This window comes from Engystomops pustulosus, chromosome 6 (genome assembly GCF_040894005.1).
Source record: "Engystomops pustulosus chromosome 6, aEngPut4.maternal, whole genome shotgun sequence".
Taxonomy (NCBI): Eukaryota; Metazoa; Chordata; class Amphibia; order Anura; family Leptodactylidae; genus Engystomops; species Engystomops pustulosus.
In genome coordinates this window covers 75657585-75725149 of record NC_092416.1, presented here as the reverse complement: position 1 = coordinate 75725149, position 67565 = coordinate 75657585, and the positions used below count along the sequence as shown (strand labels likewise).

At 41.8% G+C, this 67565-nt stretch overlaps 1 protein-coding gene across 3 annotated transcripts; it reads left to right on the top strand.

Annotated features, from left to right (window-relative positions):
* The first annotated feature begins 13204 nt into the window (after positions 1 to 13204).
* On the top strand, positions 13205 to 55114 carry SPA17 (sperm autoantigenic protein 17). 3 transcript variants are annotated; one of them, XM_072156624.1, is made up of 9 exons: positions 13205 to 13312; positions 14986 to 15161; positions 21407 to 21477; positions 23456 to 23575; positions 24755 to 24898; positions 27354 to 27469; positions 31969 to 32755; positions 49361 to 49577; positions 54648 to 55114. In XM_072156624.1, exons 2-8 carry the CDS (start codon positions 15008 to 15010, stop codon positions 49559 to 49561), a joined length of 1593 nt encoding a protein of 530 aa, XP_072012725.1. In that variant the 5' UTR covers positions 13205 to 13312; positions 14986 to 15007; the 3' UTR covers positions 49562 to 49577; positions 54648 to 55114. The 3 variants fall into 3 exon arrangements, with proteins under 3 accessions (XP_072012725.1, XP_072012727.1, XP_072012726.1); XM_072156626.1 differs by lacking the exon at positions 13205 to 13312 and adding an exon at positions 14605 to 14626; XM_072156625.1 differs by lacking the exon at positions 13205 to 13312 and adding an exon at positions 14699 to 14720.
* The last annotated feature ends 12451 nt before the right edge of the window (positions 55115 to 67565 follow it).

Sequence of the window (67565 nt, the reverse complement as noted above, 5' to 3'; positions counted from 1 at the left end):
TGGTGAATTCTGTGCTGGGGCAGCAGAGGGCCCACTGAGAGGGCTCAGAGTGCCACCTCTGGCACCCGTGCCATAGGTTCGCCACCACTGCCCTATAGGCACCAGAGTACACCATTAAAGTAAAAAGAAGGAGAAGTTCAGATTATCATTGTAACTTCCTTTCAGGGTCCTGGGCTGCCTGGGAGTACAAGAGGCCTTCAGTCCTGTTTGGAAAACTCTGCGCTGGGGTGAAGGCATGGGTGCCCACTCATGCCATAGATTCGCCACCACTCCTTTTTACCACCTTTCTGCCACCTTTTTGCAACCATTTTACAGAGTGGACTTACAAAATACCTTGTCCCGGCCCTGTTTATCATGTCTCAGGGTCCAAGCCAACATGTGCCCGGATGTTAGGACTTAAGTACTACTCTATATCCTTAATCTTCTACTGTTCATGAAAGTAATTTAATGATCCTCCTATAACCCATCTATTCAGGAAAGCCAATCACATTCCCTAACTGCATGAAACTCTTCGACCAGGCTACTGTCCCCTTTTAATGAAATATCCACCCCAGATGCCCCCCTTCAATGAAATGTCAGCCCCAGATGCCCACCTTCAATGAAATGTGCGCCCCAGATGCCCCCCTTTAATGAAGTGTGTACCCCAGATGCCCCCTTTTAATGAAATGTCTACCCCAGATGCCCCGTTTTAATGAAATGTCCCCCGAGATGCCCTCTTTTAATGAAATGTTCACCCCAGATGCATCCTTTAATGAAATGTCCACAGCAGATGCATCCTTTAATGAAATGTCCACAGCAGATGCCCCCTTTACTAAAATATCCACCCTAGATGTCCCGCTTTAGTGAAATGTCCTTTGCCATTCCCCCTTTCATGAAATGTCCACAGCCGATGCCCCCTTTTATGAAATGTCCACAACTGGAATGTCCACAGCCGATGTCCCTTTACTGAAATATCCACAGCAGATGTCCTCCTTTAATGAAATATCCACCCCAGATGCCCCTTTAATGAAATGTCCACCCCAGGTTGTCCCCTTTAATGAATTTTCCACCCCAGATTTTCCCTTTAACCACATATCCATCTCAGATGGCCCTCTTTAATAAAATGTCCACCCAGTTCCCCATTTTAATGTAATGTCCACAGAAGGGCCCTCTTGAAAAAAAAAAAAAATCACCTACCGGCTTCTCCCCTGCCCCGTGGTTCCGTTTTCTTCTCGCAGCTCCGTCTTCACCTCTTCCGGCCCAGGCGGATCACTATGATGCGGCCTTGTCATGGCCGCATGACGTCATAGTGTAAGGGCCCCTGCGGTGAGTACACTATGATGTTACATGGCCGTGACACCGCCGTGTCATAGTGATGCGCCCGGGCCGGAAGAGCAGAAGACGGGGCCGCAGGGTCTGAGAGAAGAAGCCAGAAATTGAGTAAAGATATTTTTTATTTATTTATTTTTTTTTTAAGACTGATGGTGGTTCTTCATATGGGCACCCGTCCATACTGCCAATATGAAGATCCGCCATTGGTACCAACTCCACTACAATGATTACTTTGTCCTCTCTTTGTTTTTTTTTTTTATTTTCATTGCTTGCTTTTCTGGTTTGGTTAGATTCTCTAAAGCAGCGCAGTATAATAGTTTGTGAGGAATTTCAAGCAATGGTGTTTGTTTTTGTCCCTTAGATTCACAAAAAAACCTCTTCAACTTCATATGTTCATAGAAACTATAAAAGTCAATTACAAAATTGAATTTGTACATATTAAATGTTGATACAAAACCAAATTTTTGGACAATGCAATAGATAATAAGTAAACTAAGAAGAGACAGCACAGAGATGCACCTGTGAACAGATGGTTATATAAACCTGATGCTTGAGTTGGGGAGTGGACCACCAAAGCGTTGACAGTGATGCTACCGGCTCTACCTCGAACACAAGAATATCTGCTTCACATTTTAGTTACGTACATTCATTAATTGACTTTTTTGTACTTACTATCTGTAAAATGTACTAATGATGTTGTGCAATATGTGAATATAAAAGTATAAAAAAGAAACACAGTGAATCTTGTCACTTATAGATACCCTGCCTATACCTGAAGCATGAATGTACAAAAGAAAAAAAAATTATCTGTAAATTGTTGTCTTGCAAGCAATTAAATCTGCAAATTTGTTTTCCCGGGTGGAATAAGCAAAAGTTAGTTCAAAGCAACCTTAACCCCTTAACGTATTAGGACGTTCCTGTACATTCTTATGCCGTTAGGGATCTATGAAGAGGGCTCATGGGATGAACCCTCTTCATAAATGATCGGTGTTAGCTGCATGTCAGGCTCCAGGGGTAGAGGACCCACTGGGCTTTGGCTTTGTCCGTGGTGGCGGCCAAGGCAAGGTACACAGACGTTAAGCAGAATCGTAGTCGGGAACAGGCAATAGCAAAACTTAGCAATAGGTCAAGGCAGGCAGCAGAGGAGTGTAGGTAGGAACGGAACAGGGGTCACAACAGGAAATCACAATAACAGCATAGGGCAGGGGTCAGGAACCTTTTTGGCTGAGAGAGCCATGACCACCACATATTTTAAAATGTAATTCTGTGAGAGCCATACAATATGTACATGCCCCCAGTAGAAAGGTAGCCAGAGCACATGCTCCCCAATAGATAGGTAGCCACAGCACATGCCCAAGGTAGATAGGAATCCACAGCAAATACCTCCCAGTACAAAGGTAGCCCCATCACATGCCCCCAGACCCCAGTTGATAGGTAGTCAAAGCACATGCCTCCCAGTACATAGGTAGTCACAGCACATTCCCCCAGTAGATATTTAGCCCCAGCACATGCCCCCAGTAGAAAGGTAGCCCAGACACTTCCACTCAGTAGATAGGTATTCACAGCACATGCCCCCCCCTGTAGATAGGTAGCCACAGCACATGCCCCCCAGTAGATAGGTAGTGCCAGCACATACTTTCCCCCAGTGGATAGGTAGCACCAGCACATGCCCCCAGTAGATAGGTAGTCACAGCAAAAAAAAAGGGAATACTCACCTACCTACTCTCCCTTCAGTGGTTTATCATCACTCCCGCGCTCTCCTCTATGACCTAGGTGCCGCTGCCATAGTTGCTTAGGCAATGGCGTCTGGGTCATAGAGAGGAGTGGTTGCTACTCTTCTCTGACACAGGAGCTTTCACCTAAACAACGATGCGGTGATGGCACCTCGGTCACACAAAGCACGCAGGCAGTGGTAACATCCCAGCCTGCATCCAGTGGTCATCTCTGTGTTGGTCTTAGTTGTACACACTGCCAATCACTATTAATCAATGATTTGTCTGAGAGCCAGATGCAGCCATCAAAAGAGCCACATCTGGCTCCCGAGCCATAGGTTCCCTACCTCTGGCATAAGGCATAGGAACAAAGCTTTCTCTTAGGCACAAAGATCCGGCAGGTTGTCCTTTTAAATTTTCTAAAGCTGGCACGTGCGCATTTTTCTACTATAAAATCATGTTTGGAAATTTTTTCCAGATTGTCAGTGCACAGCATGGAATATAAAATGCTGTCACTAGCAAGTACAATTTGTTACACAGAAAACAAGCCCTCCTAAAGCTCCGTAAACAGAAAAATAAAAAAATTATGGCTTTTTAAATATTGGGATTGAAAAATGGAAACGCAACAAAGGAAAATGGTCGGGACTTTAAGGGCATAAAGAAATGTCCACAGTTTCCCTTCCACAACAACCCCTTAGCGATGAATGACGCATTATTAAATTATGTGTTGGCTGCGGGTCAGCTTGCTGCAAATTGCAATAAACACCCACTGGTAACACCCGCGATTGGTGGTGTTAACCCTATTAATGATTTGCACATTGTAATAGATGATGTTGAAAATCCCCATATACTGCCAATCTCCACTCGGCTCCATCTTCTTCTTCCTGCCTGCGCACACGTATTATAACGTCATGCACCTGCTACACTTCCGCCTCATAGTGTATACGCGCAGGCAATAATAGAAGCAGACTGTGCTGCTGCGAGCTGAAGGTAAGTATACAGTTTTCTTTTTAAGTTGAAGCTATTTGGCCTCAGCCCGGGACTGGGTGTTATGTATAGCTACAAAGCCAGATATAACTCTGTGTCATCAAAATATCAATATAATTTTATAATACAAATATGCAACACCTCTGCTGATGCAAAGGCTTAAAACTAGGCCCTGAGTACAGAGATCCACCATCTCTACCAGACATCTTTTTTGGATAGCCCTGGACCTGACCCTGTATCTGTTGTTAGACAGATTGTTCTTCTGTCTGACGCTGCACTTAGTTTTTCGCTGCTCCCTGCCTCATGCCCCCACCATTGCATTCTAGGATGAGTTCACACAGAGACTTCCTGCCTGCGACGTATGAGGAGACAGATAAGATATTTATCCAGGGGAGGGGGATGCACAGAAGATCTGACAGTATGTGTCATGTGTAATATGCATCTCATGGATCTCATCATCTCTCATCTCTGATCTGTCTCATCTCTTATTCTATGTGTCAGATAATGGTGAATGTTCAGAAGCTGAATGAAAGTGTATATAAACCTGGACTCTGATAATCTAACCACATTGTCATCACACAGCATCTCACATAACATAAGATCGATCATAATGTGTCTGCTTATAGAGTCCCCGTGCACACTCTTCAATATTACACTGACCAGCCTTGGGAGTGATAGGTTCTAAAACAGCAATAAGGCTGAATAAAATAGTAGGGGATTAAAATGATTTATATTGTGTAAACATCACTATGGGATTGAATTTTCTTTCATGGGCAAACAAACCCCTTTAAATATGAGTGTCACCGCAGAGAGTGTCTAAACTCTTGTGACCATTAAAAATATTTAAGTTTTTCTTGTTTAATAGATTAGTAAAATTATTTACATTTCTCTTGAAAGGCATCCGCTTTAAAAAAAACTAAAAACGTCCCAAAAACGGCCCTTATTCACATCCAATCGCATGTATAGAACACAAAATCATCATGAAATGGGGGCGTGACAAGGAGATAGTATACTGCAATGCTATTGGCTATAATGAACTTTACCAGGACATTCTCCGAAAAGGTTAACTATTTCTTCTCTGAGGCCTTGTTTCTCAGACTAATTGACCTTGTGTTAGCTCTATTAAGTCAAAATATTGCCTTCACACAAAGGAGCTTTAGACAGATAAGGGTTCATTCACACTGCCGTCTGCGGGGCTGTACATGCGGCCGCAAATTTGCGGCCGCATGTATGTCCCCATAGACGGCAATAGCGGCACGGCGGGGATCCGGTGCCACAAGCTCTATCTTTCGGCGGATGTGCGGCCGTGTGCCGCTATTTCCTATGGAGGAAGGAGGGGTCACCTCCTCCTCACCTCCAGCACACAGTGGTATGCCCGCACTCTGGTGCAGAGTGTACATTAATGTGCAAAATAAAATAACTTTTTTGATCTTACCAATTGGCTGCAATAAAACAAAGAGTGAAAATGTAAAGGGGTCTGAATACTTTCTGTACCCACTGTAAATACAACATAAGGCCATATGTACCCACAAAAACAGTATATGTGAATAAAAAATGTATTGAAGAGTAAAAGAAAATTATGCTGCCGTCCTGTGTTAATTTTTAGGAACTACAGTTCTCATTGTTCCGCGGCACATTTGACCAGAATTACAGGCAGATCCATGAATATCCACATGCAGAATTCCAACCTGGTATTAGAGTGGCATCTCCTGAGTAGTAAATAGGTTAAATTACACTAAAGAGGAGTGAATGATTTTCCAGGTTTAGTTATGTGGCATACATTGGCTTACATAAACAGCATGTAGTATCCCAAAGTTGGTGTTTGGGCCCCTCTTTGTTCTATATAGGGTAAACGTACTATGATGCACTAATTTGTATGTTTCTATAGCCTTACAGTTTCTTTTTTGGATTCATATGCACTTTTATAATGTATTGGCAATAAGCCTCAAAGGTAGAGCCACTTCACACATTTCAATCAATGCACCATATATGTAGTCCCATATACATCTTTGTTTATTATTAGGACTTTACATACATAAATGGAATTAAAATGTATTATTATTACCATATTATTATTACATAAAAAGGGAATGGCAGCTCAAGCCATAAAATATGGGAGCTTACACTCATTATCATCAACTTAAACAAGGCCAAGCAGTCTAAGGCTACATACACAAGGCTGGAGGCTGGAGCTGTTAGGCAGAGAAAGTACAATGCACCTCCAAGTGGTGGCTGCAGGTAGACACCTCTATTATTCCTTTCTAGATCTATGCAGGGATCCGGAGCTCTGGCCACTATCACTGCTTCATAACACGAAGAGGTGATTTAACACCAAATAAAGACACATATATTCATCTCATCTGCAGGATAATCCTGTCACCAGATATAAAGGATCAGAAGAAGAACATTAGACCTGTCACTATGTATGGACAGAACACTGTGTTGATGCTGTCCTACGTACTCTCAGTGTTTATGCCTCATATTCCCTTGAGTCTTTTTAATAAAATGGCTAACAGGGATGCATTGGGGAGTGTTTATTTTAATAAAATATTTTTTAACCCCTTACCGATGTGTTATGTAGAAGTATGTCAATCGTCGGCTGCGGGTGATTGGAAAGGGCTCACAGGCTAAGCAGCAAATCAGTGCTAGCCAGATGATCGCCGCCATAAAAGTGGCGGAATGCGGGTGGCACCATGTTGGCTGAGATCGGCAATGTTTAACCCCATAATGTAAAATGCCACTTTTAACTGGGCAAAGTCGATAATGCCACTCTTTTTTGATTATGCAAAATATAAAATATTCTATAAAAAGTGATAAAAAAAAGCATACAGTCCTAAAACATGATAGCATTGAAAACAATATCAAAAGTTGCAAAAAATGACACCACACACAGCTTTGTTCACTGAAGTATGTTTTTTTTGTAAGGACCGGATGGAGGCTTATTTCTCCACCTGGTCTAAAAGGACCCAGAGGAGAAACTCAGACTCGCTCAATAACTGGCTCTCTGCCAACCCCTGACGCCCATCGTACTCTCACTTTTCCCCTTGAACTAGAATTACCTTCACAACGACTCCGCAAAGCCATGGGTGCCTCTCCCCCTTTTTTTCTTGTCCGCAGCCCTAACATTCTGACCGCCATGTAGGTCACCTGGCACTTGCATTACTGTTCTTATTGTTATTATTATTGTTACCACTATTTGTCATTCAGTCTTCCAATAAACCTTTTATTGGACCATTACAGGGTGTGGTCACACATTGCAGTTAAAACTGCATCGCAATCAGCTTTGAGGTGTTTTTAGGTGTAGTTTTGCTAATTTAACAAGCAAAAGACATTTGTGAAACAGGTTTCCCCTTAAATATCAAACTCGGTGTCCTCACAGTTCAGTTCATGTCTTTCACCTGTTAAATTAACAGAGCTGCACCTAAAACCACCTCAAAACTGATTGCGATGCAGTTGTAACTGCAACATGTGATCGCACCCTGACCCTCTTACTCCTACCCCAGGACCCACAACAAACAAGGGTGCTGGGTACAATCCAGTACAATGCATTATCTGGAGAGCAATCTGCTGCCTACAACATCCTTCAGCATGACCGGTTTGGCAGTGGTCAGTAATGGTGTGGGGTGGGGCATTTCTTTGTACGGCCGCACAACCCTCCAGAGGTAGCCTTCCTGCCATTAGAGATCCTAACACTCCTTGTGAGACCATATGCTGGTGTGGTTGGCCCTGGGTTTCTCCTAATGCAGGACAATACTAGACCTCATGCAGGGGCTGACTGGGAATTTAAAATGGCCCTTGAAAAAAACTATAAAAGTGGCCCCATTTTATGGGCGGGGTCAAAACAAGTGGGTGTGGTCAGACAATGTGGGTGGGGTTACTACAGACAAATTGTTGGTAGATGGCCTTAATGCAAAACAAGAACATCTTTTGCTAGTAAGTGAATCTAATGTGCAAAGAATGTGACCTGTCGATCAGTAAATGATGCAAACACACGACCCGGTAAGCCTTAAATACCTTTCCCCTTTGCCATACATGTAGAATTCACAGAAAGAATATATTGATACTGCCTCCTATGTACAGAAATAATTCTACAATAACACATTCAATCCTGCCTTCTACATACAAAATAACAATAAGAAAAGCAAGAAAATTTTTTAAACCAACTCAAGGATGTGTATCCAAGCTTCACTGAAAATTCAAAATCTCTACCAGCATGGCAGTGAACATATAAAACTCATAAACTTTAATTAATTTGGTTAAAAATGTCACCCATCCGCGAGTAATGAATCAAACAACCTGGAAAAATACATATTCAGACACCTATGTATAATGGTGTCCTGTATCCGTGATAAATGCACAGAGGAAAAGAAAAAACACATAAAACAGGTAGACTAAGATCCACCAGCAGGAAAGGTCATGTGGTCTATACACTGGCAATATGAAACGTGCTATGGTCTTACCCACTCAGCCGCTTTGTACTAGTTGATGGAAATGTTTCCCGCTGGTCCGACAGTTATGCTGTGTGATCACCTGTACATAGAAGGCCGGGAGCCCCAAGATAGGTCCAAGCACATACCTGAGTGTAGCAGGAGGAACAGTTGGATGATGAACAACACCTACATCTGTCCCTCTCACCCTGGGCGTGCAAGCTCCCGCCCTTACAAGGGCAGTACCAAACTGTACCCTGTTCTAATCACCCAGCATCCCCCCTCCCTGACGCGTTTCCTCCTTACTAGGATTCATCAGAGGGATTTCTGGCAGAAATGCTTTTTTGGAAATAATAACAACAGGACAACCTATAGTGACAAGATGTCCCTTGGGTGTAATACAGTGGGTATACCCAAGTGTAGGGTAACCCTCCCGGTGTCCAGTACGGAGACCCGGACTAATGATCCCTAGCTGGTCTAATGGGGACCTACCCCAGACATAGAATTTATGCCCTCAGCCTACCACAGACATAGAATTAATTGCCCCAGCCTACTCCAGACATAGAATAATGCCCCCAGCCTACCCCAGACATAGAATTAATTGCCACAGGCTACCCCAGAAATAGAATTAATGCCCCCTGCCAGCCCCAGACATAGAATAATGCCCCCCGCCTCAGACATATAATAATGCCCCCAGCCCGCCCCAGACATAGAATTAATGCCCTTTGCCAGCCCCAGATATAGAATAATGCCCCCCGCCCCAGACATATAATAATGCCCCCTGCAGGCACCAGATATAGAATAATCCCCCCTGCTCGGCCCAGACATATAATAATGCCCCCTGCCAGCCCCAGATATAGAATAATCCCCCCCCCACCCCAGACATATAATAATGCCCCGTGCCTGCCCCAGATATAGAATAATCACCCCCCACCCCCAGACATATAATGATGCCCCCTGCCTGCCCCAGATATAGAATAATCCCCCCCACCCCCAGACATATAATAATGCCCCCTGCCTGCCCCAGATATAGAATAATCCCCCCCACCCCCAGACATATAATAATGCCCCGTGCCTGCCCCAGATATAGAATAATCACCCCCCACCCCCAGACATATAATGATGCCCCCTGCCTGCCCCAGATATAGAATAATCCCCCCCCACCCCCAGACATATAATAATGCCCCGTGCCTGCCCCAGATATAGAATAATCCACCCCCACCCCCAGACATATAATAATGCCCCCTGCCTGCCAAAGATATAGAATAATCCCCCCCCCCCACCCCCAGACATATAATAATGCCCCGTGCCTGCCCCAGACATAATATAATTCCCCCTGCTCGGCCCAGACATTTGTTAATGCCCCCTGCCTGCCCCAAATAGATAGAACAATGCAAACCCCCCCCTTCCCGCGATATAATTAATGCCCCCCGCCCCAGACGTAATTAATGCTCCCCATTCTATAATTTAAAAAAAAACAAAAAACATAATACTCACCTCTTGGCGCAGGTTTCTTCCCGTCCTCGGTGGCTTGGTGTAGAGGAGCGGGATAGTGACGTCACTGCTCCGCGCCTCCTACACCAAGCCGCGGAGATGCATGGAGGGCCGGACAGCTGGCAGCTGGTAAGTGTCAGCCTCCTCCACGCTACACAGGTCGCGCAATGACGTCTTTTGCGCTACCTGTGTAGCTGAATGTATACACAGACGCAGAAGCAGCGGTGCTGCGCTGCGTCTGTGTACTAATCAATAGTACCTGCATCGTACGATCGTACGATGCAGGTACTATAGATTATGTTAAAATCTGTAGGGAGGGAGTGCGGACCGGCCCCGGAACAGCTCCGGACCAGCCCAGGACCGACTGGCCCACCGGGAAACTTCCCGGTGGGTACAATGGCCAGTCCGCCCCTGACCTCATGTGGCTTGAGTGTATCAGCAGTTCCTGCAAGATGAAGGCATTGAAGCTATGGACTGGCCCGCTCGTTCCCCAGACCTGAATCCGATTGAGCACATCTGGGACATCATGTCTCGCTCCATCCACTAACCTCACATTGTACCATTGATGATTTTATTGTTAGCACATTCAACTTTGTACAGAACAAAGTATTCAATGAGAATATTTCATGCATTCAGATCTAGGATGTGTCATTTGAGTGTTCCCTTTAGGCCGGCGGCACACGTGGTGTTTTGAACCCGTTTTTCGGGCCGTTTTTAAGCAGTTCTTTTTGAAAAACGCATGTGTTTTTTGAAAACGCATCCGTTTTTGACCAGTTTTAATTAAGAAAATTGATAAAACCTGTCAAAAACGAATGCGTTTTCAAAAACCACAGGCATTTTTAAACACATGTGTTTTTTTAACGGACTGCTTAAAAATGGCCCACAAATGGGTTAAAACGGCCACGTGTGCCGCCAGCCATTTATTTGAGCAGTGCACTTAGAAAGGCATCATGACATGTAGATGTGATTTCTAAGTAGTAGTGTGTGTGAAATTTTTATTCATCAACATCAATTTTAACATGCTATCTATTTACAAAATTCATGTGCGTTTGGTAATGAGATTTTCCCAATACACTTGCAAACGCATCATCAGAACTCCATATGCTGGGATTGAATTGCTTTATGAACACAACTCAAGCACAGGGAATGGCTGTAGCAGAGTGGTATGTGTTTGAGGGAATGGATGCAGGTGACACACAGCTCTGCTAAATCAATTCCCTCAAACACACATAGCTCTGCTGAAATTACTTCAAACACATACAGCTCTGCTACATCTGAGGGAATAGATGTAGCAGAGATCCAGAGATAGACGTAACCTACATCCATTCCCTTAAACACACACAGCCCTGCTCCATCTTTTACCAAAAACATATAGCTGTTTGTAGCAGATGTAAAAAGATGTAGTAGAGCTTCATGTATTTGAGGGAATGGAGCAACATCCATTCCCTCAAACACACACAGCTCTACTATAATTCCCTTAAAAACTCACGTTACATGTTACATACGCACTGTTACATGTCCCTCAAACACACACAGTACTGCAACATCTGATAGAATAAATGTAGCTGTTGTTGCATCCATGTTGTTGTTTCGAATTGTTACATCTATTCCCTCAAACACACATAGCTCTGCTGCATCTATTACATCAGATGTAGCAGTGTTATGTGTGTCTGAGGGAATTGTAGCAGACCTGTGTGTGTTTGAGGGACTGGATATTGCTCCATTCTCTCAAACACAGACATAGAAACGCCAATGCGATCGGGCCGCGGCCCGCCCCGGTGGGTGCGGCTTTGTTTGCGTTTGGAAACGCAGACAAAGTGGTGCGTGTGGCACCAGCCTTAGGGAATGGATGTAACCAACATAAATACATTCTCTTAAACCCACACAGCTCTGCTACATCTTTTCCCTCAAACACATAGCTATGTGTAGCAGATGTAAAAAAATGTATAAGAGCTACGTGTATTTGAGGGAATGGAGCTGTAGCAGAGTTTTATATGTTTGAGAGAATGGATGTACATCCACACATACCACCACTACATCCATTCACTCTCTAAGGTCGCTGTCACACAGACGTTTTGGCTGCGTTTGCAGACCAAACCGCACCCACTGGGGCGGGGCGCGGCCTGATCGCATAGGCGTTTCTATGGCAGTGTCCATATATACAAGAAGCAGTACTGTGCTGTGTCCAAATGACCTTTTTTGGTCATTTATATTTGGACAATATATATATGGATACTGTATCCTGTTGTTGAATTTATGATTGGCATAATGTGTATTTTTATTCCTGAAAAGGGGCCTATGTGTGGGTCACTAACAAACCTTACCTATGGTGGTGAACAAGAACAAGGCTCGGGCAGTGCAATGAATTTTTTTCCTGGATAAGAAAAGTAATTTTTTTATCTTCTTACCTGGTCACATTAAAGGGAACCTATTAGGGCGATTTGGGACACCAAACCATCCAGAGGCCCTTATTGGCCGGTGGTTTAGTGTCCTAAATTGCTGTGAAAAAAAAGAAGCATTTATACTCACCTTGTCCCTTGTTCTGCCCAGCGCCGGCACTTTCTGGCAAGTGAAGTTGGCGTAATACAGCCTGACTTCACTGAGTGAGCACAATAGGTATGTGGAATGCACAATGAAGCCGGGGTATTATCTCAGCTTCACTTGCCGCATCGCAAGAGGAGATGCTGGTGCAGGATCTGCAGATGCGAGTCTGATGTTCCTGAAAAAAGTTTTGCCCACTCACAGCCTTCAACACACTTTACCAGCGACATACAGGTGACATTGGTAATAATATGGTAAATAATATTTAAAATAGGAAGTGTGTGTGTGTGTGTGTGGGGGGGTGCTTATACAAATCAACTATGGGACAAGTGTGATTATTGATTATAGGAACTAATCAGATCACTGCCTACATTGCGTTGCAATAAAGAACATGCAATTTGTTTGGACATAACTGACAGCTTTGACACTTCTCTTTTGTTTTTATTTCGTGGGCATGCACTAGTTAAAAGGAAACCATCAGGAGGCAGGGTCAATCGAGTTTTGACCCAAAAAGTCTAGTTAGTTCCTAGTTCTATTATTAGTACTACACCAGTACTAATAATTACTAGTGTTTCCTACTTTACTGCTCTCCCTATTGCTCCTGTCTCTTTGCTGGATTATGTAGATATAATTATACAGAATCTACTACAATGAGGAACTCAGATTATACATGTTCACAGTCTAAACGCAAAGCAACCATTGTCCTTTTAGAGCCCTGCCCCGCCCTGTAGCTCGGTCATGTGACTGCCTAGTTGCCATGGAAGGGAAACTAACAAGGAAGTGGCTTTTACCTAAATAACTGAATAACTGACTGTGCAGATCGAAGGACCCAGGGAGCAGGTACCAGGAGCAGGACCCTATGTCATATATACAGTACACCATATATATTATAGCACATAATATTATTTTATACAATAGATGTCATTAATTGTAAGATATGATAAGGATTTTAAATTACATTTACATATATTATGTTACTCATTGGATAGTGCATGTATTATTTAATTCTATTATGTTATTGAATAGTTTTATTTGTTTTTTTTTTAATGAAATTATAGTTATTTTAATTTATTTATCATATTATTATTTATTTGTGTGTATTATATGACTGTTTATGAATGGGGCTCCTTCCATTGCATATTTGTGATACATGTACAATGTATTTTTACTATTCATACACACATCCGGAGGAGCATTGATGCAGTGGGGAAATTTACAATGGACCTTGTGCCAGTTTTCTGTCGGACTTTGCACAAACTGCTCTAGTGTTGCACGCTCTATGTTAAAGGTGCACTAAAAAAAAGTTGCTGCAGTCTGTCAGGGCTGTGCAGGGAGCAGAGATCCCCCAAGAAGCTTGATTCTAGTATCATTTATAGGAAGTAGATTCCAGATGTGTTGGGGCATTAGTACAGTATTGGTACTGCACATTGGTACAGTACACGGCCCATTGGGCGCCCTGCACCAAGTTTTTTTTTTTGGTGCACCTTTAACATGAGACATGTGGGCTTTATATGTTAAATGTGGAGCATGGTCCGACTGTGCATGCAGCAACACATAGGGTTGCCTGTGACACATGTGTGGAACGAACACTTCTTGAATACATGTGCAAGTAGTTTGCACATGAAGGAATGTCAGACAGAAAACTGTCATGGACCTGAGTAAATGTGCCCCAATATTTGATGCATATAGTGTAGTGTGTGACCCCTATGTGGCCCTAATGGCCAGTATTGTTTTTCTACTATTGCTATTCTTTTTGTCTAAAAAGTAACTCTATAGAGAACAGGGCCTAGTAAAATCTTGGAGTTGGTTGGGGTTTGCTAGAGACAGATATTGAGGTGATAGCAGCCACAGGGGACAATTGAGGGCTCATATTTACAGTACATGGGGATTGAAGTATTTTTAGGCAGATTTGTTTACATAGGTAACTATAAGCAGTTTCTGTAGACACCACTAGAGGGGGGCATGTGTTCTTTTTTCAGTTGTTGTGAATTCATCACTCCAGATTGTCAGACCCTTAGAATTAAAGCTCAGCCTCCTGCAATTACAGCTTCTTTCAAACAGTTCTCATCTAAGCCCACTACACCTCCAGCTATCAGTCCCCGATGTGATGCTTACTGCTACAGCTCCTTCTAAACCTCTACAGCAATAGTTTCTGTAAGATCTCTAAAACTAGAGCTCCCATCAGCCACCTATTGGGCATATATCAGCCACCTACATCTGGAGTTTCTGTCAACTACATTTAGTTTAAGTAAGCTCCCTAAAACTATAGCTCCTGTCAGTACCATAGCAAGAGCTACTTTCTGCCATATACTATTACAGCTCCTGTCAAGAGATTTTTCAGTGCTGAGCCCGGCACATGGTCACTACTACACAGAACACAGAAACATCTGCTTCTGGCACTAAACAGCCAAACAACAGACCTAAGCAGCTGTTGGTCACTACTATATAGACTGCATGAATGTAATAATTAAGGATGCATTTTTCACACAAGCATGTGACATATGTATTCACAGGAAGGTACCTAACATTAGAAAGATGTCAATTCCATTCTCGAACACCCATTATCGGATCCCACGAGGCTTTGCCAATCTTCTGGAAGGGCTTACCAGGGAGGTGCTCAGGGAGCAGCCGCAGGATATTCCAAACTTTGCTGCCAGATATTTTGCAGAACTTCTTAAAAAGAGAGAAGGTAAGTTCTTCTAACCACCCTGCCCTAAAAAATACCCTGTAACTTGTCATTGACCAACAGGGGAGACAAAATGAATACCTCCAAGACATTGGTTGTTTTATTCTTGTACACAGAGGCAGCATTACAGGAGTCATATGCTTGTATATGCTTCATTATACTAGATCTATGTACATAGCAGCAGTACTTACATTCCTTTGGATGGGCTGGTTTTATAATAGCTATTTATAAAAAAAAAACACACCAAAAACACTTATTATTAAAATGAAACCTTATATGTATGAATGCAAGGATCGTATATGTAAGTGATTACAAATTTAGAACAATATAATAAATATATTGGGGAAAATTTAAGGGAGGCTTTGGTACTCTGTTGGGCCATCTCTAGCCTGGCCACCTCAAACACAGATGTTGCACAGGGGTCTCTAGATCCCACACGTTGGCAAAGTTTTTCCGAATTGGTCTCACAAAATGCTTGATTAGCGACAAATCTGGCAACTGGCCAAAAATGTTTAAATTTGCGTACAGATTCCTCGGAAACCCTTAATGTGTGTGGGCAAACATTATCCCACTGAAAAATTACAGCTGGAAGCCCTTAACTATGATTTAGAACCTGCCAATAGGTTTGAATTGTGTGGGTTGGTGATGGCGTGTAGCACTTTGTAATAAAGTTGGAATAAAGTAATGATTTTAATCAATCAAGCAAGTTCCAAATTAACTTTCATGGAATTTCAGGCCTTCCATGAGCGGTAATACGTGTCATAGTTTCATAGGGGGAGATTTATCAGGACTTCTATGCCAGATAACTGCAGTAGAAGTCATGAAATAATCGCAATTGCTAGTGAAAGACCAACAATTGCCACAGACACGTTTTTACAAGTGAAAGTTTGTCTACTGTGCATATTTCTGTGCCAGCCTCTTGATATGTCTGGCGGAACCAGAGGGGCAGTGATTTCAGCATATGATAAATCTGCCCCATAATTTGTAAGGTGGAAAAAAGTCCAACCTATAATTCTACATTGTTGATTCAGAATGGATATCAATTATCCCATTTTATGGGAAAAATTTCTTCCCTACTCCAAGTTATGGCAGTCAGAATAATACCTGGATCATTCTGTCACCTCCAGAAGTCCAAACTCCAGATGTTGAAAAAAAGAACTCCAATAGATTCTTTAAAGACCAACATTTATTTTTAGATTAGTTGTAATCATATGTATCCTTAAAGGAAATCTACCACTGGGATCAAGGATTGTAAACCAAGCACACTGAATGGTGTGCAGGATCCAATTTTCTTTAAGTTTCTTATGCCCTTGTTTTTATGAAAAAAAGACTTTAGAAATTATGCAAATGAACATAATCAACATCTACGGAGTGCAGAGCCCCTCACAGAAGATCCTGTCAGAAGGGGCACTCACCAGTATCAGTGTACTTGGTTTACAATACTTCATCCTGGTGGTAGATATCCTTTAAATACTCTAGTTCTAAAGAACGCTATCATATATGTATACGTATAAATCACCTTTCATCTATCCACAATGTACTGTATGTTTCTGGTCCTCTGAACTGTTTTTGGAAAGAATAAAGCATGAGCTAGATTTATGAACTGACTGCACATATATTTGTACATGTAAATGAGGTCAACTCTTTCATTATAAGAAATCCTTCCATCCCATGTTGTAATGGGCTCTGCTGTCTTTGTTTTTGCAGTTAGAGCTGCAAAAACAAAGAGAACTGCAGCTATATTTACTTGTAACCAGAATACACAAGTGTTTCTCTTATTCTGTGGTCCTTAGTTCTACACAATTTAGTGTATATGTAGTATTCCAAATGCAAAACTAAGTGCAATATGTTAAATGTATTTGCCCAAGTTCAACTCTAAAGATTGTAGCTGTATGTTAGTGTAATTGTTATGTAACATTGACTTGATAGACAATAGGCAAGGTTTATGAGTGTTTGGTGACAACAGAACTGGTAGTTATGAGAGAGACTGAGTTTAAAACTAGAGGTGTTGAAGGGTGCTATGGCTGGATCACAGGTTAGCATGGGGTCAGACACCACTTGGCACCGATGAGGTTGTAGAGATCCCTTCTTAGGCTAATTTCACACTACCTTTCAAAACTCCGTTCCTTACTTTTTGGCCCCTTCTACACTTGTGCTTTTCACGCGCGTGTTCTGCATGTGCTTTTGACGCACAGAACTTGCATTGCACTCTGCCCATTGTAATTAATGGGCTTTTTCAGACTTGCATTTTTTTTCACGCACACAAGCACGTTTTGTTAAACGTGCATTTAAATCTCAGCATGCTCTACTTTTGCAAGTCACGTTCGTGAAAAACACACCATACAAGTCTATGGCCACGCATCAAAAATGCATTGCACTCCAAGACACATGCAAGTGCAATGCGTTTTTCAAGCATCAATTTCCATAGAAAAGATAGAGCTCAGTCCTGAGTCCTTTTCGCGCGTGTTATCTGCACGTAAAAATGCATTGAAATTGCATTGAAAATACGCATGAAAAACTGAGACACTGAACAAACTCTCTCTAAAAACTGATTGAACTCTGATGCAAAATGTCAGTTTTTCACTGACCAAACCTGATCGTACGTACCCTGTTCAGACTCTGACGTGATCTGCAACGCAAGTGTGGACCTTTGAGGTTTAACGGAGATTTAACATATCAATTAAAAATCCCATTGAAATCAATTTAATTCGCCATCCATTACGTTGCGTTTATGCAGGTATCTGTTATCCATGTGTTTTTTGGACGGAAAAAATTATGTAGGCTGTAGTCCTTTTCTTTCATTTGAAAAAAACGCATGGATAACGGATACCTGCCAAACCATATGGATGATATAAAACTTACATTGATGTTAATTGGCTTTTTAACTGATACGTTAAACCTCAGTCAGGAACAAAGGTTTCAATGGTAGTGTGAAATTAGCTATATTTGTGTACATTTAGGGATCTATCATGCTGGGTCAGTCTGGGAGAAGTCAAAGGGAAGCTGTTCTGTGTCAGGGTCGGTGGTGGTGGACCCACTGAACCATTGCAACCTGGGAGCGGAGTCTAAGTGGCGGTTTGAACTTGCTGCAACGGGATACCACCAGGTCGCTTCACAGGCACGACTTTGCTTGCGATGGTGGCCAAGGCGAGGTACAGAATCGTCAAGCAGAATTGGAGTCGGGGTCTGGCAGGAGGTCAGGACAGGTGGCACAGCATCAGAGTCGGGGACGAAGAAGGAGGTCAAGACAGACGGCAAGGAATCGAGGTCAGGAACGGAAGCAGAGGTCACAACAGATAAACACAGCAGTCATAATAAACGCTTTCTCTAGGGCTATGATGCACAAAGATCCGGCAGGGGTCACAGGAAGAGGCCAGCTATTCAACAGGTCAGTGGCCTGTGTCTCCTGTGGTCCAGCATGTGCATCCCTACCTCATTGGGCGCATGCAGGTGCCGGACCACAGGAGACGCCGCTGGAGTGTGGTGAAGTAAGCCACGTCCGCTACACGGAGGCACATGGGTGCACCTGTGACCCGAGACATGGGTCGCAGGGGCACCCGTGACACGCTGCAGACTCTTTTCCACAAGCCCGCAGACTCCTCTCCATAAGGCTTTCTCTTAAACCAGCCCAGACAATCCTAAATTATGGATTCTCTCATACTTGACAACATATATATTTATATATATGAGGAACATTATTTATATAAGAGCATTCCTATTTTTTTCTGCCCATGGATAGACTACCATGAATTACGGTAGCTGCCAGGATTCTTTTAATATATTATCTAACATATTATTATTGCAAAAACCTTTAATAACAATAGCATTTTATTGTTGTATTAAGAAGTGTAGTCGCACTTGGTTCACTTTATATAGTGAGCTTGATATAGCACAAACATTGTGATATTGCTATATTTATAGTACATTCATTGTTCTGATGCTGTATTTCTGGTATATGGATTGTTATGTGGTGTATTTCTGTATTTTTCTGCTGTTGTATGTATAGTACTTTCATTGTTCTGATGCTGTATTTGTGGTATGAGATGTTCTGGTACTGTATTTATTGAACATTCATTCTTCTTGATCTACATTTATGGAATGAGCATTTTTCTTGTGCAGTATGGTTGGTACATTTATTGTTCCAGTACTGCATTTCTTTGTTGCACTTAGAAAACCTGCAGCATCTAATACTTCCATATTTTACACAGAATTTTAGCAGTCTGACACCCTTTCGTAACTAATTTCTATGTTCACATTTTTGCTGACCCTCTGTAGGGAGCTGACATTGCAGATTACTCTAAAATAAAAGATGAAAAGTCCTGAACACTTACTTGAGCAGAGAAAAAGAAATGAGCAATGGAGATGAATATTTCCCTACACAGGACTACAGTACAAATTATTGGTGTCCATTGTGAGCTGTTTAATATTGCAGTACCTTGTTTTCCTGTTAGTAATGGCAGTAATATAGTGGTTATGTTCTTGTAAATAGGAACAGTAGGCAGTAGGGGCAGTATTAGTCATTATTATAGTACAGTGGGTACGGAAAGCATTAAGACTTTCTTTGTTTCCTTGCAGCCAATTTGTAAGATCAAAAAAGTTATTTTTTATGCTCATTAATGTACACTCTGCTCCCCATCTTGACAAAAAAGAGAAATGTATTGCTAATTTATTAAACAAGAAAAACTGACTATGACATGTTTATAAGTATTTCTTTTCTGTTGGAGGGCTGCAGTGATATTTGACTTTGGGAAACTTTCTCCCATTTCCCTACTGCATCTCTGGAACTCAGACACTGTGATCTTGGGGTTCTTCTTTACCTCTTTCACCAAGGCTCTTCTTCCATGATTGCTTAGTTTGGATGGGCGTCCCGGTCGAGGCAGAGTTATGTCCGTCCCAAACTTCTTCCATTTAAGGATTATGCCCTTAAAAACCTTGAGTACTGCAGAAATTCTTTTGTAACCTTTGCTAGATCCGTGCATTGCCTCAGTTCTGACTCTGAGCTCCTTCAGCAGTCCCTTAGACCTCATGATTCTCATGTGCTTTGACATGCACTGTGAGCTGTGAAGTCTGATATAGACAGGTGTGTGCCTTTCACAATCAAGTCCAATCAGTTTAATTCAACACAGCTAGACTCTAATGAAGGACTAGAACCATCTCAAGGACCGTATGATATTTCAGTTACTAAGAATGTTTAAGAAATTCTGAAAAATATCTGCATTTCAGTTTTGCAGTGATGCAGAGTGTACATTAATGGCTGCAAGAGTGAAAATTTAAAGGGGTCTGAATACTTTCTTTAACCAATGTAGTTATATTCTTGTATGTAGGAGGTTTATTAAAGTTATATTCTTGAACATAGGGAGCAGTAAAAATAAAAATATGTAGAAACACAATTTAGGAGAATGCAATGAACATAGTAGCATATCTAACAACTTTTTCAGTGTGGATGGATGTACAAAAGTTGTGAGCCTCTAATTTTTGTAGATTGGGAACAAGATTTTAGTGGTTATGTTCTTGTACAAAGTTAGGTTAGTAGAAAAATGGGCATATTCTAGTACATAGTAGGCATTATTATATTAATTCTTTATTTATATAGCGCACACAGATTACGCAGCGCTGCACAAAGTGCAAATTGGTCCCTGTTCCCATGGGGCTCACAATCTAACCAACCTACCAGTAGTTTTGGAGGGTGGAGGGAACCGGAGTACCCAGAGAAAATCCCATGCAAACATGGAGAGAACATACAAACTTTTTGCAGATGTTGACCTGGGTGGGAATCAAACCCAGGACCCCAGCGCTGCAAGGCAGAAGCGCTACTCCCCTAGCCACCGTGCCGCCCTAAAACTATAGAATATAGTTTTATGTGAATCATTATTGTAGTTGCAGATATGTCATGGCTACATTAGACAGGAAACATCTTATCCTTGGGCTGTCACTAAAATGTACTTACGTGACTGCCTGCACTTTCATGATTTATGGGTTAGCAAACAAGATAGACGCCTACACAAGGCGTAGGTGACAGACTTATTGTAATGCAGTTTTCATAATTTTTGCTAATGACAAAAAAGCTTTACTACAGAACCTGTTTCCAGTGTCTACAATTCTGACTTACAGATGGGAAATGAGTCATTAGTAATCGCTTCAGTGTTCAGAGTATAATGTGCATAATATAAAGAGTCCTGATTTCTCATTGAGAGCTCATCAGCCCCAAGTCAGATCTTTCTTGACAAGTCTGAACTTTATCTCCACAGAGTCAGGTTTTGATCCAGCAGAATGGGGTGCTGCCCTCGAGGACAGGTACTACAACAACCACTCTTTTAAGGTAAGTTATTCTCATACAGTAGTCCATTTAGGGATCTTGCAGCCTGTAGTTGGGTACAGACTACAGAGCTTTAAATGTCCCTCAATATAAATGCACAGAGTGTGAGGCAGGCTCATTGTTAGATAATGTATAAATCTTATAATAGGAGACTGTACTTTTACATATGAGTTTGTGCACAATGTTTTCCAGGGTATCAATCGGGCAAGAAAAAAACCTGATAATCTTAAATTAACATGGTACAAAATTCATGTATTGGGAATTTATAACTCACTATTTTATTGTGGAAATTTCATAAACATAAAACCACATTTTAAAAAATGTAATTCATATATAGTAGAATCAATATAAAAAAATCAAAGTATGTATCTCACATCCAATAAAGTTTTCAAAATTCATAAAGCTGTGGTATATGTGAGAATTCCATTAGATGTATTTATATAAAGTGCATTTATGAGCTTGCCATTATAAGATGAATACATTATGCAACTGCTATTTTGAGATTCATTTGACTGTAGAATGATTATACATTTATGATTCAAAGAAAGTATTGCATGTTTATAGTTCCCATGTAGTCACATATGCCCTATTATAGAATATAGAAGTAAAAGGGTGGGCGTCCTCTATAGGATATACATTTTCTGATTATAAAGTTTATTAGACCTCTGCTTGCTGTCGTTCTATAGGAAGCTCCATTGGTTACTGTGGATAAAATCTGTCAATGGTCTGATTCTTGATATGACAGCAAGCAAATATCTAGAAAATTGTAAAGGATTGATACAGAAAGTATATTGGAAAATCTTCAACTTCAACTTTTCATTACACACAATATTATCAAATATTTGCTGAAATTGGACAACCCCTCTAACAACACTGAGAGACATGTGTGTAGCATCAGGGCTCTTCAGTAAATGAGGGCATTTTTATCATCAGATGTATCTGAAACGCAGCTCCAACCTGAGAACTGATGTGATTTGGAAAATCTGCAAATTTCTTGTTCTCCACACACGCAGAACCCTGACATATGTCACTGAGCACACTGCTCCCTTCCAGCTCCAGCACAGCAGGAATAGAGTTTGTATCCGTCGTTCCTGCTGAAAAATGACAAGAAAAGCAGAGATAAAATTCCCTCTAAAGAAATCACAGTAAAATTAGAAATAATCATATTAACTCCTCACGTGCCTTTCAGAGTCAAGACTCACAAGCAATTGGTAAAGTGCAGACTAAGCAAATGTATCAAGTTACTTGTTAATTTTGTACGAAGGAAGCTTATTCAAAAACAGTTCAGCAGTATTGATAGACATAAACCCCTTAACTAAAGTGGTAGCAGCCATAGCAGCTGCTATGGGGCCTGTAATGTCAGGGGGCCCTGGCATCTGACCTGACAAACTAAAAAATTGAGGATGTACACCATTGTATACATGTTATGCTGCATATTATACAGCATAATATGTATATAATAGTGCTCATTTTCCACAGTACACAGTATGAATCGTTGGAGATACCAGGACTAGGGATCTCTCTAATTCCTGCCGTGTACTTCCTCCATGTGGTTAGCAGCTACTGAGTATACAAATATGTATATTTTCTGAGGGGTTGGGTGGCCCCATTCAGAAGTTTTCTATGTGGCTCTGCCTCTAATAGTTACACCGCTACATAAGCCATTAACATGACTTATGTTGGGGACTGGTGAGTTATATGTTGGATAAATAAATACAGTGCACAAATTCATAATACATTTTCTTCAAATAGGGCTGTGTACTAAATATGTTGCTTGGCGTGACTATTACAAAGATGGAGTAGTGTTTGTATTGTCTACACACATCCCCAGGGTCTCATCACCACCACAACAAGATTAACCTGCAACACAGGGACATTTTCCATTGCACATAAAGCCCCAAAGGGATTAACATCCTGTTGTGTCTGTGGAAGTTTCTTGCTTGATAAATATTGCCGTAATGACACTTTGATTTGATTGTAGAATCCAGAAGATGAGACATTCACTGCAAAAAATGAAAATGCCTTCTTCAGTCCAGTGGACATTCAGCTGTCTCAAGATAACTCCCCATCCATCCAAGAGAAAGACGGGGATGAACATAAGGTAGCATTGCAGAGGGCCAATAACTTGCGCATTTTTCTGAAGTGTTTAACTGTAGTGACAGCCTTCAGCATAGATCTGGAGCATAAGGCCCAGGATTGCCAACCCCTAGTGTAGGTCTAGGTCCTGGAATGTCATCTCTAGTGCAGGTCTAGGCCCTGGATTGTTATCTCTAGTACAGGTCCATGTCCTGGAGTATCATCTCTAGTACAGGTCCATGTCCTGGAGTGTCATCTCTAGTACAGGTCCATGTCCTGGAGTGTCATCTCTAGTACAGGTCCATGTCCTGGAGTGTCATCTCTAGTACAGGTCCATGTCCTGGAGTGTCATCTCTATTACAGGTCCATGTCCTGGAGTGTCATCTCTATTACAGGTCCATGTCCTGGAGTGTCATCTCTAGTACAGGTCCATGTCCTGGAGTGTCATCTCTATTACAGGTCCATGTCCTGGAGTGTCATCTCTAGTACAGGTCCATGTCCTGGAGTGTCATCTCTAGTACAGGTCCATGTCCTGGAGTGTCATCTCTAGTACAGGTCCATGTCCTGGAGTGTCATCTCTAGTACAGGTCCATGTCCTGGAGTGTCATCTCTAGTACAGGTCCGTGTCCTGGAGTGTCATCTCTAGTATAGGTCTGTGTCCTGGAGTGTCATCTATATTATAGGTTTATGTCCTGGAGTGTCATCTCTAGTACAGGTCCATGTCCTGGAGTGTCATCTCTAGTACAGGTCCATGTCCTGGAGTGTCATCTCTAGTATAGGTCTGTGTCCTGGAGTGTCATCTATATTATAGGTTTATGTCCTGGAGTGTCATCTCTACTACAGGTCCATGTCTTGGCATTCCAGGACACAGACCTATTCTACAGATGACATTCCATCTCTACTATAGGTCTATGTCCTGGAGTGTCATCTATAGTGTAGGTCCATGTCTTTGAGTGTCAACTATAATATAGGTCTGTGTCCTGGAGTGTCATCTATATTATAGGTTTATATCCTGGAGTGTCATCTCTAGTACAGGTTCATGTCCTGGAGTGCCATCTCTACTACAGGTTTGTTTCCTGGAGTGTCATCCTAGGAAGTCAGTAAAACTTTATGTCAGCCCCTAGTACATGTCAGTATTTCTGGGATTGAGTCTAGTACTGAAAGGACTGTTGCAGGTGTCATAACAGTTATATTAAATTTGCAGGTGGTTGAGGACAACACCTTCCCAGCACAGACTCAAGATGTAAGTGACAAAAGAGAAAGTTCACCAGTTTTAGAAAGCTCAGAGGACATTCCGGAGCCAAAGCATGACCCATCATCTCCCCACGTTGCAGAGGAAGATCACAAGGTATGAACACATGGAGAAGAACCATGAAATATTGATGAGCAAAGAATAAAAATGTGTTGTATAGAAAATAGAAAGCATATGTTAAGCCTCCTTAAAGCATACCGTCACCAGGAATGTTATTCTTAACCGGTAACAGGTTCCAATATCCTATGCTATTTTTATTTTAAAAATGCCTTCGTAGCCATTCAAAATCATCTCTGTACTTTATAAAACTTTATTTCACATTACCTGGCTTCCTACCAGCAATGTGTGTGAGTCCCTTTTGGGCAGCTACAGAACCCTGTGACTCATTTCCTTGATGCATTCTTCCTCTCCTCCTTACTCCTCCAGCTCCCTATGCTCTTCCCCTGACTGCTTAGCAGAAAAGAAGCAGAGGGAGCTGGATGAGCAAGGAGGAGAGGAAGAATGCATCGGGGATACTGAGACACAGGAAATTTCAGCTTTCCCCCCACCCCCTCAGGACAATCTGTTGTTAGGAAAACTGGTAATGTGAAATAAAGTTTCATAAAGTGCTGAAATTATTCAGAATGATGACAAAGGCATTTTTAAAATCAGCATATTATAGGCTTTTTGGTCCTGTCACCAGATCACTGACACTGACATTCTTGGTGAAAGGTTTACTTTAAAGCAGAAAAGTGAAGTCATGATGGGGAATAAAAAGTCATAATAAGAAAAACTTTTCCAACAGAGCTGTAAATCGCACCTCTGCAGAGGCACTGTGACTCTTTCATCACCCCCTCCCCATACCTGAATGCACATCACCAGATTGGGAACAAACTTTTATTCTCCGTAATGGATTTTACACATCTGGCATTCAGCGATCCTTCTCTAATGTCATTGCAGTTTAATGAAATGCACTTTCTAGCTCCTTATAAAATATGCATGACACTAGCGGAATTAGACATCTCAAGATATGCGTTGTTCATATTGCAAAAATGAGTAATGCCCTAAGAACAGCATTACTTAAAGGGACATTAACAAAAATATAGCTTAGTTATTATGGCCCTGCTGGATTTCAACTAGATCCACAGATCACATGCATTTCCATTTGAACTAAATGGTCCTGTTTAAATGGGATGTCCACTTTCAGCACATTCCAGTAAATAATTTATATTGTCTGTGTAATGAAAAGTTATACAATTTTCAAATATACTTTCTGTATCAATTCCTCACAGTTTTCTAGATCTCCGCTTGCTGTCTTTCTGTCATAAAACATACTTCCATTAGATAAATAACGGTTTATCACACAGTGTAGTCAAAGTTGTGTGATGCTAGTGAGCTGTACATCTGTGGGACATCACATGACCATGGACCTGTGTTTATCTACTGGAAGTAAACATTGATGCTTCTTATAGAGAGACAGCAAGCAGAGATCTGTGAGGAATTGATACAGTAAGTAAATTGGAAAATTTTATAACTTTTCATTACACAAACAATATTAAAGGACATCTATCACCAGATCTGCTGATATTTTAGATTCTTATGCCCTTGTATTTGAGAAAAAAAAGGGCTTTTAAATTATGCAAATGAGTCTGAGGGTCTCCAAGCTCCATTAACTCCCATGGAGCCTGTAGCCCCTCAAGCTAATTTGCATAATTTTAAAATATTTTTTTTTTGTAAAAGCCAGGGCATAAGAAGCTAAAAGAATAGCAGATCCTGCCAGATGGGGCACCCACCAGTATGTCAGTGTGCTTGATTTACTATCCTTGATCTGGTGAATAATTATTTGATGGAATGTGCTTAAGGTGGACAACCCTTTTATGTCTATTGTCTGTCTTTAGACAATTGTGGGCACATTTACAGTGCATGATAGCTAAACCTAGTGCTTTCTAGGATGCCTTTATTGAAAGAGAAGGGATGTTAGGTTATAACCCGAATTTATCCACATTTACATGTTGCAGCTCATATCCTGTCTGCTCCTGTTTTATTTCTTTAAATGGGATTTTCCATGGATCACAGGCTCACTTGCATTTCTGTTCTGTTACCCTTTAAACTAGGACACAACAAAAGGGACATATCCACTCTTACTCCTTTTAATAGGATAAATTAATTGTCCTCAGCATTTAATTAGTTACCCTTCAGAACTTGTACACTGACACAGTAACTAGAAGATCTCACAATGTGCATCATAAGCTGTTAATTTTTCTGGTCTTTGGACTGATGTTAAATGGGATCTCCTTCTGATTGGGTCATGAGTGGAGATGGTCTATAAATTAGCTTATATCTGGATCATTGAAATGGTGCTGTACGTATTAATGTAAAATTGAATCCCGCACACGGAAGGTGAGATCTGAGTCTTCATAGAGGGGGCAGTATACTGTACATCTTGGACAGACATATGTAGCCATAATTCTGCATATATTAATGTTTGGTATACTTGTCTACTGATGCTTATGTGATATTGGGAAGATCTGCGATCATTAGTTAATTATTCGTCTGCTGGTTATTTTGGCAGCTTGAAGACACAGACAGTATGCTGCGGGAACAGTCCGCTACTGTGATCCAAGCTGCATTCAGAGGTCATCAGGCAAGAGGAGGAGTACGGGAACTGAAGGAAAAGTCTGGAGAAAAGTGAGTTTAGTGTGAAGGATGCCGACAGACTGCGAAGAGCAGGAACAAGAACAATCTTACTATGCTACTGCCAATAGATATAGATACTGCAACTTTCAAATAAAATTCTTTTCTTTCTTCAATAATGATTGTACTACTATCCTTGTCTGTCCTTAAAGGGAAGCTCAAGCCTAAAATGAAAACTTCTATCTTTTCTCCCTTTTACGCGTGTTCCTTTCTTGCACATAATCAACGCTTTTTGTAGCTATGATATGATTTATATATTGCACAGTTTCTGGTTGTTATATACTTTCTCAGCAGCAAATGGGTGGTGGGTGTTTTAATCCCCTATGCCATTTCCCTTTCCTAACACAAGTGGCAAGTTTACAATAGTCTAGGAAAGCGCTGGTCTTAATCGGTTGTTTAGCTTTGACAAAAAAGCTTATTGTTTTTGTAATGGAAGGTCACACACTTTTCCAATATATATTTTATCAATTCTTCATGGTTTTCTAGACCACTGCTTGCTGCTATTCAGTAGAAAGCTTCAATGTTTTGATAAAAACTGGTCCATGCTCATGTGATGTCGTAGCTGCATGGTTTATTTAAATCATAGTGAGTAATCAGAGATGTGTGATATTGTCAGGGTTCTGGGTCTCTGTACCCCCTGGACCACCATGGGAGCGGAATGTATGTAGCACCTGTTCTTCACTAGAACCCGCCGCAAAGCTGGATGGTCTTGCTGCAGCGGGGTACCACCAGGTCGTTCCACAGGTGCGACTAGCCCGCGGTGGCAGACGAGGTTGCGGTACAGAATCGGAATCCAGGATCGAGGTCAGGAACAGGCACAAAGTCAGGGCAGGTGGCAAAGATGCAAAGGTCAGAGGACAGGTCAGGGAACGGCAACAGGAGATCAAGGCAGGCAGGTACAGGAACGCAGGGAACAACACAAGGGAGCTTTCTCTAAGGCAATAGAGCTCAAAGATCCGGCAGGGAATCCTGGGAACAGTCGGCCTTTACGGAAACCTGGGAGTGGCAGTGGCAATCAGCGGTGTGCTGGCCCTTTCAATTCTAGAGTGCCGGTGCGTGCGCGCCCTAGGGAGCCGAGACGCGCGCAGACCAGACCAAGCAGGACCATGGAGAGGTGAGTTTGATGCCGGGGCCGGGGGGCAGCGCAACAACAGAGAGGGGCACAGATCCCGGGGGCACCTGTGACAGATATAATGCACCTGTGTGAGATCACATGATCATGGACTGGTCTTTATACACAGGAAGTAGATTAAAAAGCTTCCTTTTGAATGTCAGCAAGCAGAGATCTAGATAATGTGAGGAATTGATATATAGGAGCAGATTTATCAAGTGTCTGAAAGTCAGAATATTTCTAGTTGCCCATGGCAACCAATCAGAGCTCGGCTTTCATTTTACCAGTGCTCATGAATATTTTAAAGGGGATCTGTGATTGGTTGCCCCATAAAGTTTGTTAGAAAACTGTATAACTTTGAAATAGTCAAACAATAACATGTATTTGCTGCAACTGAACAAACTCTTTAATTTGCATTCTGCAATTCACATTTGCCAGTGATAAGCAGCTTTCACTGTGATGTCGTAAACTACTTTACTTAATATTCATATGAGGCTGTACTATTCTGAGGTTGAGCATTGATACGGGACACCAAATCTAACATCTCAACTTGTATCATGATGCAATCTTTTTCATGATTTTCGGATTTGCTCTTGGCTGTCTTTGTATGACTGAGGCTCTGGATTCTCTTGCAGACTATTAGTATGGGAAATATTAACCAGCTTCTAGCTGTTGGCACTGCACATAAATGCAGGTCAGCTATTGTGGGACATTGGCACGTCACCTACAGTCAGTGCATACTTTTATTGCTCATGAGAGATCAGAAAGTGCATCCAAACATATGCAGCAAAATAATATATTAAATAAAATATTGACAACGAGAAATCAATAATGAAAACCCGAAAAAGTCATTTCTATAAAAAAAAAACCTACAGGAGCAGTACATAGATCAGAAAGTAGAGCACTTGGTTCTTTATTGGTGATTTCTACAGCATTTTGTAGTGTGGTATTTAGTCACCACTAAAATTTGGAGAAAAATATTACAGTAGTAATATTATTTAATAGTACAGATGTTTTATACAATTATTGTAGATGAAACATTGACATCACCAGAGGGCGCTGTTGTGAGTGTAGACTACAGTGGAATGTACCACTGTCATCAGAGAGAGGTGAGAGAATGAGAAAATATTTAACAATGCACTTAAAGAAGGATGTAACTATATGTTCTCCAGTACTACTCGAATTCTAAAGATTCAGCCCCTTATAATTAGTTGCCCATTTACAGATTTTACATTGGAGAATAAACTGCACTTCTCCAGATATGAATAATATTTTGCATAGCATTTTTTCTTTGGACCCTAAGGTGCAAGTTGAGTACAATACATGTTCGCACAATGTGCTCTTGATGACTCAAGGCTGTAAGGTTACCACAGCATTGATGTTACCTAGCAACTGCAGAAACAATTACCTAGCAGACAGTACCACTGTTACCATGGAAAGGGTTTCCAATGTCTAGTATCAGTTTAATGATTGCCTAGCAACAGAACAATGAGTGCATTAGCTAACTGTACAATTTTCATGGAGACTCAATTTACACGGCTCTGTAAACATTCAATGGTGGACTGTACTGTACATTTGTCAGCAAGCAAAATAGGTGTTATAGATCTTCTTGATCACAACTATGTATATAAAAAGCAGTTTATTTGCTGACTTTAACATTGTATATTTAATGCCTACTAAGAAATCTATTAGTAAACCCCCAAGGGGTAAGGGGGTACTGTATATAGATTTATATATCGCTCGTACAGCCAACACAATATCGATTAAGGTCAATACTACCAGAATAAAGAAATCTTGTTTTCTGTCTCCGTTCACTTACAGGACTGCATTCTGCTGCTTTTCTGTTAGTTCTCTGACTGCAGGGCCTTTCCTTATCTACAGATTTTGGGGCTATAAGCTGTAAGGGACTCTATTGTGTTCAATTGTTGGAGATGTAGTGTTTATGTATCACAATGTATAGTATGATACAGTACAGGAACCTATGTATGCTCACTGAATTAAAAGTAATACTTTATTGGAGTTTCACTTAAAATAGGGGCAACATGACCACTCTAGTGTTCCCAACATCTATAAATATCAAACAAAAAAGAGGATTATTTACCATTGTTTTTGTAGGGCTTTTTTGGCATAAAGTAATTAAAAAGTCACATTGAGTTTTTTTGCAACATTTCACTGGTAAAAAGTCTCACAGGACTATTTCTGCTACTTCATTGATCTGGCGTGCAATGCCGTGAAACACCATGCGATGGCAGATTCATAAAAAAAAGTCGTATAGACATTTCAGTACCAACTTTTTGTGCATTTTGTGACTTTTTTACATTTAAAAAAAAAACAACTAAAAACAAGTAGAGCATACGAACATTTATTAAAGGGCCAAATAACTATGATGGGTGATGGAGCTCTAAAAACAGACATAGAACTGTCCACAAGCAGCTGCCTAATGATAAATAACCCCCCAAAAGTATATCACTGTACTAGAGAAAAGAGGAATGGCTGCACAGTATTCTAGCCCCTGCAATGTAGGAGTTTCAGTGTGGGCCTCTATCAGGCAGTTTTGGTAGACACTATCAGGACCAGCACCAGCACTGGACAAAGCTGGGCAAGTTCTGGGACCCAGAGCTTCCATGGGGATAAGGGGGCTGTATCTAATGAATCCATAGGGTGTGAGGGGGGCTTATATAAAATAACCATGAAGGGCCTGTTTGGTATAATAAACTAAAGAACAGGAGACTGTTTTAGTTTCTGAATTTTTAATGCTGCAAAGGGGCCCAAGGGCCTACTGAAACCTGGAGGCGACCCTGGACAGTATACAGTGGAGATGGAGGAAGCTATGATATGCTATATCCCTCCATCAACCCCAAACGTGCTGTCTGGCTACTGCCTAAACTCTTTCCTTCAATTGATCTGACCCTACGCGTTTAATATAACATCTGTGATTTATCAGGGGTCAATGACACAACAGCAGATGCCAGCTCATACTATACTAAGCTTATCTTGTGCCTGGTACCCAATGCAGTGCTGGTTCAGCCAATGCTCTTCTACCCAGAACAGTGATACATAGCTTTTTTTGTCTTTGTTATTTATAGATGATTTATTTATAATTTTCCTCTTTTTTTGTGATATTCCAATAAAGTATTGATTTTATCTTTGTTATTTGTTCCCCCTTTCACTTCAGTAAGCTTACATTAGTTGATTATCAAAGAGATCATCATTTGTTGTGAAATAGGCACAGTGTCACAGTGTCGATAGGATCTAGCATAATCTTTCAAATTCTAAAATTCAACTTTGAGTATGCAGCTTTTAGTATGAATTGCCAGCAGTAAAGCAGACCAATGTTTATTGTTTAATTATAATAATTTATTATTTTATTTTATTGAAAAAGCTTTCCTTCCCACAATGATCAAAGTGTGGAAGAAACAAGTCTAGATCACACAGAAGACTTAGAACCAGAGAACGCAAGGACACTTCAAGAAGACATCACTCCACTACAAACTCCTCCCAGCAACATAAAAGAGGCTTTAAGTACAGAGGACATTTCTGGTGGTCATCCCCTCTCGGATGAGGGCCTAGAGGATCATGATGGAAAACCACAAGAGCTTCAGGATGAAATTGAACAGGAGGTTGATGATGTGGATAACTCATTCATGAAAGAAGAAGTTCCTGATGGACAACAAACTCTTGGTGAAGAAGTCAAGCGAGACAACTTGGCCATAAAAGAAGATTTGGAAAGTGAAGATTTTAATCAAGCTAATAATGAAGACGAACCCAAAGATGATGATAAACAAAGGGACATGGATGGTCAGAATATGACACAGACCATAGACCACACAGAAGAAAAGCAAGACGACCCAGATAACCTGGTCAAAGAAGATGATGGGGAAGATCATAATATACAAGTTCAAGGGGAAGAAAATATCGTAATGGAATCTCAGATTCATAATACAGTCTCAGAGGCTGAAGGGGAACCAGTTCTTTCTGACAAACCAGATGACAATGCAATACAAGAGGTGCAAAGCCATGATGATAAGACAAATGAAGAGCAACAAGAAACAGAAAACAAAGACACTGCAAATGAGGAACAATTAGAGGATAAAGTGGGAGAACCTATTGACAACACAACCACATTGACTGAAGAGCGGCAAGAAGACATGGAAGACCCAAAAGAAGAGGTAACATCATAGAATATTATAAATCTTCCTGTACCTGATGCATCTGTTTCAACTCCAGAAGTTGATTTAACTCCAGCCATAAAACAATCATTAGGAAATAATTTACATACACCGAAAGGACCTTGCACATCATAAATCCATGAATCTTATTCTTTTTGGAGGCAATGCTCTTTACTTTTTCTATCCTCTCTTATGATTCCATCTATGTTCAGCCAAAAGAAAATTAGATTTTTTTATATTCTGTATCATGACAAACAAATGTAGCCATCCTTAACTTGAAAAGTAAAGTTAAAGTGATTTTCCAATTAGCCTGGAATACCCTGGCCAGCAGAAATGCAGGGTAGAATGGGGGTAAAGTGGTAGTGGACACTGGGATGCAAAAACGGCTAACTACCTTCCTCTGGCTACCTGTTCCTGCTGCAATCTGTGGTGGTGTCTAGTTGATACTTCAAGCAGTAATGTAATCTTGTTTATAATTTAAAAGTAAGGTAATCCATAACCTCAGATGAATAACACAAAAACATATTCCACCAAAATGGAAAGATAATTTTGGAAAAAGTTAATTAGCAGCTCATTAGCATATTATAAACCATTTTTTAAGGAAAAGGAGACCATAAAAACCTTTTACAGGTTCTGCATCACTGCTTTATAGGGTATGGATCAGGCAGCAGATTTCCTTTAATGGGAATGTATCACAAATTTGACAAACTGCCAATACTGAAACATATCACTTTTTCTAGCCTGTTTCTATATTGTAGATTGTAGATTCTATATTGTTTTTCTTTCATTTTCTGCCAATAGCTATGGATTGTATGCTCTGTTACCAGCATTTATTGATATGCTTTTACAGCAGCTTTAAAGGAAACCTACCACTTCGGATAGGGCTTATAAGCAGCACATGCCATGCATCAGCTCAGGGTGAGCTGGTGCTGGCGCTTATCTCCGTTATGTTTTTAAACTGTTTTAAAGTGTTTTAACATGGTGCGCCGAGCGCAGACCTCGGTGCGGGGAAGCTACTTCCGATATAAACATTAATAAAGTGATTAAATGCTTTAAAACAGTTTAAAAACATAACAGAGATAAGCGCCGGCACCAGCAGCGGCATGTGCTGCTTATAAGCCCTATCCGAAGTGGTAGGTTTCCTTTAAGGTGCCTGAATGCTCCAGACCCGGATATGGAAAAGACCTCTGTTTTTACATTGTTGGTCACATTTGCTGATGATTAATTCATCAAGGGCAAATGATAAGTTGTAAATGTACACTGTGGTATTTGCTGTTCATCTGAGGTTGTATTTTCCTAAATTTTAGACCATTATATACCAATTGTTCTTTCATCATGTTATGATATATAAAAACATTGCCTATATTTCTTCTAACTCTCTTTTATCTATGTATACGTTCTTTTTCTACTGTGTCAATGCATTTGTATCTGCTCCTGTACTGTGCATTTTTCATCACTTTACGTGTTCTTTTTAAAGGATTTCACCAATACGATTATTTAAAATAAAAATTATTTATATAAAACATATCCCACAGTCCCTCCAGTATAACATGCACACATAATCCATAAAATAGTTCCCATCTATACTACTACTATACCCCCTGATCAGTCTAGGGTTACAGAAGCACCAGCTGATTCCTAATTTGTAGCTTATTCCGTCAATTTTGTGAGACTTGCCGGTTTCTCACTTCTCGTCGGTTATGTAACAGACAATATGTTGCTTGAGGTTTGGGGAGGGTACAGAATTGAATTTCCGAGTTATTAATTTAATTGGCAGCAGTGGGAATTGAAGCAGTGAGAGACGCTAAATTTGGGAGCGTGTTAGATGATTGTAGATGTTTGTTGGGAACATATTGAAGGAGGAAGTGACAAGCTGTCAGTCATTAAGAAGTTACAGGAATGGAAAGTTGAGTGGAGTTGAAATACATCAGGGCAAGTTTACCGACATCTCTTTTTCTCATGGCTCCATCACAGCAGCAAAGAAACATTGCAACATGTTACACTTTGCATAAATACTGTGGGGGGAATCTATCATACGCCGGCGCTTGGCTTTACCCTCTTGTTGTATCCGACAAGTGGGCGCTTCCCCTGGCAGAAATAGGGTAGGTCCGACCTGGCATAGTTTTGAGCAAAAACTTGCGAACGGGTGCCGGCGCCCCTCTACAACTCCTCCATGCCCACATGGCTTTGAAATGGGGTAGTCGCATAATAATTGCAAATTCATGCAGTATGTAAGAATTTACAGTGATAAATTATTTATTACAATAGAAAAAAAGTGTTCATGGGGTTGGGAACATATATACTTGTTCCTATCAATCTGTGAATTTATAACTTGGAATCATGACCTGTCACATGATGAGGTATCCTATCACAGAGTCCTATATGTGCCAAAGAAGCTTTTGACCCATGAACTACAAAGTAAACCCATGTCCATTACTTTTTTTTTTATCTGTCTTGTGATTAGATATAGGACATTAAAAAAACCAGCTGATTACAATATATTTATTATTATTACCCACAAACCCCTGCGCTGTAGCCAGGAGAAGAAAGAATAAATAACATAATAATAATGAAAATAATAATAATAAACCTATCCATGGCTCCAGGAATATGAAAGAATTTGTCTGACGAGTGTTCTCAAATGATCAGAGCCATCAGGATAAGGCCACCTTACTCATGAGAATACAGATTACACATTTTTTACTTTTTACTCTGAAATACTGAGTTTGGGGATTCATTTATTTTGGACAATTTAAATGAACATACCGTAAGTGAGTGGCCAGGTAGCCAAAATGTATCAGTTGATGCAGCTCCATCCTAGCACAGGATAATTTTACAAGGCCAGAAACAAAATAAAAGCATTTATTTTCCTACATATTCTTTACATCTAGGGAATTTTTCTTTATGTACTAGTTGTAGATTCCGACGTTGCCCTGGATAGTAAATAATTGGTCTTAGCTATAACTGAATAGAATGGGTTAACAAAAATATTTTATATGTATCTATCTCTCTCTTCTACTGTCTCTCTCTCTGACTTTCTCTGTGTCTCTCTGTCTCTGACTGTCTCTGTCACTGACCGTCTCTTTCAGTGACTGCCTCCGACAGTCTCTTTCAGTGTGCAGAACTGTTTTAGGTGCCCATGACAACCAATCAGAGCTCAAGTTGCATTTTTGAACAGCTGTTTATAAAATTACAGCTGATCTCTGATTGGTTTCCATGGGCAACTAGAACAGTTTTACCTCAGACATTTCTGATAAATCTCCCCCTATCGCTGTATCCCTATCCAGCTTACCTCACACATAAGTGTCTTATACTCATTGCCTGTAGTAGCCAAACAAAGCTCAGAGCTCAAATGAATGACCTGTGGCAGAACAGCAACCAATCACGGCTCAGCTTCCAACTGCCACTTCCACAGACCAGCAGACAATGGCTCCTGTATATGGTGACTAATAAGTGGGTTTTGGAAACTGCTGAGTGAAAATTTCGGCTCAAACCCTGGTCTAAGATGTTCCCTGAGTCACAGGCAACAACTGTGCAAAATTTGGTGATTGTAATTGCGATGGTACACATTCCTTTAGCAGACATGACATACACACACACACACACACACACATACACACATACATCCCCCTTTATATATTAGATGTGCACCTCTAACTGCTTCATACCCCCTCTTGCAACCCACACATCAAATATTCAATAAGACCAAATGGGTTGCACTTTACAAAAAGTAAGGAGCAAATGATCTTCTCTACTGTCAGCTTTAGAATTTGTTCTGAATAACATGGGTACTGCAATGGGCCTGCCTGCAGACATCTAATATTTAAAGCTGAGTGTATGTATGTCTGTGTGTATGTATGCATGTATGTATGTCCGCTAAAGGAATCTGTACCATTGCATTTACAGTCACCAAATTTTGCACAGCCGCTCTCTGTGACTCAGGGAATGTTGTAGGCTCAGTTCTGAGTCAAAATTTTCACCCCATGCATTCCAAAATTTGAGCTCTGATTGGTTGCAATGGGTAACTAGAGCTGTTTTGCTCTGACACTTTTGATAAATCTCTCCATAGACAAAGTGACATTTGGAGACAGAGAAAGACACTGGACCAACTATCCGAGACCGACAGTCACTAGAATGAAAGAGCCCGAGACAGACAGTCACTAGAATGAAAGTGCCCGAGACCGACAGTCACTGGAATGAGAGTGTCCGAGACTGACAGTCACTGGAATGAGCTTGCCCGAGACCGACAGTCACTGGAATGAGAGTGCCCGAGACCGACAGTCACTGGAATGAGCGTGCCCGAGACCGACAGTCACTGGAATGAGAGTTCCCAAGACCAACAGTTACTAGAATGAGAGTGCCCAAGACCGACAGTCACTGGAATGAGAGTGTCCAAGACTGACAGTCACTGGAATGAGCTTGCCAGAGACCAACAGTCACTGGAATGAGAGTGTCAGAGACCTACAGTCACTAGAATGAGAGAGCCCGAGACGGACAGTCACTGGAATGAGAGTGTCCGAGACCGACAGTCACTGGAATGAGGGTGCCCGAGACCGACAGTTACTGGAATGAGAGTTCCCAAGACCGACAGTTACAAGAATGAGAGTGCCTGAGACCGACAGTCACTGGAATGAGCTTGCCCGAGACCGACAGTCACTGTAATGAGAGTTCCAGAGACCGACAGTCACTAGAATGAGAGTGCCCGAGACCGACAGTCACTAGAATGAGAGTGCCCAAGACTGACAGTCACTGGAATGAGAGTGTCCAAGACCGACAGTCACTGGAATGAGAGTTCCTGAGACCGACAGTTACTAGAATGAGAGTGCCCGAGACCGACAGGGACTGGAATGAGAGTTCCAGAGACCGACAGTCACTAGAATGAGAGTGCCCGAGACCGATAGTTACCGGAATGAGAGTGCCCGAGACCGACAGTCACTGGAATGAGCGTGCCTGTGACCGACAGTCACTGGAATGAGAGTGCCAGTGACAAACAGTCACTGAAAGAGACTACCAGAAACAGTGACAGAGACGGTTAGTGACAGAGACTGTCAAAGACAGTCTATAGATTCATATAAAATATATTTTGTTAACCCATTCTATTTTGTTGTAGCTAAGAGCAGTTTTTTACTATCCCAGGAAAAGCTGGGAGCTACAGGTAGTCTAATATATAAAGCTGAGTGTATGTAAGTATGTATGCATGTACGCTAAAGGAATCTGTACTGTCAGGTTTACAATCAGTACATTTTGCATAGTCGCTCTCTATGACTTAGGGAAAGCCATAGACTCGGTTTTGAGCCAAAATTTTCACCCTACGCTTTCCAAAATCCATTTATTAACTGCCATATACAGAAGCCATTGTCTTCTGCTGCTGTGGCAGTTAGAAGCTGTGCCGTGTTTGGTTGCCATTCTGCCACAGGTCTCTGAAAGAGACTGCCAGAGACATGCAGTCACTGAAAAAGACCGCCAGAGACATGCAGTCACTGAAAGAGACCGCCAGAGACAGGCAGTCACTGAAAGAGACCGCCAGAGACAGGCAGTCACTGAAAGAGACCGCCAGAGACAGGCAGTCACTGAAAGAGACCGCCAGAGACAGGCAGTCACTGAAAGAGACCGCCAGAGACAGGCAGTCACTGAAAGAGACCGCCAGAGACAGGCAGTCACTGAAAGAGACCGCCAGAGACAGGCAGTCACTGAAAGAGACCGCCAGAGACAGGCAGTCACTGAAAGAGACCGCCAGAGACAGGCAGTCACTGAAAGAGACCGCAAGAGACAGGCAGTCACTGAAAGAGACCGCCAGAGACAGGCAGTCACTGAAAGAGACCGCCAGAGACAGGCAGTCACTGAAAGAGACCGCCAGAGACAGGCAGTCACTGAAAGAGACCGCCAGAGACAGGCAGTCACTGAAAGAGACCGCCAGAGACAGCGAGTCTCTGAAAGGGACTGCCAGAGACAGGCAGGTTAAAAAAACAATGAAACAATCTATAGATACACATAAAATATTTTTTTGTTAACCCATTCTATTTTGTTATAGCTAAGAGCAGTTATATACTATCCCGGGCTATGCCGGGAGCTACAGCTAGTATACAATAAAACAGATAAGTGGAGAACCTACCATGGGCACCACTAATTTAAGGAAGAAGCTTCAAATAAATGAGTAACAGTAGATCTTAGATCCCATCCAATAATACTCCCTCCATTGCCAGGGTTTTTGCCAGAGATCATTTCTATATTTTGTTCCCATTGTTCCCTAGATACCACTCATGGGCTTGCAACATCCATTTACAACACCTATCTAAAGAAAAAAGCCATTCCGACCAAAAAATGCAAAATACATATATATCTTTATTAGGTAATCAAATGATACACATTTTACAAACAGAAAACAGGCTGGTCACATAAAAAGAAAACAAGGACACTACACAAAATCAGACGAAGGCTAGCGCGGAAACGCGCGTCGGGGCTTTTGTTTCAGACGGCAGGTGAACCAGTAACAATGGGTACGTGCAATATGTTTGTTTTGCTGCTATTGCGATAGGCTGTAATGAATTCATGTGCTTCCAGAGCAAGGTATGCCCATTTAATGTATAGGCACTATGCCCTTTAAATATTGTACATTGATCCCAGATTACCTCAGAGATATTTCCTTTCTGGGCACACCTCTCTTAGGAGAGTAGCACCTATCCCCATATATCACCCTGCAGTATTCGTCTGATTTTGTGTAGTGTCCTTGTTTTCCTTTTATGTGACCAGCCTGTTTTCTGTTTTTAAAATGTGTATCATTTGATTAGCTAATAAAGATATACAGGCGGTTCCCTACTTAAGGACACCCGACTTACAGACAACCCATAGTTACAGACGGACCCCTCAGCCCACTATGACCTCTGGTGAAGCTCTCTGGATGCTTTACTATAGTCCCAGACTGCAATGATCAGCTGTAAGATGTCTGTAATGAAGCTTTATTGATAATCCTTGGTCCAATTACAGCAAAAATTTTGAAACTCCAATTGTCACTGGGACAAAAGCAAAAAATTGTCTAGAACTTCAATTATAAAATATACAGTTTCGACTTACATACAAATTCAACTTAAGAACAAACCTCCGGACCCTATCTTGTACGTAACCCGGGGACTGCCTGTATATGTATTTTGCATTTTTTGGTCGGAATGGCTTTTTTCTTTAGTTAGGTGTTGTATTTGTTTAAGCCAACCGCGTATGTAGGAGCTAACAATAGAAGTGGAGTATGATAAGGAGACCCCAGGGGAATATACATAGAATCTAGATGTTATTGCACTACTTCTTCCTCCACTATATATATGTGTGTAGCTGCACCATTGGTGTTAACATCCATTTACAGTAGATGCTGCTTTGCTTCTCTGTAAGTTTCGTACTATGCCACTATGTTTATGGGTGACCGACTATCCAATTTGTGGTGTTTATATCACATATTACTCTGTGTACACAAAAGTACAATGTCAAGATACCGAATTGCCAGTTCAGTCCAAAATTATGGCAGATTAAGTAGTGAAAATATGCCAGAGTTCTGTAGCCTCACACACAGGAGTACCTTAGGCCTCATTCACACTGCCGCAATATACGTCCCCCATAGAAGGCAATGGGCACACGGCGCCCTACGGGAGCGGTACAGTGCAGCACATGTGCGGCACCTTATCACTCCCTGCACCCGTGAAAAAATAGGACATGTCTTATCTTTTCACGGCATATGGTGCCGTGCACCATACGTCCCTATGGAGAGGGGGTGAGCAGCGCTCTCCCCCTCCTCTTCTCCCCTTGCGCTGCCGTGTGCCCGCCGTGCTACGGTACTAGTGTGAATCCAGCCTTACACTGTATTTATTTAATGTTTTAGGCATTTTCTGTGATTGGGAAGTCTTGCCACATGTCAGATCAGAGATATGAATGAACGTAGTGGAACATGTATGACAACGTCTACACAACATGCATTTTTTGAAAGTGTTAGCTAAGACAATTCTTTAAGGGGTTTGCCAATAAAAGAAAATTCTCAAATTGCAATCCATAGTTATGTTTACCCAATAAAGATACTTTTTGACCCCTTAATTTATAATTTTACACAGTTTTAATGCTTTTTTAGCTCCTATCACTCCCTAGGCTGGTCAGTGTAAGATTCCAGAGACTCTCTAAGCAGACGTATTATGATCCCTCTAGTGCTATGAGATGCTGGGTGCTGACAATGTGCTTAGATTATCAGGGTCCAGGTTTATATACACTTTTATTTAGCTTCTGAACTTTGTACTAGTATCTAACACATAGAAAAAGAGAGATCAGAGATGATGAGATCCATAAGATGGAGGTAAAACTCAATTCTATTCTCATACTATTACACTCTCAGCTCTGCTACATCTCAGCCACAACATACAGATCTGCTGTGCTCCCGCCCCCCCTGGATAAAGACCTTATCTGCCTGTAGCTTTAATCTCCTCACACTGCTGCTGCTTGCCGGCAGGAAGTCTCTGTGTGTGTATGGTGTGTGTGTGAGCTCATCTTGGAATGCAAAGGAGGGGGCTGGAGTGCAGAGAGCTCACAGCGTCAGACAGGAGAACAAAATGTCTACCCGAATCTAAAGTCAGAAGATTAATGGCCGGAACCCGGGGCAACCGAAATTGAGTAAACCAGGACTGATAGAGACATCAGCATCCAGCATCAGCCCTCATAATAAATGTGAGACATTTCAAGACAGTCTGATCTAGGTTTGCACTAACTATAAATCTATCCCATTGTCTTAATACCAGTCCTTGCTCAGCAACATCTATGTAACACCCTGAGTTGGTCCTTGTTAATACTTGCCACCTCTTGCACTAATGGTCGCTTCTGATGGCAACAGTATACAAAACCGCCCACCAGCCCTTTACACAAGCAAAGCTGCACAATGATTGTGAAACATTTATAGGTTTTTTAGGGGCTTAGTTGGTTCCCGGTCCCTCACCTCCTTTATACATATATTTTCTCATATTAAAACATTTGCCATAACCAGTAAATTATTGTTCATGTACCTTTATGATAATCCCATACTACTGCCACCACAACAGCTTCATGACATACATAGATTACATTTTACTGTGTTTCAGCCCTGTATCTTCCCCATCTCTACAGTATTGTCCTAATTTTCTTTCTGATTTCTTATCAGAATGACAAAGAATTAAAGGGAACTTGTCATCATAAATAGACCTAATAAACCACTACCAGTATGTTGTTAAGCATCTGTTCTAGATGTTTCTTTCATGGCCCAGTGTGCTGGCATCATCCAGAAAATCATCTAGAACAGTGATGGCCAACCTATGACACGCGTGTCAGTGCTGACACGCATAGCCATTTTCAGTGACACGCGGCCACCGGAGAGTTAAGTTTCATCCTCGGCTCCTACACGGCCAGGTGCAGTAGCCGGGAGGCTGAGAGATTGTCCAGCACATTGTAATAAATAGATGTAGTATGGCAGTACATGGTTGGATCAATCACACAACCTAGGATTAAAGTACCCTAGAAGTTAAATAATGATACATATTTGTTATTTAAACTATAAATATCACAAAATTATGTTTTTTTTGTCCAGGTGACACACCACCCGAGTTATGCTCGGTTTTTTGGCGAATTTTGACACACCAAGCTCAAAAGGTTGCCCATCACTGATCTAGAAGCTGCTCAGCTGCCTGATATCATACTGCTAGTGGCCAATTTCTGATAGTATATTCTGTCTACACACTACCTACCTGCACATGAATGTGTGCTGTTGCAAACAACAGATTTGTGGTGTGTATGACATCCATATGATATCAGTATTTAGCACATTTCAATATGAATAGGACCAGCTCTGAGTTTTCTATATTTGCCACACAGGTCCGCGAAAAATATTTTTCTGAGCATGAAATGAATATCAGTTAAAATATTGGATAGTACACTTAAGAAAAAACATTCAACTGCATGTGTAGCCTATAAGTTACCATGTCTGAGAGATATGAAAAGGTATGAAAAAAATTAATCCACATTGCCAATGTAGGGTACAAAGTTTGAAGACCACAATAGCTAAAGCTGCTTCTCCTATGTGCACAATGACACCACTTACCACCACACTCTCCATCTACAGCTATGACATATGCTGAATATTTGTGTGGATTCATTATTTTTTATTATTTTGTTTAATATAAATAAAAATCGATGAATAGTGGATAAAAAACGTGCATCCACATACCATAACTCATGGTACAGGAACACCAAAAGGTGTATCATTGAAGTACAATCTATCGGTCTATCTATATGATGCATCATGTTAGTCATTTGTCGTGTGAGTGAATTTGAAGTAGTCTCATGGTATCCCATAATATTTAGATCATAAACTGAGGAATTAATATTCCAATCTCTTTTCAAGCATTAGTAATCTGTTACACCAGTTACCCAAGGTTAAAATTCTCCATGATTCCTTTCAATGCTTTCTATTACCTCTTTAATAATACCAGAAGGCGACTCTATTCATTTACTTAAAATATTCATATTACATTGATTAGTGCTACAATGGTAATGGCTATTGAATCATTGTTCTTTAATATTAACCTCTAAATCTTTCACTAGAAACCTATATTATATACTTTTGAAAAACATATTTGAGCTCTGTCCTAGCTGGAGTTATGTTTGCCTCATTTCTAACCTGAAAATTTTATGGTGGATTTTAATTGTAGCCTTGTTACTAGGATATTGTGTGATCCCACAATTCCCAAATCAATATTCCAATTCTCCTGAAATGGTAAAAAAGAAAAACAAGCTAACGGCGTCTTCAGCAGCAGCACATGATGTGTTTGGAGTAGGAGGCTCTCACAGATCCCAAGTGATGTGAGTCTGCAGCTTGTAGGAAAACAGTCAGGAGATCTCAGCACTTAGCTCTGCTGCTTGGTCCTGAGGATATCAGAATGAGAGCGACATTCTGCTGAGCAGGTTGTGTGAAGGATGGGAATTTACCAATAACCCTTCACAACAAGACTTGTGCTAGAGACTTAAGAAGAAACTACAGGAAAGGAACCTTTAAGATTTTGTATCAAGACTGAACAATACTTGAGATCCTGCATACCATGGACTGCTGTCATGTATGTAGCCCATATAGCACATCATATCAATGTTTGCATGAAATATGAATGTAAGAAAGTTTTTGATGCTTATGTTAATGATGTATCTTGTCCAAGTCTTTGTGGTTATTTTGAAAGGGCATTGTTCCTATTGCTGTACCCCCCCTTGCCATTTTTTGTCCATTAGAGCTGTTTTAATTGGAATTGATTTTGTTGCTGTGGTTATATCGGTGTGTGGGTGGATGTGGCTTGTAGCACAATTAAAATCAACAGAAGAAGCTGGGAGCAGCTTGGTACCTGGCGACAGGTCTTGTAGCAGGTCAGGCAATGCTTCAGATGTTACCAATAATTCCTTTTACTACATAAAGAAGGTTAAATATCATTTGTTATTCCCTTTTGTAACCACAGAAATTGTTAAAAATTCTAATATGTAGGAACATAATGGGGGATGACATTTATTTGCTGAGAGTAATATATTTAGCAGGTTGTTGGACCCATCACTGGAGGGGGTAAGAATGATTTTACTAGCTAGTTTTGATGATTTAGTTTGGTATATGGTTTGAACCAGGGGTTGTAAAGGATTTATTTGGTTTTTGTGTGATTAGACACAGACATGTTTTTAAGGTGACCTGAAAAAGTTGCTTATGATTGTATTAGATCAGAATGCATGCAATCGGTATTGGTATCCAGATGTTGGCATTTAGCGGTCGGTACACCAACAGTGTTTGGTGGCAGGAGGTATATCTAGTAAAGATTGAAAAACCAAATGTTAAAATCAAGATTGTATGTATTATTTGTGAATTGGCTAACATTTCTGTCATTCCAAGACCATGGTCATTCCCAGAATTAAATACAAGAGATTGTGAAGAACACTGGCTTTAAAGCTCTATGATCTCCCAAACCAATTGTGGCCATGGCCAGGTACTGAAACAAGAACTGAAACATTGGCCAGTGATGCACATATTCTGAAATATACTAATAACATCCTAATTGCATGTATCTTTTTGAGTATCATGGTCATCTTCTATCTATGTGTGCTTTAAGGATATAAAAGTTACTTTAAAAAGTATTCCTAAGCATATAAATATAACTCCAAATAAAACAGAGAATATCCAGGTCAAGATCTATATTTCGGTCAAGCATGAGCATGGATCTCCTTACTGCTTAAACCAACCATTCCAAAAGAAGCCCACGATTCAGCTTAGGAGAAAACTGAAAACTGCTTTAATATTTCCCATTTTTTCAACAATATACTATATAGCCCAATTAACAAGACCTACTTTTTGTGCCCCCTGTGTACCCTTAGCAGAAATCGACCTAATAAACCACTACAAGTAGATTCTCATGCAACTGGACACCTTCAAGAATATGTCTCTGTTCTGACCCAGTGTGGTGGTCTCATCCACAAAATCAACTTTGAAGTAAGATGTGAAATGGTTGTATAAAGTCAAGGAGGCAGAGAGTTAAACTCTGAAGTCAAGCTCCCCCTGCCTCAGAATGTCTCTTTCACTTGTGGCCCTGCATCCAGAGACATCACTAAGCATATCTTCTGAAGTCCGATGCATGATATCAATCACAGTGGAGGAGGCGCTCTGAGGTGGAAAGATCTTGATTAAAGGACTAAACTCTCCGCCTCCATGACTTTATTCAACCATTTAACATCTCAGTTCAAAAATGATTTTCTAGATGATATCACTACACTGGACCACGAAAGAAACATGATCTCAATGGTGTTAAGTAGCCTTGCAACAAACCGGTATTAGTTTATTATGCCAATTTCTGATGACAGGTTCCCTTCAGTTGCCCTCTATAAACTGCTATAATAATACCCTTTCATACTATAATACTGTCCCTATGTACAAGAATAGCTATTATAATAGTGCCATATTCAATAATATAACTGCCACAATACTGCCCCATATTCATAAATATAACTACTGTAACAGTGCAACTGTGTACAAGAATAACCATTATAATACTGACTCCTTGTACAAAAAGAACTCGGTATCAACCACGACTGGTAAACTTCAAAGATGAAGTTGTTATTATATTCTTCATAGTGTAATTTCCAGCAAAATGTTTATTGCATGGTACCAAATCTTTTGGACATAGTTTTATGCAACTGACTAGAACAGGGAAACACCTTTTGTTCTTGATATTTAGATCATCATACATCAATAAATCCAGTCTCTCCAAAATTGCTTCTGTGGAGATTCTGTAATTCTGACAATCCCCAAGTATTTGTACTCAGTCTTGTTTATAATCCGTTACATATTAAAGAACATATACCATCAGATTGACTGATGATAGACTGTTCCTTCTCACATGCTCCATAAAATTTCTTCTGTTCGGAATTTGTTATTATTGTAATCCAAAATAGTGTGATTTTGGAGTAAAAAAAATTCCTTTCATCGATAACCAGTAAGTCCACAGTCTATTAGATAAAGGCTCTGTCCTGTATCTTAATGGCAGGTACAGTGAGGAGGTTATGAGTTCGAATCCCTGCCTGGGCAAAAAATTATTTAGTCGAATCACATGAAATAATTTAGAGACCTTGTATCTGGGAAAGCTCTGGAAGATGTAGAAACACCATATATGGATGGATGATGGTATTTCCCTGATGACGTGCCAGTAAAACAATACATTTATACAAAGGATTCCCGGACCCGACACATCTATACAGGCAGCTACTATAAGTCTGTAATACAGCAGAAGTCATTCAGTATTGAAAATGGCAGAATCCCTGTACACTGAGTATGACAGTGCATCATGCAACCCTACCAGGTGGGCTTACAAAGTTCATTTTCTGGGGATAGGAACTATAATTTTTTTTTAGCAATAAACAGTGTGGGAAACAGTTAGAATAGTGCTATGGGAACCTGTCATTAGGTTTACTAGTGAAAATCTGGTAAGATGGAGACATGGCTGGTAGGCTCTGCCTTCCATACAATTATATAATACCTATAACCATGCCCTGTGTGCACAAGAATATTGCTACCATAATACTTTTCTTATGTACAAAAATATCACTACTATAATATTGTAGACAGGAGTATGAAGGGAGCTGAATATAGCAGATGTGAGTAGAGTACATGCATTTGTACTGGGGTCTCAGTCAGGGTAATATACGTATAGCATCCCCGCCCATATAACCTGGGTACGGACAGCATGATATTGGAGAAGTGAAGTGTCTCCTGCAGGCTCTGATCTCACTAAATGTTAAGTGAAGCGTCTGAACAGTATAATCAGGACGTATTCATGTGAAATACACAAAATAGTTGCACAGAATTGCCGTACGCCAATGTCAAAGCCTTTCTAGCACAAAGAAAATATAATGTGTGTCATTCTTCGGCTTCAAAACTGTCTAATTACTGCCAGCTCCGCACTCTGAGCTCCATGCCGAGAACCTTTCAGTGGTTTTGTTTGTGAAATTACATTTCGTATGTAAAGTCAGCAGCTAATGGGGGAAAAGATTGTAACAAAAGGCTGAGTGGGGCGGAGGGTTTTGTACCTTCATTTTATTGTATGATTTTAAAATACAATATAAAAAGTACACATGGGATGTGGCGTCAGCACCAAGCATGCAAAATACTGAATATCAACGTTCCATCATCTTCACCTGCCTCTCCTGAACTGGACCAGCCCTGATGGTTAATATGCAATATTAAAAATGATATCTATCTATCTCTCATATCTTCTCATATCATCTATCTAGCTATATATATAATTTACTTTATATTTATGCATTCCATATTTCTTCTATCATCAATCTACCTATCATGTGTCTATTTCCCCCAAAGATTCTCCTACAGTCTCATAGTACAGATTCCCTTACCATACTACTGTGTGTAACTTTTTATTTTGGGGACCCACTTTTAGTTTTGACAAGGGCCCCACTTTGTCTAAAACCAACCCTGACCACAGAATGGGGCACATTTAATTAGGCTTTGTGCCGCTTTGCCACATACATTTTTCAGACTGTGCCCTATCTTTAATGGGAAAATGCACTGTGATTGTGTCGCAGGTGTCCCATTTTTTTTTGGCGCAGCTGCGCTGGCTTCCATGCGTCACAATTTAGTGGGCATGCCGTCGAATGGTCCAACTGATTTGGACTGAGCACATGATTTAACATTCAAATTGTGTTGCAAGCCCTCGTCCTAACATGCACCAATAAAAAAATGGTGAACTCTGTCGGACCTGAGTGTGGGAAGCGACACATTCATGATATCGGGCGCATGATCAATGCACTCTGGTGATGGGGTAAGTAAATGTGTCCCAATATACCTAGCTGAGTTAAGCTGTGGTAACATAGTACATGAGAGTGATGGCTCAGGTGAGACCCCTGCTGTCATTAAAGCTGTGAGAGAAGATATAACTTAGACTCTCAGCTCATTAAACTGCGCTGCGCTTCCCGGGAGTCATTTAAAATCTCAGTGTGAGACAAAGGAGATAGGCCTTTGATCTATATTACATAACTATATTTAATGTTTCTATAAGGCTTCCTTACATTGCGTTATAGGGTCTTCTCTGGTACTTTTTACTCAATTAACAGCTCTGTTTGCATCCTGTTTTCCCTTCTTCCATCTGTCTAGTCACCACTACCTTCTTTCTTATTGTGTTTCAGAGCAGGTTTGTAGAATCAAGTATGAAGTATGAAATGTACCTCCCAAACACCCAGTGCCAAACCCATATCTCCATCTCAAAAAGCACCAATTCAACTTGGTTACATCAGTCTTCTCTGCTAACATCTTTGCATACTCCCTCCCCCAGCCATTGATATTTGTCGGCTTCCATCATGTAATGGGATCATAGGATTTTAAGAACATACTTCATTACCAAAACCATTAAACCTTAAACTCACTATAAATAGACACAAAAATGTTTTGCCATGACCTATGCTACTCAGGAGCATCAAATTGAGCTTATTTAAAGCTATAAGAATAATATAATTATTCAAATAAACCAAATATGAGTAGTATAATTTTAAAAAAGTTAAGATTTATCGTTGACCATTATCTAGCATGCAAATCATTTCAAACTGTTGACTTGCATTATACAAGCTAAAAAGTATTCCTTTTTACAAAGTAGCTGCTACAAAGAATAATAAAATAAGGGCTTTAGTGGGTGTAAGGGAAGGAATGCAGCAGTAGTTACTTCGGACTTATTTGCTTCTGGAGCTATAATTGACCCCCACCCCAAGGTCCTAGTCAAATGCCAAGCCTTTTGCCCATTGACCCCATGTCACCGGGAAGAGTGTCAACCTTCTTTCCCAGAAACAGCCACTACACAAATGTAATCTATAACCTAATTATAGGGTATTGCTGCCCGGTTGCTAAAATGGGAGCAGGTAAGATCCAGATTTGGGGAGATAGTATCAGCAGCTAAGCTAAAGGTTTATATTGCATTCATTGTGTGACGGCTTTACAGCCTGGCAAAATGTCTATAACAGGGTGACTTACCGGTATTTGTTTTTTATGACTATGGACCTAGACACATGATTCTTTTCTTTCATCTCTTACAGAATGAAGCTTTTAGGAAGCAGCCAGAAGAAGCTTTGGACATTGATCTGGACGACCCTGATGTCAATGCAGCTGCTGCTAAAATCCAGGCTGGTTTCCGCGGTCACATGACAAGGAAGAAAATGAAAAGTGGTGATAAAGACGTAAAGCACAAAGATGGTAAAGAAGGCAGCAGTGCACAGGGGGAACATGAAGGGGATTAGACCAAGATTATATGAGGTAAGCATCTGCAGGATTTATGCACTATAGGTATGCAGGTATACATATACAGCTGGGGTCAGGAACCTTTTTGGCTGAGAGAGCCATGAAGGCCACATATTTTAAAATGTTATTCCGTAACAGCCGTACAATATGCACATGCCCCCAAGTAGATAGGTAGTCCCAGTGTCACGGGTGCCCCTGCGTTCTACGTCTCAGATCGCAGGCACACCGTGCCCCTCTCTGCGGCTCCCCTTTCTTAGTTCACTCAACTCACCACTTTCGGGCGCCCGGCTAGCCAGTGCACATGCTGGCGTTCACAGATTAAAAGGGCCAGTGCACCGCTGATTGGCACTTCCCACTATCCTGGTTCCTATAAATATCTTAGTGCTTCATGCCTATGAGGGAGCTTTCCACATTTTTTCCTTCCCAAGTGTTGACCTCCCATTGTGACCCCTGACCTGTTCCTGATTCTGCTCCTTCGCTAGCCCTGATCTCTTGCTCCCTCATGACCTTGCATCATTGCCGCCTGCCTTGACCGTCTGCCTGTTCTTGACCATGAGACTGCCTAGTGATACTGTACTATGACCTTGGCTGCCACCATGGACAAGTCGCGCCTGTGGAACGACTTGGTGGTACCACGCTGCAGCCAGACCATACTGCTTTGCAGCGGGCTCTGGTGAAGACTGGGTGCCACTTAGATTCCGGTCCTAGGTGTCTGCTTACATCATTGTCCGCGGTGCTCCAGGGGGTTCACTACTCCAAATCCTGACACCCACCACATGCATCCCAGTAAAGAAAAAGGATATTCGCTTACCAGCGCTCCCTGTAGCCAGCTCCTCATCGCTCCCATGGCACCTGGGTCGTACAAAGGACGTAGGCAGCGGTAACATTGCTGCTGTGTCCAGTGATCAATCTAAGACACACACAGCAGCCATCACTATTTATTAAAGATCTGTCTGAGAGCCAGATGCAGCCAACAAAAGAACCATATCTGGTTCCCGAGCCATAGGTTCCCTACCCCTGATATACAGCATAGGCCCACAATCTGAAGTCCACAGATGTTCTTCACGTTGCATCCATGTGGCATCCATTTTTTTACTGATCACTTGTCTATGAGTGATAAGTAAAAGAAGGATCAAACTAGGACATTCTCTACTTGTGAATTATTCCATTAACACATATGGCATTTAGTGTAACGTTGTGTACTGTGCAAAAAAACACTTCTCCATTGCTCCAAATCCAGCTACAATAAATTTTTAGAGCCCTTCTTCCAATAACAACACCCACAAACCATACCTCCGAGAAAAATCCATGGTGGTTTGGTCTTGCGAGAGGAATGATTGTTATGTAAATCACTGACCAGCACTTCATACTTTTCCCAGTTTCTTTATGTCACACATGTCTGCAAATACATAAAACCGATAACTGGAGACTTATGTCTTCCTGTCTGGATGACAGCCAAAAAATTGTCTCCTACTAGACGGTAATGAGGGAAGTCATGACAGACATATGCTGTGGTGAGTGTGTTGAAAGTGAGGAGGCTCGCCAGAGCTCGTTGGCGTATTCAGGGACATTCACATTACTACATTTTAATTCTTCATAAGATATCTGTTATAGCTTAATAATCACAACCAGAAACTGTCTGCATATATCACAGCATTATCAGTGGGCAGCCAATTCGTCCCTACTTGTTTTTTTTTTTTAGCAGAACTTCATAAAATGCCAAAAATGTATAGGAAAAAACACTGCTTTGAGCTGCTTATTTCTATCTAGGGATTATTCACAGAACTTTGAAAAATGTCTGTCCGATTAATCTGTAGACCGCAAACGGCTAACCCAGAGGCCCCGCAAAGGGTGTACGAGGTCCCTTGCCCATCGTCGGTCTGCATTGATACATTGATAATCTATTGTCCATTGATCCAATCAGCATGTTTGATCCACATCATTATGTGTTGCACAGAAATGGCGAAAAAAATTATTAGAAGCAGCTCAGAGCCGGGAAAGTTGATTGTGAAAATCTGACACATCTCAATTAACAACATGGGGGGTTACTTATCATTGATTTTCATGGGCTTTTTTTGGTGTAAAAAAGTCTCAAGGTGTTTTTGAGACTTTTCACTGTTAAAAAGTCTCACAGGACTACATATATTTCCTCTTCAATCTGGCCTAAACATAGAACTACTGCTATTGCAACACCGTGCAAAGCCAGATTTATGACTTGAGACTTTTGCAAAAAGTCTCATAAAAAGTCTGAGACATAATCCAGAAACATAATCCCTGCATTGATTCAGACCCTAATATTTTATTTAATTTCTCACTCAAGAACAAACTTGCTATGGGTCTTGGTCAGTTATTAAAAAAACTGACAAAATCTAAACATCACACGAGGGAATTTATTTTCACTGATAAATTGCATGGGCTTCAAAAGTGTACAAAACTGACTAGGTGAATTACATGTGACAGAATTAGATTGAAAATTATTAGTTTTTGGCTGATGAAACTATCAATGATGAAAAAGGCCATGCGTGTTCAGGGAATGTTCCAATGCATTATCATTTGGGAACAAAAGAATGTTCATTATTGTTGATTTATTCATTTTTATAAATTTTTAGTAAATCTATTCTGATATATGTGGGAAATTATATACTCTGAGAGCGGTGCAATTGTCCTAGTTGGCACCTTCCTCGCAGTTACACCTTCTAGGACAGTTTTTGCAGCCTGACAGCGAAAGCAAGTCTTGAAGATAAAGAGGAAATTTGTCACTTAGTATCCATGTTCCCTAATTATAAAGATGTCTTTTTTCTGTTTTCCCTGTGAGAAGTTGTGTTGCTCCGCCCCCTTGCGATATAATCTCCTTTTTTGCCACATATAATGTAACTATTGCATCTAAAATTAGCTGCATCGAAACAGTCGATTAAGCGACTGTGCTGTCCCTCAGAGCCGTCTTTTCTCTGTAATGGCTCCATCGTCCTAGTTTTGTGCAGATTCTAACGAGGTCATTAATTATCATGGAATTTCTGTGCTTCCCAAGTGGTTGGAAATTCCACTTCCAAATTTAGGTTCTCCCATGGCAACATCATTTAATTGCGTGTTTCCAAGCAGGTTCTTATTCCACAGAGCGCAGACACGCCTCACGATAAAGCTTAGAGAACAGGGACCTGATATCATATGCCGGAATAATACCTGCTTAATATTATACACTGTTACAATGTTATTCTATATGAATGTACTGTACCCCATCATGTACATTATAAACCAGCAAAATGCTCCAAGGCCATTAAATAGTGCAAGGTTGCCGGATATCAAAAAATAAGCCATGCAATAAATCCTGATGTAATGTCTATATTGATGAATATTTAGCAATAATCTATGAAATTAAAAACAATTATACATTTGCATAATTTTTTGTAAACATACATGAAGCAAAATTATACAGTTTTAATGATACGGCAATAAATATTATTATAGAAATGGGTAGTTATTACTGTCTAGTATTGTCACTGCAGCCATTCTTGTTCTGGGTTGTAATAAGGCAGTACCCCATAGCAAGATTCTGAAAGGGCCCCCTTTCCCCATTTAAAAAAATATACATATTTGTATACTCATGTGAGTAAGGCCGCATTCACATGACCGTAGGGGTCATATGTACGGCCACAAGCTTGTCCCCCATAGACTGACAATGGCCACACGGAGCGATACAGTACACGGGGAAAAGATAGGCCATGTCCCATCTTTGGAGTAATGAATTCACGGTACAACCAGGCTCCAAACACTTTCTTTAATTAATGCATAGTCGTATTACAAAATATCCACTCAGACAGACGGATATAATTCCTATGCATTTCGGACAGACATCCTGTCCTTAGTCATGGCTAAAATACAATGGCATAGATTCACATTTATAGCCAAAATACACTTCTCTGTACCTCCCCTCAAACCCCAGTCACTTCCGATCCCGCCCACAACCAGTTTGAGCTGCTCACATATATAGCAGATGGTGAAACAAACATAGGTTGAGGATTCCCAAATGAGGAACATATACATCATACATTGTATCGTATTACATCCATTACTATAAAAAGGAGTATAATGTCAACGGCGTCTGTAACGAATCATGTCCTAGTGAGTAGCTCATTCAAACTGGTTGTGGGCGGGATCGGAAGTTACTTGGGTTTGAGGGGAGGTACAGAGAAGTGTATTTTGGCTATAAATGTGAATCTATGCCATCGTATTTTAGCCATGACTAAGGACAGGGTGTCTGTCCGAAACGTGTAGGCATTATATCTGCCTGTCTGAGTGGATTTTTGTAATACAACTATGCATTAAATAATGAAATCTTCAGTGTTTGGAGCCTGGCTGGACCGTGAATTCATTATTCCATGATCGTTGTACCCATGCCGGACTCGACACTAGTGGTGAGGTGAGCTGGCACCTATTTTCCTTCGTTGCATGTCTCTTCTTTCCCTGTGTTCCGGGCTGTGCGCCTTGGATTGCTATGGAGAAGGGAGGGATCACCTCCTCCATCCTATGGCGACGGACGTATGCCCGCCCGGCCGTAGACGTGCGGTCATATGTCAGTGTGAATGCGCCCTTGCAATCACACAGATTTTATAAACTCATATATACGCAGACCTTTTATATACTATACATTTATATACATACATACAGTTCTTTACTCTTACACATTTATACAATGTTACACACATTTATACACTCATGCGCACACATTTATGCATAGGTTTATACACTTACACATACAGTATATATACCTCTTATACACAGGGAATTTTTTTTCCCCTTGCTGCACCTCTTACGCCTTATTTATGAAATGTCTGCACCACAATATTGGTGCTACTTATGAATCCAGCACTTTTCTGGCCCTCTATTTGTCGGACTCGTTTTGTGATGCAATTTACTTTCCCAGTAACAGATGTACAGAATAACATTAAAAAAAACTTGACAAAAGACAATAGAGTGCAATATGTAACTTTATTGTACCCAAATCTCTTTCAGAACAGTTAAGTTCAAACATTGGATGATATTGATTGAACTTGCATCCATTTATAGATTTTCTTATTTCTTTTGTAGATAGTGTGAATCAGGCACAACTTGAACTACAGGCAAGAACTATCTCTGCAGTGAGATGAAACTTTCACCACCCATGGGGTGCTCTCCTGTAAGCCCCTCCCCTGAGGAGCAGATGCCCACATTCTGGTCACTGGAAGATTGTGTATGTTGCTTCCGTTTATGTGTTTGCAATTTTTGAGTTTTGTTTATCTTGATTTTAATTCTCATTAAAGAAAAACAAAAGGAAAATAATGAATGTGGCATGGTGCGCCACCTGCTTGCTTGCACCTGATTTGTGACAGTGTTTGCATGCTCCTCATAGAATGCAGAATAACCCTGTATTGATGGATCTTTTTTCCTTTAAGACGCAATAAAGAATTTTACATCCCCCTTCCTCTCCCTCGGTGACCTCCTGCTCAGTAATCATGTATGTTGTTATTTATTGTTTTCTTAACTGGGAAAAAAATTAGAATAAAATTTAAAATGACTTTGTGCTGAATTTTCTTATTGTGTTATTTTCTAACACCTGCTAGGTCTGGAGGGGCGCAGCTGTGAACATTTCCTTTAAGGGGGCTCTGCTGTGGACGTTTAATTAAAGGGGCACTCTGCTGTGGACATTTCTGTAAGGGGGGGTTCTGCTGTGAACATTTAATTAATGGAGGGCTCTGCTGTGGACATTTCTGTAAAGGGGGGATCTGCTGTGGACCTTTCATCAAAGAAGTGCTCTGCTGTGGAAATTTCTGTAAAGAGGGGCTCCGCTGTTAACATTTAATTAAACGGAGGCTCAGCTGTGGAAAATTCTGTATTTTTGTAAAGGGGGGGGGCTCCGCTGTGGACAATTCATTAAAGGGGGGCTCTGCTGTTGAGTTTCTGTAAGGCCGGCTTTACCGTGGACATTTCTGTAAAGGTGGCCTCTGCTGTGGACATTTTATGAAAAGGGGTCTCAGCCATGGACATTTCATTAAAGGGGGGCCAGTACAGGCTGCAGTTGTATCATTGGGCGGGGGGATTAGGTCTCGTGGTTTGCACGCTGGGGGGGGGGATCTTTTAAAAATCTTTTAAAACATATTAAAAATTTGGTATCCCTGTGATCGTAGCAACCCAAAGAATAAAGTAAAGGTTTCAATAGGAGAAAAAAAAGAAAAGCATAAACAAAACATGTTTTTCATCAATTTCACCACATTTGGAATTTTTTTCCCGCTTCCCAGTACACGTCATGGAATATTAGATACCATCACTGGAAATTACAATTTGTTACACAGAAAACAAGCCTGGAAGCAGCTCTGTACATGGAAAAATAAAGAATTTAAGTATTTTTAAAGGTGGGAAATAGAGATGAGCGAGCACTAAAATGCTCGGGTGCTCGTTATTCGAGACAAATTTTTCCCGATGCTCGAGTGCTCGTCTCGAATAACGAACCCCATTGAAGTCAATGGGAGATTCGAGCATTTTTCAAGGGGACCAAGGGTCTGCACAGGGAAGCTTGGCCAAACACCTGGAAACCTCAGAAAATGATGGAAACAGGAAACAGCAGGGGCAGCATGCATGGATGCCTCTTAGGCTGCTTAATCACACCATTATGCCAAAATTATGGGCAACAGCATGGCCATGACAGAGTGACCGAATGAGGCTAGATAGCATCTAAAACATCCAATAATTGATCTTGACACTATAGAAGACGGCATGCAGAGGCAACGGCAGCAGCGGCAGGCTAGAGAGTGGCATGGCGACATACCCCAAATGGACTCAGGCTTCAAACCAATTAAAAAAATTCCTTTTGGCGAGGATAACGTGTAGCACTGTATGTATCAGTATTTTGCCTGGTTGAGGCGGCAGAGAGGAACCAAAGGAGGTGAGCAAGAAGCGCTGAAATGATTTCCTATGTGAACAAAAGGGTGACGGTATATTTAGTCGATAACACAGCATGGTAGCGACATAGTGACCAAGTTCAATAATGTATCTGGTGAAACACCCGAAAAATGAGCCTGACAACTCGTTTGATAAGGGGACGACATGTGGAGGCAGCCATGGAGACGACTTCCATGATTAAGAGCGACAGTATGGGGCACCCATATTGCGCTACTATGATTGAAACTTCAGGTCTCCAGCATGGCGGCGACAGATGCGCCGAGTTCCATTATGTATCTGGTGAAACACCTGAAAATTCTGCCTGACACAGCTCGTTTGATAAGGGGATGATGTGCTGTATTTCCTCTCACGCTCCAGCGTCTGGGGTATAGACAGTTGAAAGTTGTGCATAGAGACATTGGTGGACGCTGTGGTAGATCGTGGAGGCGAAATGGACAGGAAACAGCAGGGGCAGTATGCAGGGATGCCTCTGAGGCTGCCTAATCTTGGGATGGAGCTGCCAGGCGAGCTTTCGCCTGTCCAAGCCCCTGTCTCTCGGCTCCTCCCCACCCAAAATCGGCCTGGGGGCCAGAAGCGTTTACTTTGAAAAAATTATAATTTTCAAAGCAGGTGGGGTCGTTTGAATATTTCATCTAGGAATGATAGAATAGCATAGTGGTTGTATTTTTAATTGTTTTTTTTTTAATTTTCAAAGCAGGCGGGGTACTACACTAATATCAAGTGTAGTACTGTTCTTATAAGTAATTGGCTTGGTTATGGCGGGTGAGGGGAATGTAAACAGATGCGCAAGAAGCGCTGAAATAATATCGGTAAATGATAAAAGTTTGCCAGTATATTTTGTGGATAACACAGCAGGGTGGCGACAAAGTTAACAAGTTTGATGTGGAAGCCATGAAAACAACCCAAAATTCTGCCTGACACAGCTCGTTTGCTAAGGGGACGATGTATGGAGGCAGTAAGGTAGTAGTAGATTAAAGGTGCTGCAGTTAAAACTATGTTAGTTGGATCTTGGGATGGAGCTGGCGGTCCGCTGCCAGGCGAGCTTTCTCCTGTCCAAGCCCCTGCCTCTCGGCTCCTCCCCACCCAAAATGGGCTTGGGGGCCAGAAGCGTTTACTTTGAAAAAATTATAATTTTCAAAGCAGCGGGGTCTACAAACAGCACTTCTAAGAACCTTTTGTGTAAGATCAAGTGTAGTACTGTTCTTATAAGTAATTGGTTTGGTTATGGTGGATGAGGGGAATGTGAACAGATGCGCAAGAAGCGCTGAAATAATATCGGTAAATGATAAAAGTTTGGCAGTATATTTTGTGGATAACACAGCAGGATGGTGACAAAGTTAACAAGTTTGATGTGGAAGCCATGAAAACAACCCAAAATTCTGCCTGACACAGCTCGTTTGCTAAGGGGACTATGTATGGAGGCAGCTATATGGACGACTTTGGGAGGCAGCTATGGAGATGATGTGTGGAGGTAGCAATGGAGACAACGTGTGGAGGCAGCTATAAAGACGACGTGTGGAGGCTGCTTTGGAGACAATTGAATTTGGATAGTGCCTGTATGTGGCAGTCCAAAAAAGTTTTCAAACTCCCAAAAATTGTTTAAAACAGAGGACCGGGTAGGTGGCCTTCCAGAAAAATTAAATACATAGAGTACTATAGCTAGAGCCAGTTGGCCCTGGCAAAAAATAGCCAGTTTCTTCTGCTTTAGTGTACAAAGAGGAGGAGAAGGAGGAAAATGAGGAGGAGGAATGCATACATTATTCAGGTTGAGCTTCTTTCACCTGGTGGAGAATGGAAATCCTGAGAAATCCAGGCTTTATTCATCTTGAAGCGTCAGCCTGTCTGCGCTGTCAGTCGACAGGCGTGTACGCTTATCGGCGATGATGCCACCAGCTGCACTGAAAACCCGCTCAGACAACACGCTAGCGGCAGGGCAGGCAAGAACCTCCAAGGCGTACAGCGCCAGTTCGTGCCACATGTCCAGCTTTGAAACCCAGTAGTTGTAGGGAGCTGTGTGATCATTTAGGACAATGGTATGGTCAGCTATGTACTCCCTCACCATCTTTCTATAAAGATCAGCCCTACTCTGCCGAGACTGGGGACAGGTGACAGTGTCTTGCTGGGGTGACATAAAACTGGCAAAGGCCTTGTAAAGCGTACCCCTGCCAGTGCTGGACACGCTGCCTGCTCGCCTACTCTCCCTCGCTACTTGTCCTGCAGAAGTACGCCCTCTGCCGCTAGCGCTGTCAGAAGGGAAATAGTGTTTCAGCTTGTGCACCAGGGCCTGCTGGTATTCATGCATTCTCACAATCCTTTCCTCTCCAGGGATGAGAGTGGAAAATTTTGCTTGTACCGTGGGTCCAGGAGAGTGAATACCCAGTAATCGGTGCTGGAATAAATTCTTTGAACGCGAGGGTCACGGGATAGGCAGCCTAGCATGAAATCTGCCACTTGCCTGACTGTCCATTTCCTCCTCCTCCAACTCCTCCAACTCCTCTTCTTCTGCCCATACACGCTGAACAGTGAAGGATTGAGCAATGCTCCCCTCTTCTGTCTCGCCAACATTCTCCTCCTCTTCCTCCTCATCCTCCTCCGAGGGGCGGCCTCCGCTATGAGGTTGCGAAAGGCCTCGGTCTCTACCAGCCTATAGGGCAGCATCTCCAGGCTGAGTAATTTGGAGGAGTGGACGTTGAGGGCTTGGGCGTGTGGGTGAGTTGCACTGTATTTCCTCTTGCGCTCCAGCGTCTGGGTATAGAGAGCTGGACGCTGCGCATGGAGACATTGGTGGATGCTATGGGGGATTGTGGAGGCAAAGGTGTGGTTTTCGCAGGGGAGGTGTTTGGGCCGGGGTCCTGGGCAGGGGGCTGACTAGCAGAGGCAGCAGATGACACAAGGGAAGGAGTAGTGGTGTGCCCGGCCGGAGGTGAACTGCCTTGGTTCCATTGAGTGGGGTGTTTAGCATTCATATGCCTGCGCATACTGGTGGTGGTTAAGCTGGTAGTGGTGGAACCCCTGCTGATCCTGGTGTGGCACAGGTTGCACACCACAGTCCGTCGGTCATCCGGTTTTTCTTTAAAGAACCTCCAGACTTCCGAAAATCTAGCCCTCGCCACGGGAGCTTCACTACGTGAAACATTTGGCTCTGATGCACCAGCTCTGGCCCCACCACTGCCTCTTCCAACCTGTTCTCGTCGAGGACTCGCCTCTGTCTCAGTAGCACTGTGTTCACCCTGCCTATCAACCCAGCTTGAGTCTGTCACCTCATCATCCTCCGATCCCTCAGTCTGCTCGGACTTCCTGCCCTGATAACAACTTCACCACTGTCTGACAACCGTGTCTCCTCATCGTCCGACACCTCTTTACACACTTCTTCCACTACGTCAACAATGTCATCATCACCCACAGACTGCGACCAGTGGAAAACCTGGGCATCGGGAAAGCTCAGCAGCAACCGGACAAGTGGTTTGTGACTCTGGGAAGGGTCCAGAAAACAGTTCCTCAGAGTATGCTGGTTCAAATGCCAAATTTTCCTGGGAGGGGGCAGACTGGGGGGAAGGAGGCTGAGGTGGAGGAGCTGGAGGAGTGCTCATTTCGGTGACATGGGTGGACTGCGTGGAAGACTGACTGGTGGACAAATGGCTAGAAGCATTGTCCGCAATCCACGACATCACCTGTTCGCACTGTTCTGGCCTCATCAGTGCTCTAACACGAGTCCCAGTAACTTGAGACATGAACCTAGGGAGTGTAGCTCTGCGGCGTTCCCCTGCTCCCTCATCAGCAGGTGGTGTCTCACCGCGCCCAGGACCACGGCCTCTGACCCCTGCAGTAGTTGGACGCCCACGCCCTCGTCCTTTTTTTGTGTGTGTTTTTTTTTTTAACAAAACAATCAGAAGAAATCACACAGCAACAACAGAAGATGATGATGATTGCTATGGCTAGTTTCTAACCTACACTGACAGCACACAACTGGATTTTTTGGTGTGCCTGTCACGTTAAGTTTTGAAAAAAAAAAAAAATCGGCTGTCCCGACTGTGCCTAATTCAATCAAACCCCTAATAAATTGTCCCACTTAGGTGTTTGAGATGGATATGTGTGTATCCAAATAGAACGTTCACAAGTCTCCCTGCAAATTTGTCACAATATGGTACTAGCTGCACTACTAGTGCCAGCAAGGCCAGCCACAAGAAAATTTAAAAAAAAAAAAAAATATATATATATATATAATGCTATTGTAGCCCTAAGAAAGCCGGTTGGGTTCTTGTATGGCTAGTTTCTAACCTACAGTGACAGCACACAACTGGATTTTGTGGTGTGCCTGTCACTTTAAGTTTTGAAAAAAAAAAAATCGGCAGACTGTGCCTAATTCAATCAAACCCCTAATAAATTGTCCCACTTAGGTGTTTGAGATGGATATGTGAGCTAAATAGAACGTTCGCAAGTCTCTCTGCAAATTCGTCACAATATGGTACTAGCTGCACTACTAGTGCCAGCAGGCCCAGCCACAAACAAAGAAAAAAAAAATATTCTAGCCCTAACAAGGGCTGTTGGGTTCTTGTAGACTCACTCCTGTATAACAGTAAGCTTATATAACACCCTAACGCTATCCCTGCAGCAGCAGAAGCTCTCTCCCTAACGGCATCCAGACAGAGAATGATCCGAGCAGCGCGGGCAGGGGCTAGTCTATTCCAGGGTCACCTGATCAGGCCAGCCAACCACTGCTATCGACGTGTAAGGGTACCACGTCATGCTGGGTGGAGTGCAGAGTCTCCTGGCTTGTGATAGGCTCTGTTTCTGGCCGCCAAAAATCAAAACGGCGGGAGATGCCATTTTCTCGAGCTGGCGAAGTATTCGTCCGAGCAACGAGCAGTTTCGAGTACGCTAATGCTTGAACGAGCATCAAGCTCAATAAAGGGCCAAATTATTAAGGGGTTAAAGGAATCTACTCAAAATCCAGCATGACATTTACTCATAGATCCAGGCACTGTGATAATATTTACCATCTCTGGTCTCCTTCCTTCTAAAATCGACTTTTAAAATCATACTTAGGTGCTATGGGGGCATTTCCAGAGCCCCTTCGTGCTGTAGCATTACAGACTATTACACTGTACAGGAGCATGTCTCACCCACCCCCTGCTCCCTTGGCCCTTCCCCCCTCCCTGCTGTTATCTCACTGCCATAGCACAGTGGGAGGAGGGAAGTGTCCTTGCACAAGCCTGTCAAGCCAGAGCATAGAAATGCTTAGGAAATGCTGAAGCAGCTGAAATTAAATTTCACATGGCAGGAGGAGGACCTGTAACAGCCTGTGAAGTTTCTGCACAGAGGATACATTAGCACAATTTATAAAATTGATTTTAGAAAGAAGGAGGCCATGGATAACAAATATAAGAAAATTACCACAGTCAGTGTCCCTGGTTTATCAATCTTAGTTTTGAGTAGATTTCCTTTAAAGGAAACCTACCACTTGTAGTGGCAGGTTTCTGATGGAAATACCGGGCACCAGCTCAGGGTGAGCTGGTGCGGGAGCTTATTTTTCTTACCGGTACCGCGGTTTAAAACACTTTTTAAACTTTATAGCCGGCGCAGGGAGGTACGCGCTCGGTGCTTACCGTGCGCGCGGCTACATAGGAAGTGAAGGAGAGCCGCGCGCATGGTAAGTGCCGAGCGCGTACCTCCCTGCGCCGGCTATAAAGTTTAAAAAGTGTTTTAAACCGCGATACCGCGGTTTAAAACACTAACAGAAATAAGCTCCGGCACCAGCTCATCCTGAGCTGGTGCCCGGTCTTTCCATCAGAAACCTGCCACTACAAGTGGTAGGTTTCCTTTAAGTATGCCAAGCAATTTATTAATTCTTAAAACTTAACCCCACTAATAGTTTTACCAAATAGATCTTGTGATGTAAGGCCATTTGCCTATTACTTTCAATACCAATATTCAGCTATTTACTATCTATGCTTCTCAGTTTAGCCTCTCCCTGTAGCTGTTGTCACCACTGGATGTGCATTTCCTTCCTTTGCAAAATTAACCCCTTAACGCTCTGCGCCGTAGCACTACGGCGCAGAGGTATAAGGAGTGAATGAAGAGGGCTCACGGGCTGAGTCCTCTTCATACAAGCGTGGGGTTTTTTGCATATTGCAGAAAACCCCCACTGCTAATAACCGCGGTCAGTGCTTGCACCGATCGCGGCTATTAACCCTTTCATTGCCGCCGTCAAAGTCGCCGGCGGCGTTTAAAAGACGACGGTATGGCATCTTTATTACGATCACCGCGCCCCCGAACGTCATCGGGGGGCGGCGATCTGTTGCCATGGTAGCCTCGGGTCTTCGTTTGACACGAGGCTACATGGCTTCTGCAGATTCGTTACAATGAGCCAGTGGCTCATTGTAATGAATGTGCTGCAAAAATGCCATATATTGCAATACAGAAGTATTGCAGTATATGGTAGGAGCGATCTGACCATCTAGGGTTAATGTACCCTAGATGGTCTAAGAAATAGTGGGAAAAAAAAGAAAAAAAAAAGTTTAAAAAATTAATAAAATATAAAAAATTCAAATCACCCCTCTTTCCCTAGAACTAATATAAAACATAATAAACAGTAAAAATCACCAACATATTAGGTATCGCCGCGTCCCAAAATGCCCGATCTATCAAAATATAAAAACGGTTACGGCCGGCGGTGACCTCCGAGGCGGGAAATGGCGCCCAAATGTCCGAAATGCGACTTTTACACCTTTTTACATCACATAAAAAATGAAATAAAAAATGATCAAAATGTCGCACAGACCTCAGAATGGTAGCAATGAAACCGTCGACTCATTTCCCAAAAAATGACACCTACACAGCTCTGTGCGCCAAAGTATGAAAAAGTTATTAGCGTCAGAAGATGGCAAAAAATTGTACACATTCGTTTAATTTTTGAAAATGTATTAAAACACAATAAAACCTATATAAATTTGATATCACAACGATCGCACCGAACCAAAGAATAAAGCTGAGGTGTTATTTTGAGTTCACAGTCAAAGTCGTAAAAACTGAGCCCACAAGAACGTGCGTTTTTTTTTTCAATTTTTCCACATTTGGAATTTTTCAGCTTCGCAGTACACGGCATGTTAAAATAAATAACATTACAGGAAAGTAAAATTTGTTACGCACGTAAAAAAAAGCTTTTCTAAAAGACACCCGGGACGTGAGGATTAGCCCAAAAAAGGGCTATCCTCACGTCCCATCCATCCATCTACCACCCCTTCTACCTTTATAGGTAGAATCGGGGTGGTAGGTGCCCTTTAAGGGGTTAAATACTTTTTTTGGGAAAAAAAACTTTTTGCATTGCCACCTCTCAAGCGCCATAGCTTTAGTTTTTTTTTTTTTATCAATTTGTCTGTGAGAGGGCTCATTTTTTTCAAAAAAATTCTGTAGATTTTACGTGCACACATGTGGTTCATAAAGTTTTTTGATCGTAATTAATATAATTTTTTGTGCGATGGATGATTAAAAAATGGCAATTTGGGCATAGCTTTTTGTTTATTTTTTAAACTTGCTATCTATTTAAACATAACAGTTTTTGGTGTATTTTTATGAGGTAGCCTAATTTCTCTCTTAATTAGCCACTGAAGTTAGAGTTGTAATGTCGGCGTTTCATACCCATTCGATAGGTCCATAGGTTTGTTCTTAAAATGAATTTGTATGTAAATCAAAACTGTATATTTTATAATTGTAGTTGTAAACAAATTTTTTTTTTGCCCCAGTGACAATCGGATTTTCCGATTGTTAGTTGGAAAGAACTGGCCTATTTGTACTTTTAGTGTTACCCTTTTTTAGGGCTTTTCCGGTGTTGGCTCCCTCTTGCAGAGTCAACATTCTTTTGCACAGTTCACTACCTCTATTTACATGTTTTAATTATCCTAAACTACTAACTGGCTATTAGTAATTGTATCAGTAACCTGAGTTTACAAATACAGTAGAAAGAAATTGAAAAATTCAGATTACAATTGTACTCTTTATTAGGTACACCTGTCCAACTGCTCGTTAACAGTTAATTTTTAATCAGCCAATCACATGGTGGCAACTCAGAGCATTTAGGCATGTAGACATGGTCAAGACAATCTCCTGCAGTTCAAACCGAGCATCAGTATGGGGAAGAAAGGTGATTTGAGTGCCCTTGAACGTGGCATGGTTGTTGGTGCCAGAAGGGCTGGTCTGAGTATTTCAGAAACTGCTGATCTACTGGGATTTTCACGCACAACCATCTCTAGGGTTTACAGAGAATGGTCCGAAAAAGAAAAAACATCCAGTGAGCGGCAGTTCTGTGGGCGGAAATGCCTTGTTGATGCCAGAGGTCAGAGGAGAATGGGCAGACTGGTTTGAGCTGATAGAAAGGCAACAGTGACTCAAATCACCACCCGTTACAACCAAGGTAGGCAGAAGAGCATCTCTGAACGCACAGTACGTCGAACTTTGAGGCAGATGGGCTACAGCAGCATAAGATAACACCGGGTGCCACTTCTTTCAGCTAAGAACAGGAAACTGAGGCTACAATTTGCACAAGCTCATCAAAATTGGACAGTAGAAGATTGAAAAAACGTTGCCTGGTCTGATGAGTCTCGATTTCTGCTGCGACATTCGGATGGTATTGTCAGAATTTGGCGTCAACAACATGAAAGCATGGATCCATCCTGTCTTGTATCAACGGTTCAGGCTGGTGGTGGTGGTGTCATGGTGTGGGGAATATTTTCTTGGCACTCTTTGGGCCCCTTGGTACCAATTGAGCATCGTTGCAATGCCACAGCCTACCTGAGTATTGTTGCTGACCATGTCCATCCCTTTATGACCACAATGTAACCAATATCTGATGGCTACTTTCAGCAGGATAATGCGCCATGTCATAAAGCTGGAATAATCTCAGACTGGTTTCTTGAACATGACAATGAGTTCACTGTACTCAAATGGCCTCCACAGTCACCAGATCTCAATCCAATAGAGCATCTTTGGGATGTGGTGGAACGGGAGATTCGCATCATGGATGTGCAGCCGACAAATCTGCGGCAACTGTGTCATGCCATCATGTCAATATGGACCAAAATCTCTGAGGAATGCTTCCAGCACCTTGTTGAATCTATGCCATGAAGAATTGAGGCAGTTCTGAAGGCAAAAGGGGGTCCAACCCGTTACTAGCATGGTGTACCTAATAAAGTGGCCGGTGAGTGTAGTTTGCCTCCAGGATCCCAAGAACAGATAGAAATGTGGGGCCCGGAGCAGGAGCACTAATATTGAGCTTAGTCCATACCTTATTCTTCTTGTCTGGCGAATTCTGTGTTGCAGTAGCCTGGGTGCCCACAGACAGGGCTTTAAGAGCCACCTCTGGCTCCCTAGTTTCTCCATCAAGGCTATATAGATGGAAAGCAAGCAGAGATCTAGAAAACTGAGGAATTGATATAGAAAGTATATTGGAAAATTGACTGCTCATTACTAGAGATGAGCGAGCACTAAAATGCTCGGGTACTCGTTATTCGAGACGAACTTTTCCCGATGCTCGAGTGCTCGTTTCGAGTAACGAACCCCATTGAAGTTAATGGGAGACTCGAGCATTTTTCAAGGGGACCAAGGCTCTGCACAGGGAAGCTTGGCCAAACACCTGGGAACCTCAGAAAAGGATGGAAACACCACGGAAATGGACAGGAAACAGCAGGGGCAGCATGCATGGATGCCTCTGAGGCTGCTTAAATGCACCATTATGCCAAAATTATGGCCAACAGCATGGCCATGACAGAGTGACAGAATGAAGCTAGATAGCATCTAAAACATCCAATAATTGACCCTGACACTATAGGGGACGGCATGCAGAGGCAGCGGCAGCAGCGGAAGGCTAGAGAGTGGCATGGCGACATACCCTAAATGGACTCAGGCTTCAAACCAATGGGTAGCAGAGAGGAACCAAAGGAGGTGAGCAAGAAGCGCTCAAATAATATTGGTACATGATAAAAGTTTGCCAGTATATTTTGTGGATTACACAGCAGGGTGGCGACAAAGTTAACATGGAAGCCATGAAAACAATCCAAAATTCTGCCTGACACAGCTCGTTTGATAAGGGGACGATGTATGGAGGCAGTGAACTAGTAGTAGATTAAAGGTGCTGCAGTTAAAACTATGTTAGTTGGTTCTTGGCATGGAGCTGGCGCTCCGCTGCCAGGCGAGCTTTCGCCAATCCAAGCCCCTGTCTCTAGGCTACTCCCCAAACAGCACTTCTAAGAACCTTTCGGATAAGATCAAGTGTAGTAGCGTTCTTATAAGTTTGGGATATGGCGGGTGAGAGGAATATAAACATCTGCGCAAGAAGCGCTGAAATAATATCCGTAAATGAAAAAAGTTTTCCAGTATATTTTGTGGCTTACACAGCAGGGTGGCGACAAAGTTAACAAGTTTGATGTGGAATGCCCTGCAATAGCTCTTGGGCGGTGTGCCTTTTATCACCTAGGCTCAGCAGTTTGAGCACCGCCTGCTGTCGCTAAGCAACGGCACTGCTGCTGTGCCTAGAGCTACCGACTGATGGCGCCATGCCCACGGATGGTAATTCGGAGGAGGAGGAGGTGGAGGAGGGGTGGGAGGATTTGGAGGTATAGTAGGCCTTTGAGACCTGGACCGAGGTAGGCCCCGCAATCCTCTGCGTCGGCAGTATATGACCAGCCCCAGGGTCAGACTCGGTCCCAGCCTGCACCAAGTTAAGTGTAGTAGCGTTCTTATAAGTTTGGGATATGGCGGGTGAGGGGAATGTAAACAGATGCGCAAGAAGCGCATGATGCGCATGGAGCTGGCGCTCCGCTGCTAGGCGAGCTTTCGCCAATCCAAGCCCCTGTCTCTAGGCTACTCCCCAAACAGCACTTCTAAGAACCTTTTGTATAAGATCAAGTGTAGTAGCGTTCTTATAAGTTTAGGATATGGCGGGTGAGGGGAATGTAAACAGATGCGCAAGAAGCGCTGAAATAATATCCGTAAATGGTAAAAGTTTGCCAGTGTATTTTGTGGATAACACAGCAGGGTGGCGACAAAGTTAACAACTTTGATGTGGAATCCATGAAA

What these genes read in the sequence shown, in the direction of transcription:
- SPA17 (XM_072156624.1), top strand. Translation starts at nt 15,008, where the DNA reads ATGTCAATTCCATTCTCGAACACCCATTATCGGATCCCACGAGGCTTT. An exon ending in AAGGAAAAGTCTGGAGAAAA is followed by an intron (nt 27,470 to 31,968) that starts GTGAGTTTAGTG and finishes TTATTGAAAAAG; the next exon opens with CTTTCCTTCCCACAATGATC. An exon ending in TGGAAGACCCAAAAGAAGAG is followed by an intron (nt 32,756 to 49,360) that starts GTAACATCATAG and finishes CATCTCTTACAG; the next exon opens with AATGAAGCTTTTAGGAAGCA.